Here is a 72,089-nt window from a genome sequence, read left to right as displayed (position 1 = left end):
TCTCTCCTTGTTTTTTTTTTCCCATTCCCCTCACAACCTCTTATATGTAATTTTGTAAAACAATGAGGGTCTCCTTCCATTTGCATGCAATTTTCCTTTTCTCTCCCTTTCCCTCCCACCTCATGTCTCTGTTTAATATTAATCTTTTCCGCCTGCTCTTCCTCCCTGCTCTGTTCTTAGTTGTTCTCATTATATCAAAGAAGACATTTGCATTGGATTTTTAGGGATTGGCTAGCTTCACTTAGCATAATCTGCTCTAATCACATCCATTTCTCTGCAAATTTCATGATTTTGTCATTTTTTAGAGCTGCGTAATACGCCACTGTGTATAAATGCCACATTTTTTTTATCCATTCATCTATTGAAGGGCATCTGGGTTGGTTCCACAGTCCAGGTATTGTGAATTGTGCTGCTATGAACATTGATGTGGCAGTATCCCTGTAGTACACTCTTTTAAGGTCTTCAGGGAATAGTCCAAGAAGGGCAATAGCTGGGTGAAATGGTGATTTGACCCAGATTTTTTCAATCAAAAATTCTGAAGTATAAATTATCTACTATGACTGTTTAGCCTAAAGCAAGATACTCATTGAATACAGTATAAAAAGAAAGCCATAATTTTGTCAGAAAAATAACACTTGTAAATTCAGGTATTATCTATAGTTACTGGCTTGGTTAGGTTTCTAATGTTACTATCTATAGAAACCAATCAATTGAACAAAAGTTTCAGGCAATTAATACCTGAGTAAAATAGTGCTTTTGTTTATGTAGTAACACTAAGTTTATATATCTTTCTTTTCTAACAAGCTGAACATAGCATCAAAACCCCAATCTCTCAATATACAGGAATTTAACCAAGACTTTTTACTGAACAACCAATTTATTCAGTTAAGTGAGTTTAGTGATTGCTGTCTGAGCCAAAATGTTTTTTCTCTGCATGCAAATCTGGGTCAGCTTCATGTAACATAAGGTCAAAGGATTTTAGGAATCCTCAAAGTTCAGCACTGCAGAGAAACAGCATGAATAATTTTCCTTCAAAAATGTTAAAAACTGATGGTACCAATCTACCATTGGATTTATTGAAAATCACAATGTTTTACCCAGGAGACATCTAATTTTCTGCACCACAACTCACTTTATAAGGCTCCAGTGTAAATTCATTGCAGAATGTATTTCTAGGTAAATAAATAATTTGACCCATGTATGGAATTTTTGAATAGATGCCAATTAAACAGGAGAGAAGAGCTGAAAAAATAAATTGTCATTTTAATTTTAAAGTAGTTGATCTTGAGCTATTACCATTGACAGTAATTATAGAGTCGGGCCATTTCTCTATTGAGGGCTCTTAATTTGTGAAAATAGTATCATACTATCAGCACAGTAGAAAACACTTCTTTTGAATTCTCTAAGGCAAAAAAAATGTATTATTTTCTCAAGTTTCTGTGAGTGAATAATTGTTTCAAAAAAAATTTCTACTCTAAAATAGTACTATTATATAGTCTTGCTCAATCCACTGTTTTCTCAATAGACTGAAAACCATTACACATTTTTAGCAGACTTACTTCAAAATTCCTTTGGTGGTATTCCTGAAAAATATGAATACTCAGACCTTTTACTTCCTACAGGGACATCCTCTTCCATCATCTTATAATCCTAATAAAGGGTGAAAAGAAGTTGCTTGTTTTTCAAGTTTTACATACCTATATATGTTTGTATACAATTATATATAAAATTCTTTAAAGTAATTTATATATATATATATATATATAAATATATATATATATTATATATATATATATATATATATATATATATATATATATATATATATATATATACATACATACATATATATACATACCCACACATTGCCTACATAAAAATTCTTTAAGGATAATATGTTTAATATACCTGGAGAATTTAACTGCAATGTTGTCTCTTGTACATGAAATCATGTAGCTGGTTTCAGTGGTACATGCCAGACTCTTGGGTGCTGAGACAGGATGATTGTGATTTCAAAGCCAGCCTCAGATATTTATCGAGTCCCTCAGCAACTCAACTCAGTGAGATCCTGTTTCTAAATAAAATACAAAAAAGGGCTGAGTATGTGGATCAGTGGTTAAGCATCACTGGGTCCAATCCTTTTAACCAAAAAATAAATAAATAAATAAATAAATAAGGAATGCATTCCTGCAATCATGTAGGCATGCATAATGCATAAGTACATGGATTCAAGTTTAAACAAAAATAAACATGGTAAAATTTTACTAAACTCCAATGGTTGGTAAAAAAAAAATTAAAGAAACTAAGTGTTAAAATACTTAGATATTTACTGGAATACCATGAACTGTTATCAATTATGTTGTAAACATTGACAACCTGAACATTTAATAAACTATAATGTTATCAGAAAAAAAATATTTTTTAAAGATTACAGTTAACATTATCACTTGCTATATAATAACAGGGAGGCATCATTTAATCTTAATGCCTTCACATTTTAGGATCTAAGTTTTAGATAGAAGAAGACCATCACTAGTCTTTGGCTATGTGGGCCTACAGATACCTAATGTTAAAAAATCTACAGAATTTACAGTTATTGAATGAATTAATTTGGGAGTACTATGACTATGGGTAATTAATTTTTTCTTTTATTTACCTTTTTTATAGACTTCACAGGATGTTCTACTTTTGTAATAAGAATATTCCCTTTCAAAAAAATTTTAATACAATTAAATGTAAGTTAAGACTTGGAATGGATTTAGTTTTTAGTAATCAAAAAAAAAAAAAACTTCGGGGCTCAGAAGGGAATATAGTACATGCGTTGAAAGTTTGCATTTTAGAGTTATGCTTTTCTGAGTCTGAATTCTATCTCTGCCTCTCCTACTTAACAAGGAACACAGCTCTCTAGACAATGGTGTTGTAAACCTCAAATACAATAGTGCTTGCAAGGTATTTGACACTCATAGTGAGTTTCAAAGGATAGTTGCTTTTATTATTACCATAAAATCTAATTTTAATAAAATGAACAACCTACAAACTATTAGACATTTCACACTTTGTACTCTTTTTGACAATAAAATATTTCTAAACCTTTAATTCATACTTGGACCTGGGCAAATACTCACTCAATTTATAATGTATTTTCCACTTAACATATTATTCTAGGGTAGTGAAAAAGGCAACCAGTTCTCATGTCAACGACAAACATGTCTTCCTGGAAGTCATCTTTGATACTGGAAACTTGAAACTACTCATTCCTTTAAATAAGAAACACAACCCTCCATTTGAAATACAAGTTATATGATACTCACAAACATATGGACAAAAGTGTTAGGGAATAATTGGTTGTGGTTGTTTTTCCTTTTCTGTGAAGGTGAGGATTAAACCCAAGGTCTTACAATTGCTAGGCAAGTGCTCTACAACTGAGATATACTCCCAGTCCCAAATATATGTATTGCATACAATCTCTTTAAAAAATATGTTATGTACGTCATTAGTAACAAAATATGCTTATTACAAGATGAATTTTTTTTTCAGTGTAGAAATTAGAAATTTATTAAAGGACGGCAGAAAAGACTTCTCCCAGAGGAAGAAGGGGACCCAAAAGGTGGGAATCTGTGGAAGGGCTGTTCTTTTCCCTTTTTATAGTTTTGGTGATGGAATATAGGTTGAAGGGGTTAGGACACATGTGGGCCCAATTATCACCTTTTGGGATGGGCTTATCATTTCTCTAGGATGGGCTGTCTCCAAATCTGTTGGAGGCTGATTCCTGAGATCCATTAACATTTCTTTGAGGTGGACTTTGGTCTAGGGCCTTTTCAGGACTTCATTAACATTCCATGAATTGTCCTGCGTTTTCCCTGAGTCATTCCCAGCATGGCCTTCATTTTAGATTTCACTCGATATTAGACCCGATTTACCTAACTACACTGACTACCTAACTTTAAATCTGGCTTCATTCCCCACTCTAATTTGGGAACTCCTTACTGCTGTAAGCAAGGGGGGCGAAGAAAATCTTTCTGGCTTCTTCAGGCTGAAAAGGGATGGTGTGGGGCAAGCAGTTTGGAATCTCCCTTTAAAAATCGGGTCTATGGAGTGGGTCGATGATAGAATTCTGATTGAGAAGTAATAGACTGGAAGGCCATTTGAGTGATGGGTGGTCTATAAAAGAAACAAGAATTCATTACTACTGGAACCAGATTGATGCTGCAATAAATCCCATAGCACAGGAATATGCCAATGAGTATGATGGCAAAGACAAAGACTAACAATGTTTTCCACCAGGAAGTACCAAGAACCAGGAGCTAAGATATTGTTTCCATGACAAAGTTGCTGAGGACATGGCTTCCATCTGAGCATGTAAATCTTTAAGGATATTCGTCACATTGCCTGAATTGTCAGGGGTGTAAACACAACATTTAACTTTTAGGGTTACAGATGTTTTTTTCCTTAAGATACAGTTTAATAACTTAATGTCATGTGAGCTTGCAAATTCCTTTTACTAGTATGACCTCTGTGTCTAATAGAGAAATATTTAATTCTGTTACTTAGGGCTGGATAACCATACAAGCAAACATTAAGCCTACCTGCGTAGGTTAAAAATAAAGGCCTTGAACTAAAAACTACTCTATCAGTTTCTTTTGATAGTTATCAGGCATTCCTGTCTGAGAATCTCTTTTGAAGCCTCCTGTTTACTTATTTATGGAAGTTACATTTAACTATTATTTTATTTAAAATGCCCAGGAATCGCTGTGTTCTGGCTTTGACTGTCTTTGCTAAGTGTTTAAGATGAAGCAAGTCAAACTGACTTTTGTTTCTATCTATTGTTAACAGTCAGCTGAGTTTCCTTGGGAGTCCTCGGGAACTTGCAGCAGCTTCTCAGATCTGCTAGTGCCATTTGTGCTAGGATGGGTCCAGGCCTTGCTTGACCATGTGGCTTCCCTTGGAAGCATCAGGGATGTCTCAATTTTCTGATGACCCTCTTCTTCACAGCAAATCCACTGATTGGCTTTCTCTCCTCCACTGGTCTCATTAATCTCCTTGATCGGGAGGTTATGTGGCCTAGAGTTGCAAAGCTCTTTGGAAAAGTCCCCTATCCCCTGACTCAGACTGACTCAGAGGGCAAGAGCCAAATTTTTTATTTTAAAACTTAATCTTTTCTTAGTTCAATATTTATTTCCAGATAATCATATGAATAAATAAATCATGTATGCTAATTTTACAATATGCAATGTAAATAAATTGAATCATCTTCCAGAATAATTAAGATAAAATCCCTTTGCATAATAGCAATTTTTACCATCCAAATATCTAAAATAATGGCTTTCTTCATTTTCATACCTCTTAGTTTTCAAGTAAGCTCATGTGTTTTAAAATAATACTTAACCTTACTGATTGAATATAAGTCAAGGAAAAGTAGGATCTTTTAATTTGGCAATAGTAAGAAAACATTTGAAATTTAAAGGAAATTAAGCTTTCAAAAGTATTTCTTCAAAATTTCCCAAAATCAATATTGCATAAGGTAAAATTTTTATCTTTCTGTTTTCCAAAAAAATACTAGTTCATCCTTAGTTACATTATATCCTAAAACAAAATCCTGATTCAATCAAATATATATTTTTATCTTTAAGGCTTCTAAAATCGTAAGATATTTCTTAATGTTCATATAACTGGAAATATAATAATTATGCTTAAACATTTTCACTTTAGATTCTAGATTATAATATCTTGTATTTTCTAAAACTCTCCTAGTATTTGAATTTCTACATTTATCTCAGTTTTCAAATACACATATTAATTAGTAATTCATACTTTAATATGTAGCATGTTATAATGAATTAAATGCTTAAAAATTACAAGACAATGATAGCGAGGGTATTTTAAATGTTCTAAAGATTAGTATCCCCCATTTATATTGCTTTGCTACATAATTTAAAAAATGGAATTGCAGACTCAATATAGCAGAGTGAATCTGTGCTACCTCATCATGCACAGATTTTTCTAGCTTCATAAATGACATTATGATCTTGGATTTGGATTTCACCTTTCTGTGTGCTAAAGAACTACATCTTGGGTTAACTGAATCTATTTCACAAGACTGTTGGAAAAAAAAATTTCAAAGTGGCTTTATAGAAATATACTAGACAAATTTAAGATATAATCTATTAGAACTTAATTTTCTTTATTTCACAATGTTACATTACTGGAACTCATATGCCAAAATGCCCCACGACAATTGATACAAATCCACTGAGAATATTACATTCAGAGAACTGTAATTACTGGTTAGTAATTCAATTTTCCTAAGAGGCAAATACTGGATCACTTGCTCTCCCAGAAAAGAGAAAGGAAAAAAAAAGTTTTAAATGAAACTTGAATATGTAACTTGGACATTTTACAAAGTAGTTCATATTTTTTTAGTTGTAATTTCTTCATGGATATGAACTTGATCTTCAGAGATAATATCCGTTATAAGCTCATCACATTTATTTCTTTCCTAAAACATACAAAAACAGAATCACTTAAATATTTAAATTCTTATTTTTTTTTTTACTATTAGAAATATGTCACTACAAAGAAGCACAAATTAAGCTGCATACCCTTATGTACATATTATATCAATATGAAAAAGCATTTATTTTTCTCTTGCAAATTTATTATGTAAAGCCTAAAACAAAACAGCATTAAAATATTTTTTTACAATAACTCAGGACCTTTTCTTAAGTGTATTCTTAAGTTCTTAAAAATTTCTTAAATCATTATTTATCTTTAAAGATTTGTGAATATACTTAGCTATAATTAGAGAAGAATTTAATTTTGCTATATAAAGTTTATGGAAATAATATCATCTAATGAGAAGGCTGAAATATTTTAATCTCTGTTTGACTTTTGTTGTGTGTTTTCTGCATCTGCAATGGTAAATGTAACTCAATAGTTCTTGGTTTATAAGCTAGCCATAAATTTGTAAAATTGGAGAGACCATTAAGTGTATTTCATACAAAAAAATAGTTTTAGATCCCTACATATTCTGAACCCTTTATCATGTAGTTTTTGTACTTTGGACTTTTCAGATATTTTCTATTCCATATGATTGTTCAGTCAAATGTGAAACTTCTTTGAAATTCAAGGTATTACATTATTTCTTCTATATAAAATATTTTCTTTAGAAAATTTTATATACCCTTATCAAGTCTGAAACCAAGGTTGTAATTTTAAAATGGGAATGAATACTTTATGTTGAATTTATTATCCCACAAAAATAAGAATGCATAAATATCATGTTAAAACAATCATGGATAAACCTTCTATAAAGGCAAATCTTAATGTGTCTATTCATTGGGAGCACACTCTCTCTCTTATAAGAAACAATAGAGCAAATGCAGAGATTTTCCTATACAAATGGAGACATGCCTGATTGAACTGTGAGGAATTCTCAGGAGATGTCTTCCTAAAATATCATCTGTCAAGAAACTTTAGCTTTAAAGACTGGAATTGAAAGATCTCAGGCCCACCCGTGAGGAACTCATGTTTACATAGATCTGTGCCTGACAGTTGGCTGGGTGTAAGAGCCAGAATTCAAGATAGGCTCAAAGAGGAGCAGATTCATATTTCTGAAATCTCCTCTCTCCTTGACAGAAAAATATTTAACTGTAACTTGATATTGTCTATAATGTCATTTCCATATACCTTTTGAAAAAGATACCACCAGGAAACAACTAAACATTCTATGATACATTTCTCTGTTTTTTTGCAACAAGGTGAATTCACCTTCCCATGGCTTTCTCAAGATCATAAATAAGAAGCACTGCATGAGAACTCACAAAGAAAGCAAAGTAAACTAAGGACAAGATGAATTTCCTGTCTATTTTCTTCATGGTGGTAATTACTTAAAATATAATAATGGAATTTTTTAGTTTCATCTTTAAGTATTGAAATTGATGAAAAGAATTTGACAACACATAAAAATATGTAAGCTAGTATGTGACTAGAGATTGCCATGTAAACTAAATGAAATGATTAAATGTAAAAATGAAAATGTAACAGGACTTATATAGTCTTTGTGTTTTAACAAATTACAATTTTCATTTTGGGTATATGTGGATATTATTGTACGTGTACCTTAAAAACACATTAATTTTCTGAGGGCAGACCATTAATTTGGTCCAATTCACTCTTTGCATGAATTGTAAACTCTCTATTATTCAATCTTCCCTCAGTCTGATAGCTGTGAACTCCCAGGTTATCATGAGTATGGCTAAGATGCACTGTGCAGTGCTCATTCAACAATTTGCTGCTGTGGTGCTTGAGTTCCTGTGGTTCTTGATGCCTGAGGTAGTTTTTATTCTTTTGCCCAGCTTGCATTCTATACTTTCATCAAAGTTTTAGAGATGTATCTCAATGCCATCTAGAAAATATCTATTTTCTTAGTAATGGACCCCAACAACACATTGCAGTAATACGTTAAATTTATAAATCCTTCAAAGCCTATAGTAAGTCTTTCTAAGAAGGACTGGAGATTTGTAAACTCACAGAAACGCAATAATGTAATATTGATTTTTGTTAATGATATGCTCATACTGATTACAAATTTCATAGTGTTATAATTTAATATGACATGTAGTAACAATACAGTTACATAGAAAATGACAAGTAAATCAGTACTATGTATAACTATTTCTAATTTACATGGCAAGTTTGAGGCTAAATTCATTTAAATTTTCATTTGTCTAGCCAATAGATAACCAAATTATTTTTTCAAGCTTTGTGTGTATGTGTGATGTGTGTATGTGTGTGTGAGTGTATATATATATATATATATATATATATATATATATATATATATAATCAAAATATTTCTATATGCTTTCACACTCTAAATAATATTACATAATATTATTGTGGTAATATTTGCTTACTAATGAATAATTAACAACACATATGATTTATATCAGAATATATTCTTGAAAATGTTCTGTAAATTATTTTAGCTGGATAATTTAAGTGTATAAGCAAAGCTGAAATTTAAAATTTAAATTCCAGGTAAGATTATGATACAGTAATTAAAAAAAATACTATGTTAACAAAAAATATAAAATGGCCCAGGGATTTTTAATGATTTGTGTGCAGACCTTTGTAGTTAACCTCAGAAACACAAATCTGAGCTAGATGTTTTTAAATAGGAGATGATTATTAACCAACTTAAAAGTCTAATGGAAATTTGTTCTTAATTGTCTATTATTTAAAAGCAGTGCTCTTTATAGTTTGAATCTGGTGCTACCAGAATCATTAGACTAGGAAAAATACTAACAAGCATAAGCTTCTTCTAACCTATAGATATTTTCTGACATGTTGCTCACCATCTCTAGCAGTCAGAGAAATGCAAAGCAAAACCATCCTAAGATTGGCAGCCATTAGGAAGTCAAACAACAACAGGTGCTGGCGAGCATGTGGGGAAAAGGGTACTCTTGTACATTGCTGGTGGGACTGCAAATTGGTGTGGCCAATTTGGAAAGCAGTATGGAGATTCCTGGGAAAGCTGGGAATGGAATCACCATTTGACCCAGCTATTGCCCTTCTAGGACTATTCCCTGAAGACCTTAAAAGAGCGTACTACAGGGATACTGCCACATCGATGTTCATAGCAGCACAATTCACAATAGCTAGACTGTGGAACCAACCCAGATGCCCTTCAATAGATGAATGGATAAAAAAAATGTGGCATTTATACACAATGGAGTATTATGCAGCACTAAAAAATGACAAAATCATGAAATTTGCAGGGAAATGGATGGCATTAGAGCAGATTATGCTAAGTGAAGCTAGCCAATCCCAAAAAAACAAATGCCAAATGTCTTCTTTGATATAATGAGAACAAATAAGAACAGAGCAGGGAGGAAGAGAAGGAGGAAAAGATTAACATTAAACAGACACATGAGGTGGGAGGGAAAGGGAGAGAAAAGGGAAATTGCATGCAAATGCAAGGAGACCCTCATTGTTAACAAAATTACACATAAGAGGTTGTGAGGAAAATGGGAAAAAACTTATTCTAACCTATAGATATTTTATGACATGTTGCTCGTATAAACATGGTGGTGGTTACTTATTGCCTGAGGATCAGAAAAAATTGGCAAGCACTTTACATTAACTGTTATTATTATTTGCAAAAAGTCAAATACAAATGTCAATACACACACATATATTCTGTGATAAAATTTCTTTGATCTTACATTTTTTTAAATTTTTTTTATAATGACATTTATTTTAACATCTTCTATAAATCAGGCAACTGTAAGAACCACTTACCCCCTCACACGTATGAAAACACTTGCCTGTTAACTGCTAAATACCTGGCAGTTAGAATGTACCTCATTAATTTAATGAGCTCAAAAATAACCGTTGCAAGAAATAACTGGTGGGGCTGTGGTATTCAGTGATAGGGTTTTAATTCTCATCACCACATTAAAGGAAATAAATAAAAGAAAGGTATTGTGCACATCTATATCTAAAAATATTTTTAAAAAATAACTGATGATTACATTATAACACTACTTTTCAACTTTATTTTGTTCAACAACCTGAGTTAGCATGCCCTTATCAACCTCCTTGCCTATATAAATATAGTGTTTCACAGTTAAACTTTCACTTCTCACATGAAGTTCCCTTTCAGAAAAAAAATCCATCCTATTCCCTGGTTCCTACACTCACTGACTTTTTTTTTTCTTCAATAAATCTAAAATTACTGCCAATATAAGTTTTAGAAAGCCACAAGAACCCTGAGAACTGAAATTGTAGCAGTCTTGAACTCACACAGTTAGCATGAAAACCAAAGAAGGCACTGACCTCCTGGTGGACTCCCCAGAAGCACCCAGTTAGGAAAAATGAGCTCTGCTTGACATCACTGACCATCCAGTGTTCCTAGCTAAGTTCTTGAAACCTTCTATTCCATGCCTTTTCCTTCAGTTCTAAAGCAAACATTCAAAACTTGAATAAACTAAAATTTACCTCAGCAAAATGATTCAATAACTTCCATGATATAAAATGTTTTCTTCTTTAACTAAAGTCATCAATATTAGAAAATGGGAGGGAGAGTATAGTGTGCATAACAGAATGAAGACAAATAGAACGAATGTGTTCTCTCTATATTTTATTTGATTTTTTTTTAAAAAATGGTTTTATCAATACTCAGATCTGTCCTGAAGATTTGCAAGCTCACTTTGCCACTGAGATAGCCCTAGTCCACAGAGAAGGAAAACTGTCTAATAATTTAAGATGAATGTCATAGATGCAGTATAAATCATACCATCATTTTCATTTTAATTCAGGACAAAAGTAATATTTATTTTCTCTGTGTCCCATAGATGCAATGCTCTTGCAATTATTAAGTTCCTTAGATGATTATATAATTCCTCAGAGTCTTATTTCTACATGGGAAAACTAATTATTGCATAAATGTCAATTATTTGAGAATTAATTTATAAGAGTTGTGCAAGATTGGAGAATATAACAATTGAGATTTTTTAGGTTTTATTTTATTTCTGATTTATATAATATGATGTTTAAACACTTGTATACATTGTATAATCATAGATTCACGGTAAACAACAAATCCTTCTTAAATATTTATCATTTCTTAAAGGTAGAACCTTCAGAATTCTCCCTTCAATTCTTTATAAATTATTGCTAAGTCACTCTACTTTACAATAAAACTCCAGAAATTATTCCTTCTAAATTTAAAACTATTCCCATTGACAACTTTCCTACCCCTTCTAAATCTTGCCTAACCACTGTTCTACTCTCAACTTTTAGGAGATCAACAGGTTTAGAGTTTATTGTTTTTCACTGAGTCTTTTTATTCAAAGTAATGCTTTTACATTTTATTTGAAATAGAGATAATAGATAATAAATCTTGAGAGCTTCTGAATTAGATCATTTAAATAAACAACTCATTTTAAAAACCTAAAAAATGGGTAACATACAAATAATCTTAGAGCAGATATTACTTTAGATGTGGATACAAATGTGCATGTCCAAGTGTGTACACATGTTCATGTACACAGTAAAAAAAAGAATTGCAGGGGCTGGGGTTGTGGCCAGTGGTAGTATGCTTGCCTAGCACATATGAGGCACATATGTAGTCAAAACAGCATTCAGGCTCCTTCCTGGTTACTTTCAATTGTATTCTATAGAACTTGGAACCAATGGGATTATCTAAAGCTGAAATGTATAATTTAAAAGAAAAATATGGAGAATTCACAGCCTGTTTAGGGAAGGAGTGATAAAAAGCACATTTATGAAAGAAGGGTAGAGTGGAAAAACCACTTTCTAAATGGCATGTGCTCAATAGTAAGACAATTGGGAAAAAGCCTAATTTCTTGAACACTGAGCCACATCTGCAGCCCTATTTTTTTATTTTATTTAAAGACAAGGTCTCACTGAGTTGCTTAGCACTTTTTTCTTTTTTAAAAATATATTCTTTAGTTTTAGGTGGACATAATATCTTTATTTTTTTATGGTGATGAGGATGGAATCCTGTTCCTCACATGTGCTAGGTGAGTGCTCTATTACTTTAGCCACAACCCCAACCCTTAGCTCCTCGCTTTTGCAGAGGCCAATTTTGAACTCACAATACTTCTGCCTCAGCCTCCCAAGCATCTGGGATTTCACGTGGGCATCACCGTGCCTGGCTTTATCTTATGTTTGAGGTGAGGTCTTGCTTATGTTGACCAGGTTGGCTTCCAACTCCTGGGCTCCAGTGATTCTCATTGTCACAGCATCCTGTACAGCGGGGACAGCGGGGACTACAAGGTCATGCCACCATGACTGGCTTCTTATTTTTTAAACAAAGCTGTTCCGGAGCTGGGTCTGGGGCTCAGTGGTAGAGCTGCTTGCTTAGCTTGCATGAGGCACTGGATTCGATCCTCAGCAGCACATAAAAATAAGTAAAATAAACATTAAAAAAATACAACAACATGATTTAAAATAGACAAACAAGCAAGATTGTTCTGATTTCCCAATTTAACAGATGAAGCCATGGAGGCTGGGGCTGGGTAACTTGCTGTAGCAGATGCTGTGGGTGCTCCACACATGACCCCCACCTATCCTGCTCAAGGCTCTGACGGTGCAGGGGGTATAGAGAGCCGAGCCATGTTATTGGTAAAGGCTGGGACACATACATTGGCAGAGGCTAAGCCACTTTCATAAGTTTCCCCACTTGTCCTGGGGAATCTGTGTCTTGCATCATGACAGATGAGCCATGTCTTGAAGGCATGGTAGACTGTGTGTGGACAGTCAAGGGGGTGGGACTGGAATGAGGGTGAGCAGGAGAAAATAAGGTCCCTGTGGCCCCCAGTTTTCCCACTGTCATTACTGGGTTTGAGAAGCCTAAGCCATCCTGTGTCACAGAATCAGTGCCCCAGGCCTAGCACCCCACTTGCCATCCCAAGCAATCCTCCCTGGGAAATTTCTTGTGGGGTGTGCCGGATGGGTTTTTTGTTTTGTTTTATTTTGGTTTGGGGTTTGGTTTGGTTTTTCAAACACAAAGCAACTAAAACAAACACATAGCAATTAAAACCTCCAAGTGAGGGCAGCCACTGTCCTCGGGCAGAGGGTGGAGCAGAGTTGGCCCCTGGGAAGCTTGACCTGTTGTTTCTCATTGGAACACGCTGGTGGCCAGTGGACTTGTCTGTGTTTCGAGTGTCAACAAAAACAAGTTGACTTACAAAGTACTAAAGTCCCAGATGTGGTGTCGCACACCCGCAATCCCAGTGACTTGGAAGGCTGAAACTGGGGGATCGCAAGTTCCAGGCTTGCCTGGACAACTCAGTGAGGCCCTGTCTCAAAAACAGTAGGGGCCACAGTAGGGAGGCTGAGATGGGAGGATTCCAAGTTCAAAACCAGCCTCAGCCTCGGGGAGGTGCTAAGCAGTCAGTGAGTCTCTGTCTCTAAATAAAATACAAAATATTGCTGGGGAGGTGGCTCAGTGGTGGAGTGCCCCTGAGTTCAATCCCCTCCCAAAATAACAGAAGGGGCTGAGGGTGTGGCTATGTGGTCAAGTGCTTCTCAAGCAGGTGTGGCCCTGGGTTCACATCCAGTACCAAAAAAGAAAGAGGGAAGAGAGAGAGAGAAAGGAAGGAAGGAGGCAGAGAGGAAGGGAGGGAAAAAGAAAGTCCTGAAGTGGTGCTGAATGAACGGGTTTGGAATTGTTACCAACACAGACCATAGCGCGGTGCAGTGACAGGAGGAAGATGTCTGTGTCTGTCACACATGTGGTCGAACACGCAATTGCCTATTACCAGGCATCAGAAACTAGAATGGCAGTGGCCTCTGGGAAAGGCAGGAGGGTGGCTGAGGGTTGTTTTTAATTTTGTCCCATAAGCATTCATGAGCAGTCAGTGTTTTTAAAAGTGTGTGTGTGTCCTCATTACAACCCTCTGCCCCATCCCCAGGGTGCCCATATTCCCTTGAGGACAGGGTATTGTGGTGCTCCATCTCGACCCCCTCTCTCCAACCTGTCCCTGCTGGGTGGTGGGGCCCTGGAGAAATTCTTGGCCTTTCTGGACTCCCATTTCCCTGTGGTACAAGGTGAGACTGGACCAGGTTTCCCCCAAGACCCCTCCCATCCCAATATCCCATTTGCTGTGACTTGGTAAACCCAATCCAGGGCCCAAAGCTGGTCTGATGTGCAAAAAACCTCTCCACCCAACCCACCCCACGACCCCGACCTAGGCCGCTGAAGCCTCCCAAGATGTTGGGACAGCACATCCAAACAGCAGCAGTGCTTGGGCAGGTTTCCCCGCCTCCAGGCAGCCTCTGCCCCGCCTCTGCTACCAGCACCCTGACTGTGCCCTAAGACCCAACTGTTCCCTGTGCGGACCTTGAGGGACTCTCCCTTTTAACCCAGGATAGTGCATATGCTTCCCCAAGCCCTTGTTCTGCAGCCCAGGGACACAGCGACACCAGGACAAGGGCCTCTCCCCACAATGGGGTTTCCTGGATGGTGGTCCATTCCTTGGTCCCCTAGGGTCTGGAGCCACCCAAGCCCTAGTCCTCCTCTCATTCATCCCAGCAGCTCTCCCCGGGCAGGAAATCCCTCTTGGGCCTATGTTGTCACCTCTGTCATGTGCACCCTGAATCCTGATGGACAGGAGAGCGCCCTGTTACTAAGACAGCCGCTAAGACCAAGCACATCTCCACACACATCCCACCAAGGAGCCACTTGGGAAGGGTGATCTCAGCAGGCCCGAGAGCCTACCACCCTCCACTCTGCCCTGGAGAGTCAGGCCCAGGCCCCACCTGGAGGAAGAAAGCAATCTCTTCCTTCCTGGAGGGCTGTGGGGCTCACTGAGAACACACTTTTTTTCCCTGGAGCCCAGAGCACTCAGGAAGCAGCCAGTGCAGGAAGGGCAGCCTGCGCCCAAGGACTGGCTAGAGGCTGCCAGGAGTTCCTGGCTGGTTCCAGGCTTCCCCAGCCATTGGGAACCCAGGCCTGGGATGGACGAGGCCTTGGAAACAGTCACAAGCCCAGCCCTCAGCACCTGAGGACATTGGCCAGAGCCTATTACATTAACCTTTACAGATATCTCCTGTAAATGGGAGGATTCAGCCCCTTTCCTGAGAGGAGCTGCAGAAGGGATGAGCTGCAGGGGGAGCCTGGCAGAGGAGGTTACACTTGCCCTTTCCATCAAAGGGACACAGACTAGGAGTGGGAATGGACAGGCATTGTCCTTTCTCAGATGGGAGAACCAAGACTCAGACAGGACACGCTGGGTCCTGAGAACTACGAGAACCCCCATTTTTCAGGTTCCTCGTAACAACCACAGCAGTTGTCTGGGCTGCAAAATGTGGCTTGTGGAGCTCGGTGAGCAATTATTACACCTTCAAAGAACCACAAGGGTTTTTTGACTCGATGGGCGTCACGTGCATCTCCCTATCCCATCCTAAGCCAGCACACAGGACCACTGACCCTTGCTGTGCAAGAACGCAGTCCAGGGCTGCCAGACCTCCTGATAACCTGGAGCCCAGGAGCCCAGCCCGGGTCAGCCCTGGGGGAGGGAAGCCTGGTCCTGAGCACACAGCCAGAGGGGGATTTCCCTGTGTGTGCCGATGGCCTGCAAGGAGGGCTAGTGCAAGAGGAGGCAGGGTCTCCCAGGACACTGGCCTCCCCTTTGCTGCAGGGCACCTCTCTACACCCACCTCCTCCCAAGCCACCTAAGGGACAGAAAAAGTAGTTAGGGCCTCACTGTCTGCAATGACACAAACATGGGCTCTTGGCCACTTGTAGCTGTGTGACCTCTGGCTAGTTACTCAGCCTCTCAAAACTTCACTTTCTTCATCTGTAAAACAGGGGAGGAGAGCCTCTCTTTGTAGGAGAATAATGCTGCTCATCAAATTCCATCATTCCTATCTATAAACACATTATGGTTCCAGAAGCCTTGGCGGATGCCTGTAATCCCAGCACCTCAGGAAACTGAGGCAGGAAGATCACCAGTTTGAGGCCTGCCTCAGCAACTTAGAAGACCTTGTCTCAAACATAAAGGAGGTGGAGGCTGTGAAAAAAATTCAGCAGAGAAGCACCCTGGGTTCAATCCCCACTACCACAAAAGAAATAAAAAATAAAAAACGTATTGTCTCTTTTCTGTTGTAATACACCTCAAGGCCCTGGCTATGGGGTTAACACAAGTAGTTACCCAGGAATTTTGAACCCTGGATAAACAGGGAGTCACCTAAGCAAAATCTGATGCCCAGGCCTAATTCAGAAAGGAGAGAAGGGAGACAAGGCAGCCCACCTCTCAGCCTTGCCTTGGCTTAAAGTGGGAAACCACTGATCTAGTCTATTGGCCTCCAGACAGATAGGGAAACTGAAGCACAGAGAGGTGGTGTGAATGGAGCGAAGTCACACAGCAAGCAGGAAGCAGGGCTGGACCAGAAGTTCCATGCTGACTCCTGCCTGCTGCCCCAGCCCATCTAACCCTTAGTGTGTTAGCAACACTCAAAGCCTCCAGGGCCAGACACCAAAGGGGCAAAGAGGACTCGGCTGCACTCCAGAGTTGTGGAAACTGGCAGGACAGTGCCAGCGATCCTTGCTGTGTAAGAACTCAGTCTGGGGCTGCCAGATCTCCTGGTGACTTTGAAGGACAGTTAGAAACCTGAGTTTTTGTGCAAACTTTCCTGAATCTTAAGAATTACGTTGTAGGGCTGGCGTCGTGGCTGAGTGGTAGAGGGCTCACCTAGTATGTGTGAGGCACTGGGTTCGATCCTCAGCACCACATAAATATAAAATAAAGATATTGTGTCCACCTAAAACTAAAAAATAAATATAAAAAAAGAATTGCGTTCTAATTCCAAGCAAATTTTTTAAATATTTATTTTTTAGTGGTAGTTGGACACAATACATTTATTTTATTTATTTATTTATTTATTTATTTATTTATTTATTTATTTATTTATTTATTTATTTATTTTTATGTGGTGCTGAAGATCAATCCCAACGCCTTGTACGTGTTGGCGATCGCTCTACCCTGGAGCCACAGCCTCAGACCCCAAGCAAATTTTAAACCTGAACAACCAACCAACAAAAACCTGGAGCTAGGTGCGCTTCTCTGGTTACCAGTTTGGGACCTCAGTTCAGGATTTCAGGGTAGGACCTGGGGATAATTTTTTGGCACCGAGTCAGGATAACATGAGAGGTTCTTGGAAAGTATCTTTCTCTATCAATCAGTGTCTGGTCCTGGTGGCTCATATTCCTCCGTTACCTATTTGCTCCTGTGAGCCAAAAAGTGCTCTCCCCGGATATTCTTGCCAAAAGGTTTTTAAGAGTTTATTACAAATATCGTTGTCTAGAGAACAGATTTTGGTACTGTCCTGGACCTGGAAGAACAGAAAAAATTAATGGAAAGTGCACTGCATCCCATGAGAGGGAGGAACAAAAAAGGCTGTGCTGTGGCATCTTCAGCCTCCCTCCATTGCTTCAGTGTGTAAACGGGTAAACTGAGGCCCCTTGTGGAGCAGACCCTCAGGTCACATATCTATCTCAGAGCCCTAAGACCCTTCTTCCCCACTGGGTCAACAGTGACTTCTGACAGAATTACTGGATGCCTCTCCTGACTCCCTTTGCTTCCTGTGGATGCACACACCATGCCCTCTGCTCCTTCATCACTGCATCTCCTGGTTCCTAGGCTGTGCTCACCTAAGGGGTCCCGGGTGGGATGCTGCTTCCCCCGTGCTTCCCCTGTCTTCTCACCATCCACTGTTCTTATGGGTTGGGATCCACTCACTCAGCCTGACTCTGCCTCACCAGCTCTGCCAAACAACTAAACCCCACTATGTCCTCTCCACTTTTTTTCATAGGCTACACCCAGCATCTGGCCTCTTACCTGCACTGTTCTGCAGAACCATGCCCACTCCACCCATTTGATCTTATACATTGTGTCCATGTGGCTCATCTTCCACAGACATATTGAACACTCTGGGATTGCAGGATTTTCTCACTAGCTCTGGAACCTTTGTAGTATTGCTTGTTTGATATAAGAATACCTCAATATTTTGATTAACAATGTTTCTCAAAAGTTAAAAAATAACATTAAAAAAATCTGAGGATGAGGCTCAGTGGTTATGTTCCCCTAGTTTGAAACCCTTGTACAAAAAAAGAAAGAAAGAAAGAAAGTAAAAGAGAAAAAGAAAGAAAAAGGAAAAAGAAAAAGAAAAAAAAGAATAAAGAAAGAAAAATAGGCAAGTAAGAAAAAAATGTGGTTCCTTTTTCTTATGTTATGTGTTACAAATTTAGCATTCATGTTTACCTGTTGTGGAGGCTGTGAAAAGTCAGTCTTTCATTCATACTTCCATGCCCACACCTGACATTTTGCTGTAAGGCTATTGCTTTATGTCAAGGTCTATAATTTACCTGCCACCTCACTTAAATTGGAAAGTTTTTTCAAATCCTTGGTTTCTCTGTTGGCAGGGCTCTTCTTCAGTCCTTGGAACCTGACTTTTTCCTTCAGTGCTCATTTAGTTTCAAGTTTTTTCTTTGGAGAAGACACACTTGAAAATTGGGGACAGTAAAGCTTGCTTAAACTCACTTTCCCAATGGCCCATCAGTGCAGGAATGGAGATTGGGACCAGTGTCAGCCTGTTGTGGAATAGTTCTCAGGAGAACCATGGGAGCCCTGAGATTTTTGACTTCAGTGTTGGCGTCAAGAGGAAAGATACGCTCTGTGAACATTCTGCAGCAGATGAGGGACCCTGGAGATGACTCAGGCCTAACTCTGTCCCAATGGCTCAGATTAGGTACTATAGAGGTTCTGTGTTGTACTTTTCTTCCATCCCCAGAGACCTGAAAAACAATTGGTGACAAAGATGGCTGGTTTTCTTGACCTACATTGTTCCTGAACCTGAAGACAATGAACAGTAAGCAGAACAAGGTGGAAAATCAAGGCATCTGTCTTTCCAATACTAGAAAAGTAAACCCATCTAATACTGAAAAATATTTCCTTTTATTTGAAAATCAAAAAGCCCAGTGATTGGTAGTCTGGGCTGCTATGGCTATCCAGCTATTCCATCATGCCCCAGGGCCCTTCCTGTTTTTCATTGTGCCATCCATTTAATACAGCAATCAGGGGAAAAAGAAAAAGGAAAAAAACCAAAGAGCTAGAGTCCCAGCTGCTTCCAATGTTATCTCATTGGCCAGCACAAAATCACAGAGACCCCTACCTGCAAAGAATATTGGGGAATACAGTTGTTTTTCACTTTTACTTTGGGTTTGTTTTTGTATTTGGTTGTGGGGACTGAATCTATGATTGCTTAATCACTCTATAACCATCCCCAACCCTTTTTAAATTTTAGAGACAGATTTTTAGGGCTTTACTAGATTGCTGAAACTGTCCTTAGACCTGTGAGCCTCCTGCCTCAGCCTCTATAGTCACTGGAATTATAGGCATGTGCCATTAGGCCTGCCTGTGTTTTATTAGGTGCTGGAGTGGGAACACAGAGCAAGGCACATGTGAAATTTGTTTACTACTGAGCTGTAATTTCAGCCATAAACTTGTCATTTTGAATTATTAGCAACCCATTTAAAAAAAATAAGGTCCCAGTGGAATGAATGAGGGATACCTGCCACCTGGACCTTAGCAACCAGTTGTGCTGGTGGGGCTTAGTGCAGGCCCAATGCATACTCACAGGGTGGCATAAAAAGATGGGCATCAAGTGAGGAATGGGTTTGGATGGCCTGTGAAAGGAGAACTGCTGGATAGGTGGCAGACTGAGATACTGTTCTTTCATGTGTTGTGATGGGCATCTCAGATGGAGAAGGGGTAGAGGGTGAGTGCATTTGGGTAGTTAAACACTGTGCTACATCCCCATATTTTAAAATATTTTTTTCTTAAAATATTTTTTCCACTGGGATGTCAGGCCTGCACCACTGAGCCAACTCTTATACAATTTTTAAAGTTATTTATTCCATTGTAATATTGATCTATTGAAACTTACAATATAAAAACATACTTATAATATATTCACTTATTATAAATAAAGTTATAAGAATTAGAATATGTCATTTTTATAAAAATAGATGTCACAACACTTGTTCCCAGTGACCAAATATGACCCATAAAATGTTAAACACATATGGACATTTGATTTATATATTTTATTCTTTTTTCCCTATTTATTATTGTAGACAAGTTCTAAACACTGAATGAGTGAATGCAGAGTTTTATGCCAATTTCCCTAATTACTAATTGAGAATAATATTTTATTTTTCCTAGATGTGGCATTTATTTTCCCACAAATACTGCATGTGGCATTTATGTGTTGAAGCTGAAAAGTTAATCACACAGAAACTGAGAACAGAAACACTTCCCGGATTTATGATAAGAATGAGAAACTGACTGATTGTGTGTAGGGAGTGCAAAAAACAATTAATTACAGAAAGTAACTCTTAGGTTTTAGAGCACAATAAGGTGATTACATTGTATAATAACTATTTAAATAAATCTAAATAGCCAGAACTTAGAAAGTTTCAAACACAGAATAATAATTTTAATGAGATGAAATTTACCCTGATCTGATAATTACACACTATGTACACATGCCGAGTTATAATAATGGGTCTCATATCCAAGTACAAAGAGTAGATTCCAGGTAAAAATAAAAATAAATAGAAGTAAATTCTTTGATGTTTTAGCCAAATATCTACATTACCTCAGATTTTTAAATGGTATCCTATGTTCATGAATGTTTCACTGTTTTGGTTTCCCTTACTGTCATGTCTTTTAGATCTGCAAGGTCTAAAGAGTCATGGAATGATTTAGACTTATTTACATGGATTTCTCATGACTGTTATTTATTTTCAAAACTTGTTTACACTTTATTTTATTATTTTATTTTTATGTGGTGTTGAGCATTGAACACAGTTCATCACATGTGCTAGGCAAGCATTCTACCACTGAACCACAATCTTAGCCCTGATGACTGGTATTTTTTAATATGTGGCTGGAAAAAAGCTAAAATACATACCTACTATTTCAGGTACTTGACTTAAAATCCAACATGCCTTGTATAAAAAAAATATTGCATCAGATTAACATCAATTTTTTTTGTATCAATTTTATGCATGGTTTCTTTACTGGAGAAACGCATTGCTTACTTCAAGCAGATGAATATTGGGACTCTTATGAAAGTTTGTCTTGTAGGCTTGGGTCAAATTCTTGTCCTTTAATTTAAAAACCTTACAATGGAATGACTTTGAGTCTATCTGAACTGTGACTTTAATTACACCTTTATTCCAGATGACTAAGGAGAAAACAATAATAATATATTTCTACTGATATTCAATAGCTGGACTTTGGTCACTTAAGATAGTTTTTCGGGTCATGATAATAGAATATATGCAAGGTGGATAGCTACATTGGGGATTCAAAGACAGGCCTTAAATACTGTCAAAGAGCTTTCTACACATATTGCTAGAAAATTTTAATATCATGAAAATAATTTGAATCCACAACTTATGTAGCCATTATGAAAAGAAAAGTTTTAAATCTATTAAATCACATAGATGATAAAGTACATAATTAAAAGGTAATGGCCAGCATTTCTACTGAGTACTTTTTATTTCAGAAACACATCCATATTTGATCCTTGTTCTTCTTTCATACACAATAGCTCTAGAATATATGTAATAAGACTCCATATATGTAATATAAGATGATCAGATTTAGCACCAACATAACACTTGAACTCAATAAAAGACTACAAATACAAATTAAAAAATCATCTTAGAGCATATGCTTCTCAGTGTCAACTTCGATGATATACTAAAGACATTAAGTCTGATAATAAATGGTCAAAAGATAGATCTAAAAATACATCTATGTGCACACCTACTACATTGAGATTCATTTTTTGAGAAGGTAGCAATTCTTTACTTTTGTACAATCATTCCATTTCAATTCATTGAAAATTGTAGAGTTTTCAATATATTCCTACTGCTTAATCAAGAAGAGAAAGATGAAATCAACTTAACACTCTACCTCAGAAAATCTCAAAAGAAGATAATATCAAGAAATATTTTGAGAATATATGGTAATTCTGAATCTATAAGAAAGGCTATGTACAGTGGGAGCACAGCTACTATTACACAATCCAGACATGATTTGGTAATAATATTCGAATGGCACCTGGAGAATATTAGAGAGATTTTATAATTGAAGTGGGAAAAATGTGTGTTGGGTGAATCCACATATATCCCTAGTAATAGGATAGGCTGAGAATGATAAAGATGACACTATTTGAAATAAGGGCTTCTGCTTCATTTTCTCTTAAGATATATACTATTAACATGGAATTTGAAAATAAAGATCAACAAAATATATTATTTTATTAGTATAAGAAACATTTCCTCTGAAGTTCATCTTGAGATCTCAGCTAACACCATAATTTTCTTCTGCAACTTCACGTGCCTTTTCTAGCACAAGATCTAACCCAAGAACTTTACCATTGGTATCTTGGCCGTAACATATCTAGGGATGCTGATAATTATGGGGTTTATACTTACAGATGTTTTTGTCTCAGAATTTTGGAGATGACATCAAATATAAATTAATAATCTACTTTCACAGGTTTGGAGAGGGGGCTTCTCCATTTTTACCATCTGCCTGCTGAGTGTTCTCTATGACATACACCTCAGCCCCAGAAGCTCTTGCTTGGCAACGTTCAACCATATATTGTCACATCAGAGCCTGTGGTTCCTTGTTTCTTGTGGGTATTCTGCATGTATGTGATCTGATGTGACCTTATATTTATTACTGTATGCTGAATAATCATACAGATGCATTACTTTCTAAGGCATTTATTTTAAATATTTGGGATGTTCCAGGAATTCTTTTTATAAGGTTCATGTCCTCAGGTCTTTCTAAAATTCAATAAATAAAAAAAACCTCTAACTAAAAAATAAATGATGTTACCACTATTAAAATGTGAACATTAATGTAAATAAACAATATTTAAATCTCTCAGCCCATAGGTATAAGGACTTAGATTACAAAGATCAATTTTTTGGGAGACACAAACTACCAAAATGCATTGTGTCCTTGGTGATCATTGTACTGGGAAGAAACTATTGGTTTCAGCATTGGACTCTCACCAAGCCATGGATTTATTAAGGGTAGGACACTGATGTTTTCTTCTGTAACCATGACATGGTATCAATCATATGTAAAAAGAAAAAAAATTACAGAAAGAGAAAATGGTTCCCACATAAAAAGAAGGCATTACCAGCATTCTGTAATAGTGCAAAGAATATCCAAAATGTGGCCTCTGTCTACTATGGCATCTACAGAAAGCATGAACTTGTATACTTTCTGACAGAAAAAAAAAATGTTCTAACCTTCCAAAGAATTGGGCTTTATTACTTGAAATTATAAAAAGTAGCTATTGATAAAGCAATATTTCTTGCAGGACTGAACATTAAATGTACATTTGGAAGAATATAAAATAGATTCCCAGAGCTATTCAATACAAAAATATTGTTAATTCATAAAGCTCAGGAATAGCCCAAATGTCCATCATTTGTTTAGTTCCAACTTTGGTCTATCTACATCATGGAAAGGTAAGATTTTTGCATATGTGGGGTGTTTTCCAGGTTGTTTCATTGAGTAATAAATAAGGGGCAGACAGGATATACAGGAGCACTCCCTTTTGGGTAAGAAAGAAATTTACCTAATAACTTATTATTGTTATTGACTCCTACCAGAACAAGAAACAGTAAGAATATATACTAAAAACAATTAAAACAGATGTTCATGAAGGGCAATGGGAAAAGGTTAGTGGGGATGGAATAGAGTTGAGTCTTTAACATGGGTTTATATTTGAACCACATAAGCAACAACCATGTTGAAAACATAGAATTAAATCAATAACAAATATCAAGCCCAAAAGGTAAGAGTCTGACAACCCAATCATGAACCACACTATCCACACTATTCGGTGACTAATATCTTTTTGTTTTTCTTTTTTTTTAAAGAGAGAGAGAGAGAGAGAGAGAGAGAGAGAGAGAAGTTTGAAACAAAATATATATATATATATATATATATATATATATATATATATATATATATATATATATATATATATATATTGTTTTCAGGGGACACAACATCTTTATTTTATTTTTATGTGGTTCTGAGGATAGAACCCAGTGCCCAGCACTTGCCAGATGAGCATGATACCACTTGAGCCAGATCCCCAGCCCCTAATTAGTTTCCTAAGCTTGCCTGATTTCCAGGATCTTTTTCTCCAATGTGAACAATAGTTTACCTAAATTTTTTACCACATGCTTGTTGCAATGTAATATTTACTGATCAGTAATTAGCCATAAAGGATCCCAGGATTCATATGCAATGTTTAGTGTCAGTGCAGCAAGGGACAACATGGGTTTTATGCTTTCTCCATTAGACTGCAGTTTACAATGGAAGGGGCCACTTCTTATCTTGAGTGAGCAGCCTGGTGAATACACAGATACTACTATTAATATGCACTGAAGAAATCTTTGAAAGTTTATTGCCAGGAACACATAGAGGACTTGACAGTTACTTCCGGGTCCAGATTTCCGAAGCTTGGCTATACACACTTGGGGCAAAATGACCAGTCCTACACCCTGTGTGAATATGTATTGTAATATTGTGGTAGTTTATCATAAGCCTAGGCAGAAAAATGTTGGGTCTTGAAGGTTATTCAGTCATGTGGGTAGAGCTATGGAATGGGATTAATGTCCTTTATTAAAAGAGAGCTGCAAAGAAACTTCTCAGTTTATCCTGTGAGGACACACATGGTGCACTTCCTTACTCTCATCAAGCTGCTATAATAATTTATGGTAGACTGGGTGGTTTATAAGCCACAGACACTCATTTTTCACATTGTATAAGATCAAGGCACAAGGCTATTCAATGCTTGTTGAGAAAATTTATAATGGGTAGAAGCTCCTGGCTGTGTCATAATGTGGTGGAAGAAGCCAGCTAGCCTGTATCACGTGTTCATTAGAGCATTAATTCCACTGATGAAGTCTTCAGCCTCAGAAACTCAACACCTCTCCAAAGACTCACCTTCTAATACCATCACCTTATTGGAGAGAAGTTCAACCAAGATACTCAAAGGGACACAAACCTTCATATTACAGCTTTCTATAAAAAAGCAGGATCACAATAGTCAATAAATCTGTTGGAAAGTTGATCTTAGAAATCTGAGCTTTCAGAAGTCCACAAAAAAAATTTTGTTTTTGCTTGTAATGTATGTAGTTTCTAAAACTCCCTTAGAGCAGTCCAATACGACTAAAGTATATTTCAAATGATGATATTGTCTTCTCAATTGTTCCTCCATTATGAACAGTTCTCTGATTTTTACACAGGTTATCAACTCTCTGGGCATCTCTCTCTCTGTATGTGCCTATGTACATGCACATACAACAGAAAGGAGTTTGGGGCTTTCTGCAAAGCCCAATCCTCATATTCTGCATTTCTACATGTCAAATTTGAAAACCACCCACTTGGCCCCATCCCTGCAAGGCAGGCCCAGTCCTCCTGTGGTGTTACTCTCTGAGCTACCTCTTTATGGTTGGAGTGAAGCCTGCTTCTACCCTGTACTCTGGACTCTGCTCTCTCCTCCTCAGTCCTTTCCTCTACCCTGGTTAGAGCCAGGCCTTCTATTGCACCTGTACCTCCTTTTACTGCTCTATAACCTGATCATTATGTGCCAATGCTTTACCATGATCATTTGTGCATTTCTTGCCCTCTGTTCCCACAGCTACAATGAAGCTGCCATTTGCTAGCTGTGTGACCTAAATCAAATTAACTCGACACAGCTGAGCATCTTTGTTCTGCAACATGAGTGTAAACATGGCTTCTGCTCATGGAGTTCTTATTGCCAGTGAAAAGGGCAGGGATAAAAGTCTCAAAAACAATAGTCCAGTACATGGTCATCAAGGGCTCCTGATGTCATTAAATGTTACCACTACTAGCTGTCAATCTCATTTCAAAACTTGGGAACATGAATCCCTGAAAAGTAAAAAAAATAATAATTATAATTAAGTTCACCTGGCCAGTGGGACCAGTTCTGCTCTGACTCTAGATTCTCTGTCCCAACCAGAGCTCAGGGCCAGGATGAATCCAAAGGTGCCACATGAATAGAGGACTAATGTAAACCTGGTGACGGCAGTTTCATGAATGGACAAAAGGGAAAGAATTGTGGGAAGGAACCATATCCTATATCTGACACCTGGAGAATCAGGAGATTTTACCTTCACATTGATTTCCTTCTCTTGAGAACAAAATTGTACTGAAAACAGACCCCTGAAACAGGTTAGTCATCAATGCAGACAATAAAGGACACCCTGAAAGTTACCAGGCTGTTTGGTGCATGTACAAGCAGTAAGAGCCACAGATCGGAAGACCTCAAATGGTTCACGTGAGACCTCATTATTCGTGCATCTTCATTCCCTGGCTCACACAATGGCAGGCTGAGCTTGGAAACTCAAGGTTCTGTGTGCTGGCAGGTGACATACCCAAAAAATAGCATCTATACATCTTTTCACAAGTTTCCTCATTCTACTCAGCCATAAACAAGAGAGGAATTATATCATTTGTGGGAGATGGAGGAACCTGGAGCACATCAAATTAAATTAAATAAATCAGATGCAGAAAGTCAATTTTCAAGTGCATTCTCTGATATGTGAAAGGTAAAAAGAAAAATGGAGTGAAAAAAGAAGTGGATCTCGAAAAAATTGGAGAGAGAATAGTTGAGTTTAGATTAATGGAAGAGAGGATAAGAGAGATGATTCAGGCACTGAGAAATGAGACTGATCAATGATGTTATGCCCATACATGTATATGTCACAAATGAATATACTAATAAATTAATATAATGTCCTAATATAAATGACATTTTTGGCACCTGTGACTGAAATTCAACATGCTTCACCAATGAGCAACATTTCCTTCACCACTCCTTTTATGTATTTTTTTTGAAATAGGTTTCTGCTAAGTTGTTCAAGTCTTTGCCAACAGACAAAAAGCTGGGTGCCCACTTTTTGTCTTTGTAAAAATACAAAGGTCTGTTATCCCCCTGGCTTATGGAGCACTCACTAGGCAACAAGTGCCAACTATTTATGACTTCATTTAATTCTCATCACAGTCTTGAGAAGCAAGTGGCATCATCCCCATCTTTAACATAAATAAATAAAAGTTGGGAGAAATTAAAGATCTATTCAAGCTGAGTGAGGTGGCACATGTCTGCAATAGCAGCAGATTAGGATGCTGAGGCAGAAAGATTATGAGTTCAAAGCCAACCCCAGCAAAACTGAGGTGCTAAGCAACTCAGTGAGACACTGTCTGTAAATAAAATACAAAATAGGACTGGGGATGTGACTCAGTGGTTATGAGTCCCTGAGTTTAATCCCAAGTACCAAAGGAAAAGAAATCTATTCAAGTCTTAAAAATATATAAAAGCCAGAATACAAATATATGATATGTACTCAAGTCCTTGGTCCATGAACATTTATTTTATACTAATCATAACATCTAGGAACCTCCCTGAAAGCTTAATAAATCCAATGCTTGAGAGTACTCCCCAGAGATTTTTGTTTCACTGATTGGTGCTAAAGTCCAGGAATCAGGATAATTGACTCTAATGCTCACAATTAGGAATGGAATCACTTTTCTATTAAAAATCAGGGAAAAACAGACAAAGAGATTGGATTCACCTGCTCAATATTGTGTGTCAAGTCGACAGGAAAACCAGGGTATGTGTATATACTTCTGTAGCTCTCCAAAGAGCTCTCTGTGGCTCCAAACAAAAAAAGACTCCACAAAGCTGGAGGCGGAACACAAGCCAAACCCTCTGCCACAACTCACCCCACAATACTCCAATTCTCCTAGACAATAAGTGTGCATATAGGAGACAATTCCAGATGGTACCTTGGTGATCAATGGGCGACATGCAAAGAAACAGGGCTCAACCAACTTTAGCAAAGGCAGAGGTGTGGCTGGGCCAGGATGGGGACTAGTCTAGAGGATAAACTTTTCCAGGGCACATGAAGTCCAGGGCTTCCTCCTCCCCAAATGAGCCTTGCCTTATCACACATATGCTTGTTCAACTATTTATGCCCTTCTCCTATTTTATATTTCTCTTGCACATGGCTTTGGAAGTCTTATGCTTTGGCATTTCTTATATTTTTTAATGCATCTTTCAAACTACCACAAAATCAACCATGAGGAATATTACCTGTACAGGTTACAGTTTTATTTTATTACCATATAGCTCAAGTTTCCAAATCTCTCTGAAATACAATTTTTTTAGTTTTTATGATAATTTTATTATCCCTTTACATATTGACAATGGTTGTGATAAAGCAGTATTCTCTGATTTCAACACTTGGAATATCAGTGACCTGCTTAAACTGATTGCACTTTCTTTTGATTCTCCATCATAAGCCTCCATTTTATTTTTTTACAGTATATATAACTTTATATATAGTACAGACAAGCCCAAGCTAATATTACATGTTTTTTCCAGAGAAAGGGCAGGTACATCCATTAGTGAGTATGAGGGCTCATCACAGCTTCCTTAGTTTGGCCTTCCAGCATGGGCTCTTACTCAGCTCAATGTTCAATCATCCTGTGATCTTCTCAGCATGTGGCCTTCAGCTTATCTTCTTCTTTTAAAATTTTAGATTAATTTTAATATTTTACACAGACCTTGAATCACAAAAATGCCAGTTTGAAAATGGTGGCATACATAAACAACACTACCCAGAAATCTGTGCTTCATGTGGGAACAAGCTAGGGAAGAGGACCCTATCACACATGATAGAGAGAGGACCCTCAGAGCCATAGTGGAACCATTGGAGGATACAGAAATCCCTCACCTCAAAGTTGAGGCATTGTAAATTGTTTAATGGGTCTGAACTAATGGTATCATACAATCAGAACAATAGCAACTGTGATTGGTACATGATTCCAATTGAGATGCCTTTCCAAATATGTCCAGAAAAATGTTTGGAGATTAGCTATCCCAGGACTGGTGTTATCCACCAAAAAGAAAGTAAAATTAAGAGACAGCTGACATGTTACACTGGGAAAGCCACAGTTCTGTGTTTTCCAGGGGGATGTTTGTCATCTTTCTATAGACATTAAAATTATAGGCCTGCAGAGAAAAAACTTAAAGATGTCTTTCCTTAAAACATGCAACTCTTGAGGCTATTACCTGCACCACATTCTTCCTGGCATCATCCATCTGGGTAAGTGCCTCTGCATTCTTAGATTCAGAAGTAGTGTGCAGTTGGGTCATGGAAAGGCTGTGGAAGAAGGGAATTTTATCATATTGCTGAGGTTTCTTGTAGATGCAGAAGAGAGACTTCAGCTCCAACAGTTCAACACAGCCCAGAAAACTTTGTTCCGTATGATACATTGAGGATATTTTCTTCTAACAATGTTTGCTTCTTTAATTCATATCCTCCTAAAATGAGTCATTTTTTAAATAGGGAGTGATGATTAATTTTAGTTTCTCTTTTGTTCTAAGTTTAATGCGTTCTACTGATACAACTTACATATAGAATGTCATCTAGAGATTTTAAACATTACTTATTTGTATACATATTATAAAAGAAGACATGAGTTGTAACTTGATATTTTATAAACATTTATTTTTTCTACATGTGGATCTGAGGATTGAACCCAGGACCTCACACATGCTAGGCTCACACCACTGAGCCATATCGCCATTTGTAATTTAGCATTTTTATTTATAAACTGGCTTCTGTAATATTAATAAATAAAATAGCACTACTATTGATGTGAATTCTATAATTTGAGTAATTATAAGTTTTTAAACTTTTAGAAGGAAATGAGATTCTATGTTCAAGACTTCATTTCATAGAGGGCAATATCACAATGTCAGAAACTACATATATTTCTTATAAAGTCTTTGGATCCAATTTAACTCAAAGAATTAAAAATTTCCTGACCCTGTACTCTCTCAGGAAATGACAAATGAGAGGATCATAATAAAAGGGTTTGGAAGCACACTGAAAATTTTTGAAAATCAAATGAACATACTAGTAATTTTCTAATCCTGGATTAAAAATACACAGGAACATAATTTCCAAGTTTAGAGGAGGAATATTGGTGTTGATTAGTTCTTTATGTATTAGTTTTATGTGTGTATATATATGTGCCTATATACACACATATGTCTTTTCCAATTTCTATTATAATGGAACTGTCTGACTCTAACGTTTTTTAAAGGAACATTTAGGTCAGTGGAATCTCATCCTACCCTGTCACTGTATTTCAATTTCTGATGTTTTCACAAACTCAGGTTATTTTTTAGTTTTTTTTTTACTTGTTTGCTTGGTTCTTTACATGAACAAGTAATTGTGAACCTGTCTCCTTCTCTGGTCACTGAAACACAAAGAACAAGATGACACAGAAAAGCCAAAGTTGTGGGGAAGAAAAGCAAGACTTGAATTTTACATAACTACATCAATCAGAGAGACAGACTGCCCTTTAGGAATCCATGGGTTTCCCAGTAATGAAAGCTTGGCATCTGTGAAGAAGCACTCTCTGGCTTTTTATTTCTTTACTTTAAGATTAAACAGATGTTAACTTTATGAACCATATAAATTTATTGACCATCAACTATGTGAAAAATTTAAGGCTAAACTCTTGGATGAAGAGTTCTTTAAGCCACTGTGCATTTTCTAGCTTTCATGGTAATTGCTCTCTAATTTAGAAACTGTGAATAACAAGAATTTCTAGACAATTCTATAATTAGAAAGAGACATATAATTTCAAACTACTCATATAAGCATATATTACATTAATACATCTGAATAAATGAAGCATGTGAGATCACAAAACAAAAACATGGGCCTAAAACTCCCCACACAGTTATGAAAAGTGCTGTAATGACAAAGCAAAATAATTGTCTTTTGGCTCCAAAGCATGAGGTTTCAAAGTCCTGTAGCTAATAAATGTCTATACCTTCTTTATTTCAAATTTATTGCTGTGCATGCATTATCACAATTTGTTTGAAGGATCATGTGTTGATCTAGTGTTTCATTTCAAACAACTCTCTTAGAACTACCGAGAATTTTTTTTCTAATATCCATCACTAATAGTATTAGTACCATAGTTATATGTGATTTTTGAGCCTAAAGGAGAAGTTTACTTAAAATTTAAAATTTATGTGTCACTGAAAAGGTAGAACATATACTATATTAAAGCTGACTTTATTGTCTATGAAATAGAAATATCAAAGGAATTATTTTCAGGTATTTGGTCATTTTTGATGTACTGATCTGTGTATAATAAATAAAATTTAATTATATTTGCAGATTTATGGAACTATGCTTCAAATTAAATGTTCCTTGAGAAAGAATATTAGTGTTTTTAGCTTCTATATCTATGTCTAGAAAATTTACATAATATCATTAAAATTATATGTTTCTTGTAGAAATGCTATTCACTGTATTGTATTTGGAGGAGATTAATGGATTTGGTATTTTTGCTTCAAATATGTTTTGTAAAAAAAAACAGAACATGGTTATAAAGCTTTTTTTATATTATATTATCAATTTATGGTGACGTTTTTATTCTCTTTCAAGCACAACTATATATAAAAAATAGTGATTCTTTTTTTTGGTGTCATGTTATCTTCCAAAATTCTTATCCTTTGTGAAACAAAATGATAATTTTGTAGTGCAGAATTATATCCTTATAAAGCCTATTTTATTTCCTCCAATTTTAATCATGGATCTAAATTCATATTAAAATGTATTGAACAGTTTTGACTGTGTATTATAAACCCATAATCTAAGCTAACTATTTTACTTAGAGACCTGGATCTTCAAATATACAATTCTATTTTACCCACAATGAATTAAAGTAACAGTAAAATAGAAGCATAAAATGAGATAAACATTCACAATGAAAAGAAGAGGTGATCTCCAGTGACAAAAAACTTCAAAGAACTTCTGGAAAACAGAAAGTATTGAATCAGATGAAGGATGCATTTGAGTTCTAATTAGGGCTCCAAAGGAGGGAGATTAAGACCATGACTAGGCATCTTGGAAGTCTCTAAGGTAGGGTGCTTCAGATCAGCACAATGGAAATAAAGGGAAGGAAGCTTGTTTGGGTGCACAGAATCTGGGTTTGCAGTCTTATCTCAAAGGAGGCTTCTGCTTACTCCAAGTGAAATTTTGGAGTTGTCTTGCACTCTCATATTGGGTCCTACTTGAGACATAGAGTGTGATTTACTTGAGTCTCAAACAGTCTTGAGTGTAGGAAGCCTTGAATGGTCATAGCCAGAAAAACTCTCTTCTACTGATGAAAATATTTTGAAAAGACCACTTTCAGCAATTGTCTGGGAAATGAATCCTTCTGTCCTTATGGTGCCATAAAGCACAGTTTCCTATAGTGACACCACAAAAATTCGCTTTTCAGTCAAAGTTCTGTACTTAGTTTATGGTACTGGTGAGAGTCTGTTCCTGAAAAAAAAAAAACTTATAAAAAGGAAAACAGGACAATTAATTACAGTTTTGACAGCTGTGTAGACTGAATGTCAAATTAATGTCATCTTGTGTTTTTTTTGCTCTTTTTTTTAAATCCCCTAAATAGACTTCTTTTGGTCTCTACAACTTAGCTGATTGAGTGAAACTCATACATATGCCCAAATCATTTGAGCCTCTTGAACATGATTTTCTCAAGACACAACTACTTCACTGGTCTTTTTACAATTCCTGTATGGAAAGTGAGTACTAAAAACAAGAGAATTGGATCATCTGTTTTCAAATTGAATCATCTGAGTTTTTATCTCCATTGCAACATGGAATCAATGTCCTTCTGATAAGGAGAGTGAATTGACCTAGCTAGGATTGTACTTTCCCCTCTTGTTTTCTGGTTTTTTTTTTTTTTTTTTTTTTTAGTACATAGAATTTTGAGTCCTCAGGTGGAGTTTAAATTTTAGTTCGAATCTTGTTAGACATCCTGTTGGAAAAGTGTCCTCTTAAATAATTAGGATTTCTAAAACTGGAGGATGCAGAGGCATGATGTAAGAAAATGTAATTGCCAAGTGGGTTAATGGGAGTGATAGAGAGTGAAGACTCTTCAACTTTGACAGTCTACCTCCTGGATCTATGTAGTATACCTCTTTTATAGCACAAACTGATATAATGTTATGTAATATAAGAAGTATAAGCACCATCATCACCTGTTCCAGAATTCTACCAGTCCAGTACCTTTTTATTTATGTTTTTTTGTAGGTGAAAATACAGTGAATAACATGGTCATAGACCCTTATAATACCTTTGTTTTTGTTAACTGTGGTCTCATTCACTTTTATGCATGGTCCCTTGGCACTTTATTAATGGTGCGTGCTTAGGATTTATTGTCCCTAAAAGCAAAATGTAAAAAAAAAAAAAAAAAAAAAAGTTTGGGTTTTTCTGGTTACAATTATTTTTTTTTTATTTTATTTTTTTTTTAATTTTTATTGTAGGTTGTTCAAAACATTACATAGTTCTTGATATAACATATTTCACACTTTGATTCAAGTGGGATTTGAGCTCCCATTTTTACCCCATATACACATTGCAGAATCACATCAGTTGCAGAACCATTGATTTACATATTGCCATTCTGGTGTCTGTTGTATTCTGCTGCCTTTCCTATCCTCTACTATCCCCCCTCCCGCCTCCCCTACAAAATTATTTCTTCATTAAAAGAAGTCTACTTGTTAATTTATGATGAGAGAATGATGAAAAGAATGATGTTGTCACAAGAACCTAGAAATAGACCTCTCTTCCTAACTGGCTGGATATTTGTAAGAAGTATTTGATAGATAAAATTCAGTGACTGAAAAACACTATGGTACTCAGTCCTCATTCATCCTGTGCATCATCAGAGGCTGGATAAAAACAACTAGCCAAGTCAAGCTGTCAACTTGGTTGTCTTGTGCAATGTCCATGATATATTTGCTTTGGTATTTGATAGCATGAAATCTCATGATATTTACACTGCATTATCTCTTTCAGAAATCCATCCTGATTACTGTACCCCCAGAATTTTATAGTCTTCAAAAGTTTCTTCTAGACTCTTGAAAAGTCTTAATTTCTTCCTATAAGTTTATGTACCTTCTTAGCTGAGGTAACTTTTTTGACAGTGTAATTAAGGATGAAGTGTGCTGCCAAGTATTCCTCTCTTTAGAAAGAGCTTTTTTCACTTTTCATTTTTCAAGGCTAACCCTGAAAGATTCTGTACAATGATGCTATTTTATTTCCATTTACGTCTAAATGAAGCTAACTCATATTTATTTCTAGTAACATTTTGTTAAAAGATGGCCAATTTCTCCTTCTATATGATTCATAAAGGGACCTTTTCCCAAAGAAGGGAATGAATAGGTGTTGTATCAATTCTTTGCTCTGAAATTTATTGGGGTTTTCTGAGAAAAGTGTAACTTCGTGACTATCTTCTTGATTAGTTATTTGCTTAGTTATTGGTCACACTCTACAAGTGTGACCCTAGGTGAAATGCAAAGGATGATAAAGAGTAAAATAAGTAGAAGCTATACATTTATTATGCTTTTGTAACTGAAGAAAGTTTTGTGAAGTACTTTATGACTTGCATAACTCTACCTTCCATTTAAAGTCAAAAGATAAAATTCATCTTTATTTTTTATGTTTCACAAATAAACTTCTAAAAATAAAATTTACACCTATTTTTACTAATTCTGTTCATGATTTTTCCATTTTCTTGATTATATGAAATTTTCATAACTCATACTAACTTGATAATCTGTGTCATTTCCTGGTTTACAAACAATTATTGATTTTTGTCTCTTTTTAGTTATAGTTGGCCTCCAGTGACTAAGAGGAAGACTCCTTCCTGTCTTCTCCTCCCAGCCAGGCTCCAGCCTCTCAGCTTCCCAGATCCTCATGCAATTGGTTGTAAATTCTCCCAGAAGTTGTTTTACTGTCTAATTTTCAGAACTAAAAATAAAAAATAAAATAAAAACTTAAAAAATAGTTAAAATGCAAAATGTGGAGGGAGAAAGCAGCACATATTTTTTTGTAATTATCCTTTTTTAAAATTTGAAAATATTTTTCTTTTTTTAATGTGGGTCAGCCACTGATATTTCATCAAAATATAACAGTTTCTTTGTTGAGTTCACGTAACCAAGGAATAGCCACACCCTCAAAACAAAATAAAACACACACATACAAAAAAAAAGAAAAAAAAACAGAATCATCTTTAACCTAACGTTTTATAAAATGTCTCAGATCCTCGTAACTTGTACACAACCTCTGTGTTCAGTTGAATTGTAACTGCTTTTTGTATTTGAAGAGAGTGTGACTACTGAACTTGAAACCTTTCATTCTGAGTGTCTTGGTGGTTTCTGGTGAGATTAAGTAGGTGACAGGGTGAAGAGAAAGTGGGGAGTTCATTTCTATTATAACATGAATTTTCCCCCACAGTCTACTGTCAGCTGCCAGACCTCAAGTTTTTCTTACACTGGTATACTTTAATTATTCACACTTCCCCTTTACCAATTATTTTTAACAGCAGTTTATCAAACTACACTTATTAAGAACAATTTTAAAAATAAAGTTATAGTTCACCTCACCAGTCTACACTTATTGCTTATGGTTTCACTCACCTGCTATGCCTGTTTTTAGTGTCTGAAAAACATAGATATTATTTTCAATATTTTATCCAGTTTCTTACATGTATATACAGGAAAGAAAATCTGGTCTGAAAATATTCCATTTTGATTGAATGCTATATTCAAGAAAATAATATTTAAACATGCTAAATATATCTACAGAATTTCTCAAGTAGCTATGCTTAAACCAAATAGAATATCCTTTAAAGAAAAACTATGGTCAGCTTCAATAAAGCAAGAATAGAACCCAAGTATTTATCATTAATGATGGATTATAGATGATACATACAGAATAACCACAAGATTTAAAGGACAAATTGTATTCAACATGGTATTCTAAACTGAAGCAGACTGTCAATTAATGATAAATAATAATAGAATTTCATTAATGATAAAATTCTAAAAAAGCAAATTTCTGTGCCTCATTTCAAAGAGAGTTACTCAATATAGAAGAAAAATAAAACAAAAGGAGCACAGTTTGTGGACAGAAATAGTGGTTCTAACTACAGAGCTCAAGAAAGTTATGCTGATTTTCAGTAGACCTTGAAAATAGTTTTGTTAGCTTACTTCAGTCCTACCTTTAAAATGATGCTTTAATAGAAATACTAGCAAGTGAGTAATCAAGTGATTGAATACAGCAAAAGTTAGAAAATTCTAGTGATATATTTTTCATACCACACACACACAAAAATGAGTATTGAAAAATACAGGAAAAACAAAGTGATAAAAAAGAAAGCAAAAACCCACTAAACAAATAATGGAAAGTCAAGTTCTGCATATGAAACAGAGTAAAATGTGCACTTTTTGTAACATTTGATGGGATAGAAGAAAGTAGTATTGATTGTTCTTGATGGTAAGAACATCCCTCCATGAGCAGCATTCATGTCCTGATATTGGATGTTAGAAAGGCTAATAAATTAGAGAAAGAAAGCTTTCTTACTTCTTGTGTGTGTTTTGTGATGAAATCTATTTTAAAGTCAAATTTGTGAAAATGATTACTGGTTTTTAACCTTCAAAAATTTTCTGTAAAGAAAGAATGCAACACATAATTATTTTTAAAAGGGAATAACTAACTGATGAAGCATGAACACAGGTACTTGTAACTATTGAAAAATAGAGTGGGGTGTGGTGGTGTGTACAGATGCTGATACTCAGAAATAATAAAGTTTCCAATGTAGATTAAGCAAGAAATCACAGAATGCATATCATTCTGATTTCATAAATGATAATCAATTAAACACTAAAGCCTTTTAATATTTGATTCATTAGTCCTGAAAAGAGAGAAGTGGCCCCATAAGCTAAATTGGTTTTTCTTCCTCTCTCATTGCTATTGGAAAAAATAATGGGAACACCTAATACATTGTGAAGGGTCTTCTATGTATATATTTCAAGATTATGGTCAATATCAATCAACTAGTAGTATGTATGGCTAAATTTATTGCCTTTTAGAACTTTACATAGTTGCAGATAGAGTGGAGGATGCTGATTTGGGTCTAAATGTTAGAAACTATTGTTTTATATGGTACTGGGGATTGAAACCAGGGGTGCTTTATCATTCATATATATTCACAATTCTTCAATATTTTATTTTGAGAACTGGTCTGTCTTAGTAACCAAGGGTGGTCTTGAAGTTGTGATCCTTCAAGGCCTCAGCCTCTATGATTTTTCAGATTACAGGTATGTACCACCACATCAGGCCAGGACACTACCTATTAATTTTTACATGCATCTAATAATCAAAACTATTTTAAATATTCCTGCCTTTTCTTTTATTTAAAATATTGAATACTAACTTTCTGACATTGCTGGAGAGCATCTGCCTTTTCCCTCACTCCCACTCTGCTTGAGGCACACACAGAAAGAAACCAGAAAAACTGGTTTCAAAATATAACAGAATCCACTCTACAGCCATTCATATCTAAACAGAACAAAAAACAAACAAACAATTATACTGAAGCCAGAGACAGTGGCATAGGCCTGTCATCACCAACAGCTCTGGAGGCTGAGGCAGGAGGACTGCAAATTGGAGGCCAGCCTCAGAAACTCAGTGAGAGTCTGTCTCTAAATATAATATAAAAAAGGCTGGGGATGGGGCTCAGGAGTTCAATGTCCCTGGGTTCCATTCCTGGTACCAAAAAATAAAAAAAAAATGCAGACTTCTTGTGCTCATGCTGGACATACCTGGAAATGGATGATTACAGCAAAGACAAAGATGGAGGCAATGAGATTCCTGAGGTAGAGGTGATTCTGGTGGGAGAAAACCTCTCTAAGGGCTGGGACTTTGTCTGTGTTCGTGACCCAGAGATGGAACAGTGCAAGATGGCAACCTGCAATTCCATGCCTGTTGGCAGAGGAGGACACAAACGTGAAGGGAAGAAAAAAGGGCTGGACTCCGCTGGGTCTTGGGCCTCCTCCTGGCCAAAGCAGAGGCAGGAGAACAGAATCAGCCAGGAGACTCAGCCAGGAGACTCATGGCACCAACAGTCACAGGGTCACGATCTGGATTTTTTGGCACCAAGGATGGAACCCAGGGGCCCTCAGCCACTGAGCCCCACTCCCAGCCTATTTGTATTTCATTCACTGACAGCATCTCACTGAGTTGCTGAGGTCTTGCTGTTGCTGAGGCTGACCTCCAAGTTGATATCCTCCTACCTCAGCATCAGCAACAGTCGGAAAGGGGCCTGGCCTGAGGAAAAGGCACCAGACCAGCCAGGGACACTGCAGCACAGGGCACCAAGGTCTGAGCACTTCAGAAATGGCATGAGACTGACTTTAGAACAAGATCACAGTGGGAAACGCTGTCACCATGGCCCCTGCGGCCCAGGTCAGTTCTTCACTAAACGTGGCATCTGTGGGCAGAGTGGCTAATAGCTGGGGACTCAGATGTCCCAGTCTCTCCCTGGGACTGCATTTTTCAGTCACCCCAGAGTTGGAACCACAGGACTCGTGTCACCTTCTGGATGGCCCCTCAGATGGGCCATTTGTCCTGTAGACCACATGGACAGGATATCTGTGACAGAAACACTGTCCTAGCTTTTCCTGGCCCCCTGGCATACCCGTGGTGGTCTTCTGACAGCCCCTCTCCCTGCCGCCTCTGGCTGTGTAGGACAATGCTGATGTCCCTTTGGTAAAGAATCTGGAGGCATGAAACCTTGAGCATTTTGTAAAGGAGGAATTTCAGCAATCCCAGGAGGAGAGAGTAGGGACTTGTCCTGGCTCCTCTTGCCACCAATGACCTCTCTGAACTCCCCGCATTTGCTCAGCTGAGCCACAAGTTGACCCTCAAACACACCAACTCATCTCTGCCCCAGGGCCTTTGCACCCGCCAGCTTCTCTAAATGGACCTATAACACTCTTCCCCTGTCACCCCATCTTCCTTCTCTGCTCTATTCTGACCCCGGGGCCCTGGGATGACACTGACGCTCACATACCTTACGTTCTATCCCTTTGTATTATTAGCACCCACAGAAGTGCCTAGTGCTTAACAGCACCTTACTGACAAATGTCTGGAATGAAAGGTGGGTGACATCAATGGCAGGGTGTGGGCCTTAGAAGCTTTCTGAATGTTTAACATGGTCATTTCTTGCAAATCACTACCCTCTGATCTCTAGAAAATGGGTTGTTTCATGCACTAGTGTCACAGGGGGCAAGAGCCATGTGACATCTGTACTGTCCACCTCCCTCCCAGCCTGGACTGTCCCCTACCTCAGGGAAGAAGGACCAACTGCACTCTCCACTATAGGGGCCCTTCCACACCCCACTTTCCAGGTCACAAGCTGAGCCGTGGTGGCACTCCTGGTAACAGGAAAGCCTTCCAGCTGAAAGCTACCTGTGCCTGCTCCACCCTCCTCTTGCCCGTTATGGGGTGTCCCCGTGGCTCCACCATTTTGGCTCCTACAGCACCACTCAAAGCCCCCCAGGTAAGATCTCTGCCCCAACCAGGTCCCAGAAGTGGCCAAGGCAGCCACCTCCATGTCTCAGTTGTCTGTGGCCTTCATCTCTCCCTAAGTCCTAAGGCCCTCACTCTGATGTCACACTGTCTGGCTCAGGCTGGATGGCTGTGCCACCGTGCCAGCCATTTTCTCAGCCTGTCTCCCAGGGACAGCAAATCATTCCTTCAAAAACTGTCCCCTCACTCACCATCCTGCTCCAGAGCAAAGTGATCCTCTGGCTGGCTGCCACGACCCAAGCCTTCGCTGACTAGTCCCCTGTGGTCACCACTGCTCCTACTCTTTTTGAAGGCAGCCCCCCACCAAAACCAGGAGGTCTTGGCAGACTCCTTAACTCCTACCCAGATTTCACCACCACATCCACAGCTGGGGCCCAGCTGCTTTGCCTGCAGATCCTCAATTCACCTTTGATTTTCTGAAATTCTAGGAAGAGTCTGGTGTCACCTTTGCCTACTCTTCTGTAAGTGTCGCCGATACTCCTACCTGAGGTCCAGTCTTTCCCATGGGATCTCTCAGGCACCCTGCAGGGACTCATCTGCAGTTTTCTCAATTTGATGTCATGGCACTGAAAGCCAAGGACCAGCTCCACAGTCAATTCCAAGAAAACACAAAAAATGCACACAAATATTTTCCATGAGACTTCCCAGCAAAAAACAGATTCAGGGATCAGAGGCCAAAATAAAAAGAAAAGAAAAAAAAAGTCAGATTCCCTCTTCTAAGAAGTCTCACATGTTCTTCAATTTTTATTTTATTAAGATTTGTAAGCCAGGTGTCATGGTGCATGCCTGTAATCCCAGTGGCTCTGGAGGCTAAGTCAGGAGGATTGCAAATTGGAGGCTACGTCAGCCAAATTGGGGCTCTAAGCAACTCAGAGAGACCCTGTCTCTGAATAAAATAGAAAAGAGGGTTGGGGACGGGGCTCAGGGGTTAACTGTCCCTGAGTTCAATCCCCAGCGCCTTCCTCCCCAAACTGGCAATACTGTGGGTTGAACCCAGGAACAGTATTCTACCCATGACTGTTTTGAGACAGGGTCACACTTATTTGCTAAGGCTGTCCTTGAACTTGTAATCATCAAACTAATTGCTCCTTGCCTGAACAAGTGGTTTGGTGTAGAAATTTTATGTTTAGAATCTTATTCGCTAAGAACAACTGCTAAAATATGTGCAGATGATTGCCCAAGGATATTTACTTCGATGCTAACTGTGACTGAGAAAGAACTGAAATGTCCACCAGAAGACAATAGACTAAAATCAACACTTCTTTATCTTTTCAGTGCAGATTCCTGCTAAGAAATTTGAGGCAGGATTACTCTGTGGCATGCTAACTGTCCTTGAAATATTCTTATAAGACATGAGAGTTTAGATATCATTTTGATTTTAAGTGTTGTTGTTGTTATTGTTATAATAATAATAATAATAATAATAATAATAATTATTATTATTATTATTATTATTATTATTATTATTTGGTACTATAGATTTAACCCAGGACCACTTAACCCCTGAGCCCTGTCCCCAGCTACTTTTATATTTTATTTAGAGACAGGGCCTCACTAAGTTGCTGAGGCTGGCCTCCAGCTTGTGATCCTCCTGCCTCGGCCTCCTGAGCTGCTGGGATGACAGGCTTGAGCTTCTGCACTCAGCTATAATTTTAAACATTTGCACACTGAAAATTCAGAAGAAATGATTCTGAAACACTTATTTTCCCCCAGAGGAATACTCTGCATACATGAAAACTTCCAGCAGATGTGCCCAACCGGAGGCAGGGCCCTTACCTTGGTCGGTGTTGATGGTGGTGGGGTTGAAGGCCTTCCCCAGGATGGTTTCACAAATGTTGCTTGAGATGGAGAGGGAAAAGCCAGAGCACATGCCGTGCCCTTTATAATGAAGCTCATCCAAAAGGAAGACGATCAAGCATGCCACAAAGAACTGCAGAATTAAAATAAATTAATTAATAAAAGTGAACTCTGTGTTACTGGCCCCAATGCCCTGTTTCCTTCCAACTTCAATGACAGGGCTCTCTGCTGTGAGGGCCAAATAAGAGACCCTTCTCAATCTGCCTCATGGGAATTCAGAAGCCAAAGCCAGGGTCTTTCAATTTTCTATTTTTTTTAAATCTATTTTTTAGTTGGAGGTGGACACAACATCTTTTTTTTATTTTTATGGGGTGCTGAGGATCGAGCCCAAGGCCTTGTACATGCCAGGTGAACCTCTGCCACTGAGTCCCAGCCCCAATATTTTTTTTTTTGTTTCTTAATTGTTTTTGGGTTTGCAGGTGGACAGCAGACCTTTATTGATTTCAATATTTCTCGTTGTAGATGGGCGCAGTGTCTTTATTTGATTGATTTCTTTTTGGGCAGTGACCAGCCTCCAACCCGGGGCCTTACCCTGCTCAGGCCAGTGTTTAGCCTTGAGCCCAGCCCTGAGCCTGGCCTGGCCCCAGGTCTGGCTGAGTACTGCTGAGGAGGAAGAGGGACAACAGGGTCACTCAGGAAGCGTGGTGAGAGTGGGGGTTCACCTGAGTGGTCATCAGAAGGCAGATCCCAGAACCCATCTTTGAGGGGGTCCCTGTCCATGCCTGTCATCACATCCATAATGGACTGGCCGATGGCGACAATCATGCCAAACACTAGGGTCCTAAGAAAATCTTGAGCAGAGTGTGGCAGAAATTCAGATGACAAATACTGACACTGCCCACGGAAACCTTGGTGAGGAGTGTCCAACTGTCACACGTCAAAGCGCATGAGAACTCAGAGGCTTTCTAGTGAAAGCACCTTTCATCTTTTTTGTCGCTTTTGGGATTGAACCTAGGGCCTTTCGGACGGTAGGCATGTACTTTACTAAACTTCAGACCAGTCATCCTAAATCTTTTTTTTAAAAAAAAATGATCTTGAATTCTTAATATGGAAAAACAGTTTTAAAAAATTGTCAAGGGTAAGGAGAAAACTTCTGGGGCTGTAGCTCAGTGGTAGAGGCACTGAGTTCCATTTTCAGGTCTGCAAAAAAAATATTAAAAACAAAGAGAGAAAGAGAAAAAAACACCCAATTTGGGCTTTAGAAAAATAATGCAAATTTTTTGTTTGTTTGTTTTGATTTTTGTACTGGGGATTGTACTCAGGGTCACTCAACCACAGAACCTCATCCCCAGCCCTATTTTGGTTTTATTTAGAGACAGCATCTCACTGAGCTGCTTAGGGCCTCGCTGTTGCTGAGGTTGGCTTTGACTCACAATCCTCCAGGATCAACCTCCCAAACTGCTGGAATTAGAGGTGCGCACCACTGCACTATGCCAAGTATATTTTAAAATGTCAAAAATAAAAATTAAAAAAAGAAAACCACTTATTAGTGCTTTAGAAGGATAATGCATTAATTTAAGGCATTGAATAATAAATGCATTACATAATATTTAATAATGCATTACTTAATTCATTAATGATTAATGCATTAATACATAAATATATTCTACAATCTTGATTTGTGTCTGAAACTCACAATTTAAGTTGGATGGATTTCTCACTTAATTATTTAACCTACTAACTTAAGATCTCTAAGACATGCTGTATGGAAGATGGCAGAGTAGAAAATTGTAAATATTGTTTTCTAAATAGCACATTCCAGTTAACAGAGGCTAGGCTTGGCTGACTCTGAGGCTGGACCCCATTATTGGGGCTGCCTATCATTTGATACAGCCAATACTCTTAACCTAGTTTAACAGCATGTAGAAACTGAGACTCCAGAACTATTATCTAAATTTCTTCCACATCAAAAAATCTAATCAACAGCAGAGCTGGACTGAGAGGATCACCTTTTTGCTCATTAAATCCTTTTAAATACAGAAGAAAAATAGCACTTGCTAAATAACTACCATGTGTTAGGCACTGTGAGAGTGATTATTTAATTTAATCCTCTTTTTTTTTTTTTTTATAATGAGGACTGAGCAGACGTGCTTCACCTCTGAGTCTCATCCCCAGCCATTTTTTATTTTATTTAGAAACAGGGTCTCACTGAGGTGCTTAGGGCCTCACTAAGTTGCTGAGGTTGACCTCCAAATAGTGATCCTTCTGCCTCAGCCTCCAAAGCTGCTGTAATTAGAGGCATACTCCACACCATCTGGCTTTGATTGAATTCTTATGACAGCTATGAAGTAGATGTCACCTCCTTCGTGAGGTATGGAAATCATGGCTGGTGAAGGGGTGACCTCCATGCACTGATCCTTCATGTCCATCCTCTGGGGCATTCCTGCCCTCCCCTGCCCTGCCTGGCCTTCCCCCATACCCAGCACCTCCCAGAAGTGCTCTCTCACTAACAGGCCATGGAGCACCTACAGGGTCGGCAGGCAAAGCACACAGGCCAAACTGGGCTGTTTTAATGCCCCCAATTTTAGAGCCAATTCAAATTCTCAATTAGACACCAGAAATGTACCCATGATCTTTCTTAAACTTCTGGGCTCCCGTTGAAGAGGGCTTGGTATTTTGGGGTGTCACCCACTTCAATCATCTTGGTGCAAGCCAAGAGCTGCATGATGAGGCCCAATGTGACCATTGCAGAGATACCGAGCTCCATGAGTGTGCTTAAGGTAATGGGCAGCCACAAAGCCCCTGTAAGCTCAAGAAAACAAGACATTATTTAATAAAATGAACCTACAGAATTGAATGTGACCCCTTTTCCACATTGGATGGGCTTCATGTTGCTGGCAGCAATTATAGCATTACCCCCCAAAACCAAAGATAAGAACACAACTCAGTCCCTCTGTCGAGCCCACCAGACCCCATGTCATTCTGTTTGGAAAGTCACGTACCCCTCAAGAGCCTGCTGCATTCCCATCCCCATGGACAGATCCATTCTGGCTGGACAGAGAGGCCCGTCCTTCATCAGTTCATAAAACTGGAGAACATTCCAATCATTTCCTGAGTCTGCAGATGGGGCTGGCACATTTGGATCTAGTTGGGAATCAACCTTCCCTTTCCATCATGTTCATATGAGCTCTGATTCTGAGTGACTGGAACCTCTTTGGAACCCCATTTTTAAACTGTGTTCATCAAATGCACCATCAACATACACAAGAAAATCATTTCTAGACCCACAGGTGACTGGTTAGATTTGACCCTCCACTGTCACTCGTGGTTTTGATCCATATATTTCACCTGTAGATATGAAAAAGATGCAGCTGAGAAACCAATAGAGAGTTCTAGAGAGTGTTCTATGTGGACTCACCATCTCATTTCAGGGATTTCAAACACTCTAGTTTTTTTAAGTTTTCAGAAATTCTCAAGCAGAGACTTATCTTGCTCTTCCAGGTTTTGTATTGCATTCAAACCCAACTCTAAAGAAGATGGTGTTTCCCAGGCTGAATGCACCGTTGATCAGGCTATTTGACGTGGCACATGCAGACTTTCCAGGCCACAGAGCTGCCCATTCTCTGAGCTCCACAGGAAGGCTGTAGTTCAACTAAATGTTGCTGGTCCAGCAGAAAAGAGGCACAGTGAGTCTAAGCCTCCCTCTGTTGGAGGCCAGAATCCCTCACATCCAGTAGAAAGGGTCCACAGAATCTGAGGCCATAATACCAAACAAAGGATCTGGAAACAAGTAGAAACCAAAGGAGTGGCACATGGTTCCCCCCTCTCCCCCTTGCCCCAACAACAGCACAGGAGACCAGATTGACCTGACAGCAGACTAAGAAGATGAAAAGGGGGATGGCTCGCCACAGCACCTTTGCCTTCAACTGGATCTGCAGAAGAGGTAGAATCAGAGGACATAAAGTTTCCCAGTAAGTCATTAAAAATAGAGTCCAACAGACACTTTCTCTGATCACCAAGAATGGCCAAGGTGGGCTGGGGGCACAGCTCCATGGGGAAGCACTTGCCGAGCATGCATGATGTTCTGGGTTTAGTCTCCAACAGACAACTTCCACCAAAAAAGCAAAGAAGCCAAACCATGCACCAAGCAGAGTCCTGCAAGGTGAGTCTCATGCTTTCTGTGCACAAAGCCAATGCGAAGATGTCTGTAGGTATCACGTCTGGGAATGCTCATATTATACAGCATCATGATCTTCCCACTGCTTAAGTGAGTTCAATGGCAAAGCTGTACTCTTAACCATTGACATGAACAGTTTAGATGCTCAAGGAAGGGCAAGAGGAATGCAAGTTCAAAGACAGCCTCAGCAAAAGTAAGGCAGTGAGCCACTCTATGGGACCCTGTCTCTCAATAAAAAACAAACTAGGTCTGGAGACATCTCTCAGTGAGCGGTTGCTTCTGAGCTCAATCCTTGGGATAAGTAAGTAAGTATGTAAGTAAGTAAGTACATAAGTAAATATATTCTTTCTGTTGTTGATATTTTTAAAATAATATTTAATCTTTATTTTATTCACCTCTTCTCTGATGTTTAGTATTTTTTCTTCTACTAGCTTTGGGTCAGGCATGTTCTTGATTTTCTACCTCCTTGAAGAGGAAGTCTTGGTTGTTTTCTTTTTTGATGTAGGTATGTACTGATCCAATCATCTTAAAATTGCCTCTGCTCTATGATATAGGGTTTTTTGTTTTGCGTTTCTATCATCATTTTTCTCAAGAATCTTTAAAAATTTCCATTCTATTTGTCATTGACTCTGCTATTTGAGAGCTTTTTGTTATAATTACAGACATGCAGGATGTTTCTGAAGTTCCGCCTGTTGTAGGTTTCCAGTTTTATTACATTGTGTTCAGAAAAAAAGTTATTTCAAATGATTTTTAGCTTTTAAAATTTGTTAAGGTTTGTTTTATGACTTAATCTGTTGTCTATTCTGAAGAATGTTGTTGGTACTGTTGTGAAGAATTTGTCTTCTTTTGGTTTTTGTTGGAAAGTTCAGTTAAGCCTATCTGCTCTGCAGTGTACTTTAAATTTTGTGTAAAGCAAGAAGAGACAGAAGCAAGGTATTGTGTATATTGTATTTCTGATGAGAGGTTCAAGTCTGTGAGATTTTCCAGAGTACTTACGGTTTTGTTTATGTGACTTCTGGTAACAAATAGGGTTTATTTTGTGTGTGTGTGTGTGTGTGTGTGTGTATGTGTGTGTGTGTGTGTGCGCGTGTGTGTGTGTGTAGGGGGGTTGTATGTTGTATTTATGTGTGCATGCGTACTCAGTGTTTGGTTATATCATGTGCATGAGTTCAGGAAGTGTAGAGTATATAGGAATGTATAAGCCTGCATTTGAAAAGTATACATTATAATTGCATGTCCGTCAGTACCTGGGTGATAACAGGCAGGTGTATTTGTGGGTATGTATATATTTTTTTAGAAAGGAAGTGGTGGTGTGTGTATTCGGGGAAAGCAGGTATTAAGGTGATTTATGCATCTGTGTTTTTGTTGGAATGGCAGTGAGTTGTGGGTCATGCACCTGTTTCTAAATGTGAGGTGTTTTAATGATATCTGTGGTGAAAGGGGTTTTAATGAGTGTGCATCTTTCCATGTATGTGCCTCAGCAAGAGGTGTTCACGTCTCTGTGGCTGGGTGGCATATGTGCATAAAAATCTCTTTGAACTTCCCCAAGATTGAGTGGAACCAGAAATACCCTGATTACAAAAATGTAACATTCTTAACCCTAAATGACACAGGTACAACCACCCACATACACACATAACCATTCAAGCTAATTAGAGTCATATAGCTATAAGAATAGGGCATTGTAATCCACTGGTATATTAACCTATTTAAGATGGTTGGGCTTTTTATACAAAATATCCTGAAGTAGTCCTGAAGAATATTTGTATTGAAACAGGTGAGAAATATTGGTTGAGGCCCACTGCTATTTTGTGTTTCACTAATATTAATGCAGAGACCATTAGGAGCAGCAAACTAGCTGAGCTGAATAAAGATAGCCAATTTCAAAGAAAATCATATTTTATATAATACAGGACCTTTTAGATCACATCAGGTTAACTCTTTTGGAAAGCACATGTGTAAGCCATGCAGTTCACAAGACATGACATGGATCATCCACATTCCGCATGGCTTGTGAGACCTCTGTTTGGCAGCAGAAGACCCTCAACACTGGCTCCCACAAAAGAGATTCCTGCAGTCCAATATTGGGATTAGAAAATTGTAGTAAACTATGGTGAAAGCAATTTTGAAGACAGATGCCTTCTCTTTGTTTCCAGAAAAAAGAGTAATGAAAATATAAGTTTAAAAGTCCTTTCCCATGAAATCCTATTTGTTTTGCTTTGTGAGCATACCCTATAGAAGAAAATAGAATTCTGACTGTGAGAGGAAATCTGGACCTCCAGTGATTGTTATAGAAGAATAGGAAATGTTGACACCAAGGGTATGCTATTAAATACTTAGCATAGGACTGCCTACTTCTTTGAGAGAAGGCTCTGTGGTAAATAGAAAATGCTGGTAAAATCTTTTCTTTTGGTTTCATGAAGCCTAGAGTTTCATTTGATGTTTGAGATCCACTGTGCTTTGAAATATAATCTTCTTAGCATCCCTGCCATAGGTTTTTATGAAAGGTGATTTAGCGTACTGTGGTGGGCTAACATCCATTTCTTCTTTTTATGGGAAACATTTTTTACTAAAAAAAATAAAAATGGTCAATACTCTTTAATAGGGAATTTTATTCATCATTGAGTGGAGGCTTTCTTAAAATGCTTTTATTCAAACACATCTTTTTTTTAGAGAGAGAGACAGAGAGAGAGAGAGACAGAGAGAGATTTTTAATATTTTTTTTTAGTTTTTGGTGGATACATCTTTATTTGTACATGGTGCTGAGGATCGAACTCAGGGCCGTGCACATGCCAGGTGAGCACACTACTGCTTGAGACATATCCCCAGCCCCCTCAAACACACCTTTTATTTAAAATATAAAAATGACTGGCTTTACAAAGCCAGTTATGTAAAAAAAAATTCAGACACTTTAAAATAAACATATCACTCACATTATATTTTCTACAAAAATATTTTATTTACCATTAAATTTAGAAAAATATAAAAGAATCAAATTATTTCACATACATATAAAAGTTAACCTTAGATAAAACATATATAAATTTATACATAGTGTTCTATAGTGCACATAAACATACATATTCTAAAATATATATTAGATTTCATCGACTTGGAGAAAAATTTCAGGAAGTATCTAGTATTGATATTGTTTAATAAACTTTCATGAATAAGTAATTACAAAATCGTGTCTAAACTTGTGAGAAATAGTTTCATATGTTATCTTTATCTCAAGAAAGTAAGTTTTCAGAGATTTATCAGAGGATACATAATCTGTCATTCCTCACTGTCTTATCATGCATTCACTAGTTTTCTTATTTTTAGCATGGATTCTCTAGTGCATTAAGACTTCTTTCTTCATTTGTATATTTAGTTTTCCACTTCTACCTATTTTGTTTTACTTTCATAATCACTCTTTGTATTCTGTCTTTCTGTATCTCAAAGAATAGATTTAAATGAGACAATATATTATTTTTTAATAAATGAATATATTTTAGTTGCTTAAAAAGTATTTGCTTTTTTTTCATAATATGTTACAGTTATTCTTGAGTATTACAAACTCCACAATGGAATATATACAACATTTCAACATATATAAACATGCTTTTTTATTTTTGTATTTAAATATTTGATTTCCTCTGAATTTGCTCACAATCTTTTATGACATAATTTTTAGATTTTAATCTAATTTATTATAAAAGACAGTAGAATGCATTGTAATTCATATTATCCAAATAGAGGACAATTTTTCATATCTCTTGTACACAACAGAGTCACACCATTCATGTCTTCATACATGTACTTAGGATAATGACATCCATCTCATTCCATCACTTTCCTATCCCCATGCTCCCTTTCTTCCCCTTCCTCCACGCTGCCTTATCTATAGTTTTTTCTGTTCCTCCAATGCTTCTCCATCCTTTCCATTACGTATCAGAAATTTTATGTCACAGAAAACATTCAGCATTTGGTTTTGGGGGATTAGCTTACTTCACTTAGCATAATATTCTTCAGCTCCATTCATTTACTTGCATATGCCATGATTTCATTCTCTTAAATGATGAGCATTATCCCATTTTGTATAAAAAGGACATTTTCTTCATGAATTCATATTCTGAAGGGCATCACAGCATACTAAAAGAATGCAGCTACAACAATGTTTATACTACCACAATTTAAAAAATGATTTTAACTATCAGATTATAAATGCTTTTTCTAAAAATCTGATATAAAGGTATAAAAACTCTACATGGTTTCTATTGAACATTGTGGATGTTGAAGGTGTTGAATATTTTCTTATATATTTATCATCAAAAACACTATTATTTCTACTAATAGAATGTTTCTAAAATGAAAATATTGAATGGAGAAGCCAATAAAGTAATAGCCTTGCCTCATAATGTATTAGGTTTAAGAATTTGTAAATATTATAGTATTTTTTAGGTGTAAAACCTTAACTAGATTTTATTTGAATCTTAGCTTTTCGCACTTAGTAACTTTATAAACTATGATATATCACTTAACTCGGGGATTCTCAGTTTGCTTATCTGTCAATCATTAATAATTGCTCTCAGATTTTCTGGGAAATTTGAACATGCCCAACATTGTTTTCTTTTTTTCTTTTTTAAAAATATTTATTTATTTATTTATTTTTTAAAGAGAGAGAGAGAATTTTAATTTTAATTTTTAAATTTTTTTTATTTTTTTTTTTTTTTTAGTTTTTGGTGGACACAACATCTTTCTTTGTATGTGGTGCTGAGAATCAAACCCAGGCCACACACACTCCAGGCAAGTGCACTACCTCTTGAGCCACATCCCCAGCCCTGTTTTTTTTTTTACTTATATGTTATGAAAGAAATTTTCAGAGTTCTTTAAAGTAAAGTAGCCCTGAAAAAAAGCAAGCGCTCTTTACAATGTAGACATGCAGTGGTCATAACTTTTGAGATCAGAACTACATGAAGCTTGGTTTTGTATACTCCATCATTTCAAGTTTTGTAAACAAGGGATAAGACAATGTTTCTATACCATGAAGAAGACCTCATAGCAGTACAGGTACACACTGCAGTCACTTATCCCCATGAAGTCCCAATATCACATCCACTTATCACATCCAGCACATTTGCAAAAAACATCTCATTACATCAAAACTGGTATATGAAATGTAACCTCACTAAAAGTCTCACAAGTACAAAAAAATTTGGACACCATACATGGGAGGGAGGAAGCCAGGATCAGATCAAACAGAAACTGCTTGCATTAAGACCTGTAGCCACCTTGGTGATGTAGCTGAACACAAAGAAATATCAAAGCATGAGTATTGGGTTTTATAGATAAGTGTGCAAAAAGCTTATTTTTTCTAAGGCAAGGAAGCAATGTAAACCATAATTGTAACTACACACTTATAAATCACAATTTTAAACAAAAGGACAGAAAAACAGGCAGAAGAATCAAATTAAAGAACAGGATAGAGTTTTTAACTCATAACAGAAGACTTGACAATCCTTACCAAAGGGGTGATGATGTCCAGAAATTTTCCTTTATGAAGGTCATTTGTGGAAGGAGTGAGTTTTTCGTTTCTGAAGAAAATTTTGGCAGAAAGTATAGAATAAGAGAAGGAATAGCAAAAGCACAAAAGTCACAGAAGGAAGCTAGAGTCTAGTAAGATGTTCAGTTTAAGGGTTGGGGATATAACTCAGTTGGTAGAGTGCTGGCCTCACATTCACAGGGCCCTGGGTTTAATCCCCAGTACCAAAAAGAAGTTCAGTTACAAATTTTTATTGTGTTTATCATGATGTCATTTAGAACTATTATTAGTATTATTATTTAAATCAGGAATTGAACCCACAGGTGCTAAACTACTGAGCCAAACCCCAGCTCTTTCTTTTCTTTTTTCTTTCTTTCTTTTTTTTTTGACTTAATCTTGCAGAATTTCTGAGACTGGCTTTGAGCTTGCAATTCTCATGTCTTAGTCTCTAGAGCCAACCAAGATTACAGGCATTCACCACCATGCCCAACTTGGAATTTTTTAAACTTATTTTATTTTTATATATCAGGACTTCATCTGACAATGATTGTATTTTCTTTTGCTAATGTTTTGAATACAATCTGTACCTTATACCACAAATAACCTAAAAACTCACTCTTTATGTAAATATGATATTGTCTTAGCGTGAGTGGAATGACTCTACAGTTCTTTAAGTGACTCCCTAAGTATCATCAAGCATAATGTCAAATCTTTGATATTGTTCCATAAGAAATTTGTAAAAGAATGTGGCACATTAAATGTATATTCTAATAAAATTAAAAAGCCTTGAAAAATATGTCCCAGATACTTGTGCTTTAATCCATTATGAGTAATGTTTTAGACTGTAAAGTTGAAAAAATAAATGTTGTTTAGTTCCCCACATCTCAGTCATTTATTTAATCAATGTTTATTTCCCACTGTAAAAGGTCTAAAGTGAACAAAATCTAATGGTCAGGCAGGTATACTGTGTGGCTTACATCTGAGATAGTTTTCAGAACTCTGGGGTTCCTGCATTTCATGGGTTTTATGAATCATTTTTCCTCTACAATTTGTTAGTATCACAAGAGTACGTGTTTCCATAAAAAATATCCACCTTAGTCTCCCAGACTTTAGAAATCTTCACTTTGTGATGGTGTGCTGTGGGAGAGGCATTAGCTTTCAGAATCAGTTTCAGCCTTCAGCACACTTGTTTGTGCTACTTGCCATCTTGAAGTATTTTTTCAAGCAAAAAGTATGCTTAGAGAGTTATTTTGCGTATGGATATAAACTTGAATTTTAACTTGCCTCTTGGCTGATTCATGTCTCTTAACCTGTGATAAATTTCTATTAATAATTTTACATGAATAATAAATGTAAAGGCATATTTAATAGGATAAAATTATAAGTAAAAATAGAATGAGCCATTTTGCCTTCATTAGGATTGCCAAATGAGAAAGAAATTTAATGTATTTTAAATATTTGTAATTTAACATTATTATACTTAAAATATTATAGCAATACCTTTAAAATGTTTCTTTATCTTAAAATATATGATTGAAACTTAATAACTTAAAGATTATTTTTTCAAACCTGAACTCAATGAATCACATCTCACCAGGTGCAAAACTCAAAAATGAAGGCAGAGAATTTGTATATTAAGAACAAGATTAATTTTTTTAAAAAAAAATAGATGGCTATTATAAAATCTGAAAGATAATGTTGAAAAGATCCTTCAGAATGAAAACAGAAGATTAGACAAGGAGATTATTTTTTCCTAACATAATTCTAAAATTAGAGAAATGAGATATGGAAAAGGGGAGACAGAACATGAAAAAATAAAATTCCCTACTGCTGAGTGAGAATGTGAATCTTCAAAGAGTTTTAAGTCTTTCCACAAAGTAAAAAGTGATCATGAATAAAGGTGCCAAACCCACAGTTGTCTCTGTGTTACCACCAGTCTCCCTGTCTAAAGACACAGGAGAAGTTGTTTCATGTTTTTTGAGATAAGGTTTAAAACTAAACATACAAGCCAGTCAACCTTTCTTTAAACTATGAGCTAAACATAAAGACCATGGTGTCAACACAGACTTTATATCCTGTGATATTACTGTGTCTGTGTTTTAAACAATTTCATCTGTTGCTTTATGAATTTTTAAAAATGACTGAATTCTGTAATGGAGTCCTTTGTAAATTACCTGATAAATGTTGAATAAGAAAAAGTTATCTACCATATCTAGAAAGGCATTAAAATTAATTAATCTATAGAACTAGAAGTAAAAGTGTCCCAGAAATGAATGTAAATTTGCTAGTTTACATTTAACTTCTGGATTCTTACCATGTATCCATTAAATTATAAGATTCGAAGAAAGATATTTTAAGACAGTTTGTACTAGTTATTTGTCTTGGCTAAGGGAAGTCAGACCTCTTAAGACCAACTCCTTTCCTCTTTGATATACCCCTAAATGCTGTGTGGTCCTGCACTGTCTTTGGCCTTGTTTTTCAGTTCCTACTGTTCTGTAGCACTTTTTGTTCTGACATTATTTAAACAGTGCTCTCATTCTGGGTGGTTCTACACATTCTGTATTATCAGCAACAAGCACAGGGTAATCATTAATTATTGAAGAAATACGAAGGCAAATTACTTCTAAAAAATAGATAAAGAGAGCTAATTATTTTCTTTAACTTTTTTAAGACCTAAATATGGTTACTCAAAAACTTGTTCTTCATTTTTTTTGATGTCACACTGGAAAGACATAAGAGAGACACATAGACAGACACAGGGGATGTATAAAATTTTCTGAGGTTAAACTTTGTTGTGCACACCCATTTCTCATGTATTTGCTTAAAATTCTGACTTCTCATCTCTAATATATTTATCTCTAATATATCATTAAGATTTGGTAAATTAGAATGCTTATTAGTTTTGACTTTACATCAAAATTGATTGATATTTTCTTGCCAAGAATTTATTTATTTCATGATCCTCAGATTTTTTAGGCTTACTTAATATTCTAATCATCTTTCTCTTATGCTTGCATTACTCAGAGACAGAATTGCTGTATTCTTTCATATGTATTTCTTAAAAGCAAAAACTTCAGAGTATTTGTTTGGGTATCAAAGGTATTTTAAATTAATCTCATGGAAAAACAACTCTAAATACTCCTTTCTATGTTTTACATTTTCAAATTGAGGTTTTCTTCAGAGCATATTTTACTGAATATTTGTGTTTCACAATAACAGACTCAGAAATTTCAGTCACTTAAAGCCATTTATTTACTGATATATGTACAATTTGGATTTTTAATTTTGTGCAGCTACAATCATATTTGATAATAATATTTTTGATGCTTTCATGAACAAAAGTATATTACAAAAATAGATGTATTTCACTATACCTTAATAAAAATGGACATATATATGTATCATTATTTAAATGTTTATTTTCACCTCTGGGTATATTTTACCAATATTATTATAAAATAAATCATATAACATTTATTAATTTATGTTTATTTGTTTGTACCATATTTATTTATTATGTTATTGTTGTATACATATTGCTGGTTAATACATTCTGTTTTTTTAAAGAGAGAGAGAGAACATTTTAATATTTATTTTTTAGTTTTCGGCGGACACAACATCTTTGTTTGTATGTTGTGCTGAGGATCGAACCTGGGCTGCATGCATGCCAGGCAAATGCGCTACTGCTTGAGCCACATCCCCAGCCCCAGGTTAATACATTTTTAAAAAGGAAATGCTATTTAATAACCATAGCAATGGTATATTAAAGAGCTTTTTAAACTACTCTTTTAATACATATTTTCTTTTATCTTTCTAAAACCTTCTAGAATGTGTAAATTTATAAATATACACATTGAGAAACAAGAGATCCTATGGCAATAAGTAATATATCAAAGTGTCAAAACCTGATAAATTCAGTGCTAGAATTAACAGTTTTCCTGAATTTCAGGTCAACGATGTCTCTAATGTAGACAGTAAGCAAAACATTAAAATAACTAAATAACTGCAATTGAAATGATTCAGCAAACTATTTGGCATGGCCATATATGTCATCAATTTTAATCAAATATATATTAGATTTATTTATAATATATAGGTTAATCTATTCCTTTATGATCACTATCTCTTCTTTGAGAAATGACCTCTAGTAAACAGCCTCATTTGGCCTCAGGATGTGTGTACAGTAAGAAAAAAAGTCTCAAGAGTTCTATTATATTCATAATATATTCACATATTCCCAAGGCCTTTCACATACTGGTCAGTCACACACAGCAAGCAATTTGAAAGTTCATGAAGTTTTGTAATATAACATTGTTATCCTTCCAAGCCATTTCTAAGAATTCTGTGTGACTTATTGAAAACATCAAGGAAAATGAATATGTCTTTTTAAACCCAGAACTTGAAATGACACTGGACTCAAGAGATCAAGTTTATGAAGACAGGAGTTATGTGTTATGGCTTCTGTTTATCTGCAGAAGAGCTGTCAAGGTGAAAGGGGTTGTGTGAGAATGGCCTTAGGCCTGAGCCTAAGCAACTCCTCTAATGCCAGATTCATGGGACCCCAATAGACCTCCAGGAGCTGAATCTGATGCAGTCACACAAGAGTGTTTATTGTAAGCTCAAGCCTGGACTCACAACCATTTCAGATACAGTGGTCCCAAAGAGTGAGTCTTGACCCTTAATTCATTGAGGATTAATAGATTTTGTGGGATATTGTATGCATCACAACATCACACAGTCAATCATTTCACATCACAGAAAAGTCAAACAACAACTCTTAACATTGATTAGCACATTCATTGGCAGAAACAAGTTGTGTAAGGGTGATTGGTTAGTTCAAGTTGTGGATACATTTGAACCGATTGGTTTAGGCCATGAGAGGTTGCAAGAGTGTATATGATAAACTTGCCTAATCATGTTACCAATCAACAAAACTACTGGGAAGGTCACCTGGTGTTTCAGGTATTTTCTGTGTCTCATAATTTTTGTGGTAGCTAGGGGGTTGCTGTGGGTCCTAACCTAGTGTAACTGAGTCAGGATCACTTGGCATGGAGGATCTCTCCAGTTATTTACAGACAAACAACTCAGCAGGGTTGGTATATGCCTAGGAGCACTCTGAGTTTTTCCATGGACAAGGGTAATTCCCCCCTTTGGACAGGCTTTGCTCTGAGGTGGCTGGTTTCTCAAAAAGGGAGTCACATCAGTTTCTCACTCCATTTAAATAACTCCATTTTGAAACCTGAGGTCATTAATAGAGGTCACTTTTTACCAGGTACACCCACAGAGCCCTCTAATATGGCCTCAGAAAAATTACTTGCCCTCACCCTGATAAGCTTAATAAAGCCTCTGGCAGGCTTTCCTCTCCTCATAAGGGTGAAAGGTGATAATATCAGGATGGAGACCACCAGACCAGATATTTCTGACCTCAGGGTAAATGAGAAATCTGGTGGCACCTGATAATTACAAGGTGTGGTAAAAAATAAAAAATAAAAACAAAATTTAGTATAAAAAAATAGAGCTAAAAACAGGGATTTAGCCAGCCTAAACGAGTATGTACTCCAGCCAAAGAGCCTGATGAGGACCTACACTGACATCCCATCTCTTGCCATCATTTTCCTATTCTCTGTGTGATCCTCACTGCTCTCAAACTCTACCGCCTTGTCTGGACCTTTGTGAGAGCTGCAACTTCTCCCTGTGACCCTCTCCTCAACTGGTCGTCCACTCCCCACCAGAAAAAGCCTGTTTTGGTTTAGGACTTGATCACTGCTGTCTGAGTGAGTGTGAATCTGCAGGACATAAAGCCTAAGGCTTGAGAGTTTTGAACTTAGCATTCAGAGGAAATGTCTGTCACTAGCCTGTCATGATTAAATCTGTTTTGCAATGTTCAGAATTAATCTAATATTGTTTTCTGGGAATTAATTAATCTAGAATTGCTTGGTGTTATTTGATTATCTCCACTGCAGGGCCTATCATTAAGGATTGTTGTTTTCTTCATTAGGAACCTATAGAGTAAAGTTGTAATAAGAATTTGAGTGAATAAAGAATTGAAAGGGGCAGAAATGCATAGACATTCTTTATTTCTCCCCTTGACTGCAATGTCACAAATTTGCTCCCTGGCAAAATGTTGTTATTATTTTTAAAGTATTAAATTATGGAATTCTTATCACTAAAGATTATTATTATCTTCAATTCTAAATGTTGACTTTACTTTTGGCATTATCTCTGTCCTTTGACTGTTATTGTTACGGCTATTTACTGGTAATGAGGCCTTGCTTTCCCAATGCTGAAGTATAACGCCAGAGAAGCACATCAAGGCAAGTTTAGAGTGGAAAGTTGAAGCCTTATTAAAGGACAACAGAAAAGACTTCTCCCTGAAGGAAGAGGGGACCCAATGAAGTGGTACTCCTTTCTCCACAGAAAAGTCCACTTCACCATGGCTGATTTGGGGACTGTTAGCCAAAGAGTCTCTGCAAAAGAGTTCAATGTAGATAAACTTTCTATTTTTGTGTTGCCCTGTTTACTTGGCCACTGGCCAAGGTGCTGGACAGATCCTTACTATTTTCACAAATATATCCAATATAGTACTTTGAAGAAATTGCAAACAAGGCCTCTGGCCTTGAGCTAGGCTTCACAGAGATGTCTACATTTTTAAGATAAGTTACAAATTGGCTCCATGGTAACAGCTGGCAGAGGGAGGAAGAAAGGGAAGAAGAAGTTCTCCTCTTCTCAAGTATTGTCATTGAAGGGTTAACTTGCCCAGAACAGTGTAAGAAAAAGCTGCTTTTATGTGAACTTATGCAGGCTGTAAACTTCTGAGCCCCTCTACTTACATGCTGGGTATAAAACTCTGAAACTCCCTGAACTTGGAGGGATTGATTGATAACAACAAAAGCTGTGCTTTCTGAACTTGGATGCAGCCAAATGAAACTGTTTCTTTCTATCTTCAGTGCCTTTCTTCATTTGTCCCTACAACAAACTGGGACACAGCACTGGAGGGAGTACTGTCACATGTGATGAATCAGGTTTTGCAAGAGAAAACACCAACTGGGCTGCTATCCCGTACATCTTTCCCACTTAGAGTAGCAATCTGACTCTGAATATCACCCCCAAACCTCTCCCCACAACAAGAGGCCTTTACATATAAGGTCTACTGACTGTCCATTGTCAGTCACATGTTATTTGGAAGCCAATGACAGATCCACATGGCTCCACCACAGATGTTTTATCAGACACCTGCACTCCACTGCTCCAAGGCCAGTTCCCAGCAGGCTCCAACTCAATTGCATCTCTGTTCTACACCATTTTCATGAATTCCAGTCAATAAAGAAACTATCTGGTTCAGTCATGATGAGCAACAGGAGATCGGATGGATCTCCAGTTCAGAAATTCCTGGTCATGAGAATTTCAAATATTTCACTGTATTGGTCTAGACATCATTCAAGGATGAAGTAGGTGGCACAGTGGGTCTCAATTCTTTCAGGAACCATTAGGTGTGAGAAAACTCCATTCAAAGAATAATATATATGAGAGAAGAGAGAGAGAGAGAGAGAGAGAGAGAGAGAGAGAGAGAGAGAGAGAGAGAATATATATATTAAATACATGTAAAAGGAGCAATAGATATGCAAATTCAAATTCTTAATGGAACATATATCATTCAAAGATCACAAAAATATTTATTTGACTTTACATAGGGTTATGTATAAACTTGTTCAAATATGGAGCTCACCATTGGTTGAACTTTCAGTTCCCCTGGGGTTTGGTGGGAGTGATCTGTTCATGGAATTTGTATTTGCCAAAGTCAGAATACTCACATGGATGTACCTGTGATAGCATGAAGGGCAATCTATATGTATATAACAATACATGTTCTGACCCAACCTGCAGAGAAAGGGAATCCATAAGTTATATATTTGTTACATTTGACGATCCATGGAGAAGTATAAGAATAAAAATGTGACTAGTGATATAACACATACCCTTGATAAAGCAAAAGGAAAATCAAAATACACAATTTCTCCTATGAACTTTCTGCATTTCTCTATTTTAGGTTTGCTTTTATGCATATGTTAGGATTATTACTCAGAGTCTAGTAGGGTATGGGTTAGGGTCAGAGATTCAATACTTCAAAGGGAAAAAATTAAAATCAATCCAATGTGTATATGAACATGTGCTACACAAGATCACCTCCCACTGTCATCCAGAACAATGCCTTGACATTACCATCACCCCAAGTTATACACAATTAGAGGGAGAAGAAGAAGAATATCTGTGAATACATACTGGAATGGAAAATGCTCAGCAGTTCACAACCTTGTAGGTGGCAGAGGAGATTACAGTGACTGAGCCTTTAATCTCTCCTACTCTTTGTTGCACCCTTCCAAAACCTGATCTCAGGTAGTATTTTACTGAGTCTCTGGAAACAAAGAATTGAGAAACAGAATGCATTAGTGGAAAGCTTTCCAGCACTCATCCTGGTGAATATATGAATAGACTGCTGCTTGCTTTGCAGATGGGCAAGACCTACTATGTTCCTAAGTTCCTGTATTTTTCGTGAATTTTTCCCCAATCTCCAGAAGGGGCTTGTGATTTTGTGTCCAAGATATGTACCAGCTCCAAGCTCTGTGAAATGGCCATTTCCTGGATTGTTGAAAGGAAGGTCAAGCATCTTAGAAAACTCAGAAATCAGTGTGACCGGTAAGGGTCTCAGTGGAGAAACCCTGCTTGGCTAGATAGCAACTCAAGTAGCATCATCAGGAGCTGTCAGTGCCATAGTGTACATCTTGTACAGAAGTCTGTCCCCCGGCTGTGTTCTTACCTATTGTTCAATTCCCCTGCATGTCAGGAAGGTCTTTGCCTCAGGCCACACCTTTGTGAAGCCTCAAGAAAACAGTTTCAAAATGGAAATTAAGGGACCTCACCTGTGGCTTTTTGGTAAAGTGCTTTGTGAAGGGATGTGTCTGAATCAACCTCTTGGCACTGGGTGAGGCTGTGGCTTAGATTCTTAGCACCCCATGAAACTAAATAAAGATCCCATATGTCCATCCAAAACTAAAATTACAGAAAAGAACAGTAATTTTGGATTAAGTCTTTCACCTATTTCTGGTAAGGCTCCTGACCTCCATTTAGTTCGAAAAGGGATTTATTGGTCAAATGAGGTGTTCCAAGCCCTGAAGTAGCTAGCATATAAGTGGTTGTGTTTTCTGCCTTGGACTTTGAATAGCTGGGATAACAGGTATACACCATATCATTACACATAAAGAATCAACCCCCAGCAGTCAGTAGGCTTCTAATTTGAGAAGTAGGGCAGTATTAAACAAATTCTTCTACTTAATCTCATCTAAAATTAGTCAAGTTCCCAATGAAGCTACAGAAACAAAATTTCTATCAACATTCTCTATTGATAGAAATTTTTATTTGCCAAAGTCAGTTGTAGTCATATCCTATGGAGTGATAGTCATATCCTATCACTAACTTTAGCATCCCAGATCTGGTCTCTTTATTTGTCAAAGCCAGCTCCCCAGTTCCTTCTCTGCCTCAAGGCGTCCCATTCCCATGGGTGAGCCCACTGCCCCTTGTCTAAGGCAGTGTACTCTCACTTCAGTAACTCCTCATGCTCTGTCTACTGAGTGTCTCCTTCAATTACCTGTTCACAAAAAGAACCTTGAACTACAAACCTTGTCATTGCATTCATCTTGCAAGAAAATCTTTCATGATTAGAAGTTGAAAACAACTAGAAATAGAAGAAAGAAAAACAGCTGGATGATATAGTGTATACCTGTGATCCCAGCTATTCAAAGTCCAAGTCAGAAAACACATAAGTTCTAAACCACCCTGAACCCCTTGACCAGATTCTGTCTCAACATTTTTAAAAGGGTCAGGATTTAATTCTGTTGTTGGGAGTATGCATGTCTAGCATATGTGAGACCATGAAAGCAATTCTTGATACTGAAAAAACTAAAAAATGCAAACAACAACAAAATAAAGATCACACATGAGAAATTATCTTCTAATACATTAACTAATCAAAAAAACAAAATATTTTCTTCCCACAAAATATTTTCTTTCCACTAATGCATTCTGTTTCTCAATTCTTCGTTTCCAGAGACTCAGTAAAATACTACCTGATGGAAATGGAAAGAAAACAATTTTACATGCTTTCACTTGTTCTTTTTAACATATTAGAAATCCTGGTCAGATCAATCTGCAAGAAGTACAGGCAGAGGGCATGCCAAATGGAAAGGTAGAAGTATAAAAACCTCTGTTTATCAGTGAGATAAAGTTATATCTGGAGAATCTCAAGATTCCAAGAAAATAATCACCACAATGAATAAATTCAGCAAAGGTGCCAATACAAAAACCTCACACACACAAACTGTGTTTATATACACTAATAATAAGTATTTATATATATGGAAAGAAAATCAAGAAAACAATTTCATCTGACAAGTAAAATAAAATGTAATACTACACCCAATGTATTACTACCCAATCAAGTAGATCAAACGTGAAGACATTAAAACAAGCAATGAAACTTAGAATAACAACAAAAATTGAAAGATATTAAATGATCATGGGCAGGAACACTTAAACTTGTTAACATATCAACACTATCCAAAGAAATCTACAGTTTCTGTTCCATCCCTAAAAAAATTCCTAACTTCTTTTTTTCATGAATACCATTTTTATTTCATGTTTTTATTTACTCATTCGTTTTACATGAGAGTAGAGAATATTTTGATGTAGTCATAAAAACATGAAATGGATCTTATTCTAATTAGGATCCCAGGCTTTTTGTACGTGATGCAGAAATTATTCATTGCAAAAATTTAAAATTCCATCCTAAAATGATAGGGAATGTGAAAACAACCAACTTCAGGAACATTTTGAACAAGAACAAAATTGGTAGTCTAACCTGTCATAATTTCAAAACTCCATGCTATAAATTTACCAGTCATACAAATACATAATATAGAAATGTTGATTAATAAAACAGGGTAAGAAATTCAGAAATGAAAGAAAATAAGTTCTCAAGTGATTTCTGTCAATAGCATTCCATGGAAATTGACAGTATTTTCCACAAATACTGTTGAGAAGACTGAAATGATAGCAACACATGAAACAAGGAAGTTGGGCCCTGATCTGACACCATAGACTTAAATTAACTCAACATAAATAGGGGACCTAAATGTAAGATCTGAAATATAAAACTCATAACACACAATAGAAAAAGCCCATGACAAGGGATTTTGACAGAGACTTTTTGAACAGCACATCAAAAGCACAGGCACCAAGAAGAAGAAACAAACTGAACTACATCAACCCGAAAACTTTGATTCATCCATGGACACATTCATTAGTGAAAAGATGACTCACTAAATGCAAGAAAGCATTTGAAAATTATATTTGTGATTAGAATTTAAGATCTCTGATATAAAGAGCCCTTATACCTCAATAAGAAGAAAACAGCAAATCAATATTAAAATGGGAAAAGGACTTGCACAGATATTTCTCCAAAGAAGATATGCAAATGGCTTAGAAGCACATGGGAAGATGTTCAATATCAATACTAAGTGGAGAAATCAAAATCAAAATCAAAATCAAAATGAGATCCAGCTTCAAACACATGATGAAACAGAAAGAAACAGAAAACAGAAAAATCCCTGATAGGCTCCCATTCTACAGTTCAGGAACAAAGAGGCACATCCACCCACCACCACAACTAAAACAGAAAACACCAGTGCTGCTGAGAATGTGATGGAGTCAGAACCTTAGTGGGTTAGAATGCAAAGTAGTGCAGGCTCTATGGGAAACTGATTGGTGGTTCCCCATATTATCAAAAGGATCATTCAAATGACCCTTCAATTCTACTTCTTTTGAAGAGATATTTATATGCTTGTAATTACTACAGGGTTATTTATTATACTCAAGGGTACATTGAGGAAGAATCTTTTTTATTTTTAGCTGTGCATTATAGTTATACAAAAGCATGGAATATAGTTTGTTCCAAGTCAGTCTCGAGAACTTGCCCTTTCCCTCCCTTCCTCCCTGACCCAGTTTCCTTTCTTCTTCTATACTGGTCTTCCATCCATGTATTTATAATTTTCTTAACTCGTGCTTTACAGATATACATAAAGATAAAACTCACTGTGGTCTCTTCATATATGTATATAGGATAGTATGGTCAATTTCATTCTACAATTTTGCCTTTTTCCTATCCCAAGGAAGAATTTTTTTTTTTTTTACATGTAGCACATGATGAAGTATTATTTGGTCTAAAAAACAAAGAAAATCCTGACCGATAGTAGAGTAGGGATGGACCTTGAGAATACATACTGTATGATCCTACTTATATGAAGTACAGTACACAGAATAATTAAAATAATACAGAAAGGAGAATGGTGACTTCTTAGAGCATGAGGGAAATTGATGATTACTGTCTAACAAATGAGCTTCAATTTTGCAAGATGAGAAAAGTTTTGTGGCTGCATGCTGGTTTCCAAAAATGGAAAAAATAAGTGTAATGAACACCACTGATGTGCCTTCCCAAATAGCTGACATGGCAAAACTTTGCTGTGAATATTTGAAAATGTATATAAAATTAAACTCATTTGGCTTATTTCCACACACAAAAAAAAAACCAAGTAAATTCTCCACTAGTAGAAACTTATTAAAAGGAAGTTCTCTATGAGTAGAAATGTGAAAGGATCATTCAGGTTGAAAGGATGAATCACTCACTTGGTCATGCAAAGAAAAAAAGAGTACAATGAGGGTAGCTCCACAGGAAAATTTAAAATAAGTATCATTGTACAATCAGTTCTTAACTCCTCTCCTAATCTGACTGAGGTGCAGTGGTGTAATAATTATAGAGCTTGTAATGTTGCCAGAGATGCACACCATGAGGCCATTCATGTGCACATATGGGCCTAGGACACCACCAAGCTGGGAGGGCCAGTGGAGACTTTTGCTTAGGGTCTCTGTCTTTGTCTTGGCAGAGGGAAAAATGCAAGGGAGGATGCAACATGTGGACAAACAAACAACTCTCTCAACAATTGTCCTTGGATCTGTGAAACTCATGGAAGTTTTCTTCCAGAGTCAGTCCCTTTGAATCACAATGGCAATACCTTACATCTTGGAGGAAAAGGTCCCCCCACCACTCCTGAGGGACCATCCCTGATCATTTCCCATCCACCAGCCCAGGATCCAAGAGACACATCCACCCACCACCACAACTAATGTAGACAGATGTCAGATAAGAATGAGAATGCAGAAATCACTGTTGGAGCTCCAGATCAACAGGAACAAGCATCAGTGCTCTTGGGAAAGGCTTGCCATAACCAATGTGTTTCTGCCATCCCTTACGGCCACAAATGCACCCATGCAACCCAGCCACAGAGATCTGTGAACACCTCTTGCTGAGGCGCATACATGTAAAAATGCACACTCATTAAAACCCCTTCCACCACAGATATGATTAAAACACCTCACATTTAGAAACAGGTGCATGACCCACAACTCACTGCCATCCCAACAAAAACACAGATGCATAAATCACCTTTATCCCTGCTTTCCCCGAATACACACACCACCACTTCCTTTCTAAAAAAATACACTCATACTCACAAATACACATGCCTGTTATCACCCAGGTACTGACAGACATGTAATTATAATGCATACTTTTCCAAATGCAGGCTTATACATTCCTATATACTCTACACTTCCTGAAAGCATGCACATGATATAACCAAACACATGCACACAGAAATACAACATACAACCCCCCTACACACACACACACACACACACACACACACACACACACACACTAAACCCTATTTGTTACCAGAAGTCACATAAACAAAACCCTAAGTACTCTGGAAATTCTCACAGACATGATCCTCTCATCAGAAATACAATATACACAAAAATCTCTTTGAACTTCCCCAAGATTGAGTGGAACCAGAAATACCCTGATTACAAAAATGTAACATTCTTAACCCTAAATGACACATGTACAACCACCCACATACACACATAAACATGAGTCCATATTCCCAGAATCACTTGATACGCAAACACCAACTCTGAAAAACACAAAGTTTCCCAACCCTCTCCAAATGTACACAACAATGATGTCACCTTCAATCTACTCATTGTCATTTCCCAAATACATACATAACACATGTGTTGCCTTAATACACATATTTTACCCAGCACTCTAATGTCACACCCTTCCCTAAACAAAAAATAAAATAAAATTAAAAAATCAATATTTTGTGAATATCAAAAAGTATTCACCAAAATACTCCATTCAAACACTCTTCTTAATAATTATTCACAAGTCCCACCATGTCATAATAACCCATATACACTGTCAGTACCCAATACTCCTAACTTGTATTCCCATATAAATATAACTTCTATATTATCTCAGTGGAAACACACACTACCCATCTACTGTTTGAGAATGAATACTCAGCCATCATACTTCCTAAATACATTCATAGTCCTAGATTATACAAGTCTGGGAACACACGTGTCCATCTGAATCTACAAATCCACAGTACTCACAAAGACCCAAAGTACATGCAGCCAGTCTCTCACTATTAAAGGGCACAGAACTCACTATTAATGTACAAAACTGCTCATTCTTTCTGATATACTCAGTTAAGAGCACACAACACTGTGGAGCTCTGAAAATCCTCAATAGCATAAACATCCTATCTTTCAGATGCCTGACTGTAAACCCAGAGTTCCTCATGCCCAAATTAAAACAAATGCACAGCAAAACCAAAACAATTCCAATCAAAAACCTTACTTACAAACTCTCACAGATATTCCAATCGCCTCCAAGAAACACTTAAAATAGACATGAAGTAGGACTGAAGAGGCTGGATACCACAGGAATTTTCAGAAAGCAGGTTTATTGGCTGGTGCCAACCAGTCCAGAGTGTGGCTCATGCCTGAAACATTCTAGGGACAGATAATTTCAAAATATTTTGAATTTATGTCCCATGGGGGAAAAGGGCTTGAAGATTCACTTGACAAGTGTTTTTCATTCCATTCTCTAGGCCAGACAGAGGTTTCACACGTATTTACCAAAAACAAAACAAAACAAAACAAAAATCTGGCATTTACAAGAAAGAGGAAGCTACCAACCACAGTAATCTTTGCATACTTGCTGCTGATCTGACAAGAGAAGAAGCTTAATTATGGCAAGGGTCTTTTGGTTGAGAGTATCTGGTGTGCTTCAGATACACATATCTTCAGACCACACATCAATCAGTATCACCCAAAAAGCAATCACACAAACACTCCCTCAGTAACTGAACGGAGCAAACAAATTACTTATTAACAGGACAACAATTTGTATTCTCAAAAGAAAACATTTACAATCACCTCTATGTTGCAGACATGCACATACACAGAATGCCTCAGAATATGAAGTTCAACAACAAATCTCAGATTACAGACACTGCTAACTCCTCCTACATACTCATAAAAGACACCCCTCCATTCCCAAGAATAACATGATCATCTCAAAGCCCTAAACAAGAAAATACGCAGCAGTCCACTTGGGACATTATCAACAGAATCTATACACATCTATGTGCCACATATACATAATTCCAAACACCCCAACATACCCCATGATTCCATTCTCTCCAAATCTCTGAACACCAAAGATTATGTCCCAAAATTCTGACCTAGACATCATGAACATACACATACATTCTAAAATCTGAAAATGCACAGATCCAACACATAATAGTAAGACAACATCCTAACTCCTCTCAAATGCATTCACAATAGTCCACAATGCAAACAACACCTACAGATGCACCACTGAAACCCTAAACACATGTCCTGCCGGAAAGGTACTCAGCCAACAATGACCAAAGAAATCACTCAGAAAATATTTACACACGACAACCAAACAGTCCCACACAGGAGAAATTATTGTGTCTTGCTTCATATGCTTTCCATACCTATACACATGAAACACATGAAAGCACAAAGTCCTGGTGCTAGAGGGACAAGTTCTTGTGTTCTTTCTCTCTCTCTGTCTCTCTCTCTGTCTCTCTCTCTCTCTGTCTCTCTCTCTCTCTCTCTCTCTCTCTCTCTCTCTCTCTGTCACACACACACACACACACAAACAAACACACACACACATACAGAACATTACATAAATAATCTGAACACTGAAACACCCAGTTCAAGGATTTATCTTGTGGGCCCTGCACACAGAGGTAGAGGGGTGAAGATGCAGATTCAGGCACATACCTTGCTGTTGAAAATGTAAGAAAATATAAAAGTGCAAAGGAAAGAGCACATTCCCTCCTATAAAGCAGAAAGGTACTTGCCAGCCACTCAATAACTCCTCAATATAGAGAAAACTCTTCAAATAATAAGAGAGTACTCTCAGATAATGCTTCTGGAGATGAAGGTACTCTGAGACATTTAAGGGGTTTCTAAAAGAGAGAATCACCCCAAATAGATTCTTTTGAGTATCCACCATCAGCCCAGATGAATGTCTTCTAGCTGGAAAGCCAGACCACTGTGAAATATGTTTTCCAATGACAGGGCTGGGCTTGTTCACCTGGGCTACCCCAAAGCCACATCAGCTCCAATTTCTGAATGGGGTCTGCAGTGTTCTCACACAAGAGACCTATGGCATCATTACATGCCCAAATTATAACCTGAAGATATTACTGGCATGTTTGTTTGTCAAAAAATTAGTGAGTAAATTGTCAGCCTTTCTGTGTTACATTCAGACAGAAGAGGTGTATCTGGTTAGAGGAAGGTATGGGGCCTCTTATATTTTGGACAGCAGCTGTCCTAATCACTTTCCAAACCTGTGATAATATACCTGAGATCACCACATTCAAAGGAGCAGAGATTTATTTTGGCTTATGGTTTCAGAGATTAGAGTCCATGGTCACTTGGCCCTCTTACCTCTGGACCTATAGCAAAGCAGAACATCTGGCCTAGAGTGTATGGAATAGGAAAACTGACCACCTCATGGCTGCTGGGAGGCAGAGAGAGACAGAGACAGAAGTGCATTAGGGTCCCAGTACCCCATCAGTGGCACATCCTCAATGAGGTAATTTTCATCAAATGGGCCCCAATTTCCACAAGCTTCCAATACCTCCCAATAATGACTTCAGGTTGGAACCATATGTTTAAGAGGTGAGCTTTTGAGAAACACCAAATGTTAATGCCAGAATATCTATCCCTTGTCCCCAAAAGTTCATGTCTGTCTCACAGCAATAAATAATTAAAAATAAATAAATAAACAAGCATTTGGACTCCAAGAGTCCACAAATATCAACAGTGCATTCTCAATAGTTTTTGCCCAAAGTCTCTTCTGAGACTCGAGGGAACACAGTGACACTGAACCCTGAATTGAACGTGTTTTTTTTTTCTGCCATTCTCTTCTTTTTAATTCATGAGTATAGCTTTCTTTTCTCCCCACACCCTCAACCCTATCTTAATGACTAACCATAGAGTCAGTTAAAAGCACGAAACTCAGTTAAAAGGGCCCTTGCACTGGGCACTTCACCTTACTATGTCACAGGAAATGTCCAAATTAAAAGGTATTGGCAGAAGTGAACAGAAGACATTGACTAGGAGGGAAACCAGACACACACACCTTCAGAATTGCAAGCATATAAAAAATCACATTATCTTAGATTCACAGGTCTGGGATGTGTCAGGGTCCACTGGACCCTGATATAACCCACAGAATCCCAACTTCTCTAAATAACAGTTTTTTAAGAGAGAGAGAGAGAGAGAGAGAGAGAGAGAGAGAGAGAGAGAGAGAGAGAGAGAGAATTTTCTAATATTTATTTATTAGTGTTGGGCAGACACAACATCTTTATTTTTATGTGGTGCTGACGATCAAACCTAGCACTGCACACATGCCAGGCGAGTGTGCTACCACTTGAGCCACATCACCAGCTCCTTAGTGACATCTATTTTTTGTTGTCTATCAATATTTATTGATTTATATATGGTTCTAAGAATTGACCCCTGTGCCTCACACATGCCAGGCAAGTTCTCTACCACTGAGCAATGACTCCAGACCCCTCTGAAAGACAGTCTATCAACACTAGTAACCTGTGCTCGTGTCCACCTGCCCAAGACTGCGAGAACAATTCCACATTACACACTGTATACACTTTCACTCAGCAGTACTAAGCAAGATGAAACCAGGAGCTAGCCATTCATCTCTGAAATGCTGAATTGTTGCCAATAAAGCCTTTTCCTCTCCCACCTCTCTGCCTCTTCAGTTACTGACTTTCATGAGTGGAAGCAAAGCAGCAGAATCAAACCTTTTGTAGCTGCATTGGCTGCAATCCTCATTAATAATAAAAAAAAGTTAACACATTTCAAAGATACATCTACGCAGGGGAAACACAACTAACCCCAAAGGGAAGAAGAAGACAGCAGTAAGGAGAAGACTGAAAAAGCACAGCAGGGCACACGTTAAGTATAGTGCTCCATTAAGTCTAGTGCTCCAGGTGTGAAACTAGGGCACCTGATGGTGTAATATGGGTGCCCTAGAACTTGAGCATCCTTACCCCTTCAGCTTGGTCTGATGTGGGACCACTCCCTAGAGCTTCTGTGCTCACTGACTTTCACTTACCTGAGCAGGTGTTCATAGGCCTGCCACTGCTAAACTCCACCACAACACTGGCTCCACTCTTATAGTTTGATAAATCACTGTTTCTGGGGTTACTGGGTTGCACTCTGAATGTGATATGCACATCCTGGTCACCAGCGTTTCCTCTGAAGCATGAATGCAAACCCCTTCACAACCCCTCAACTCTTCACTCTGTAAGCCTGATAACCAGCATCACATGGACAATAACAAGGTCAGCTGAGAATGAAGACAGTAGCCAGACCCACCTAGACCATGGCCTCTGTGAGCCCATATGATGTTAGTTACACAGCAAAATGAATCTGGACATAAAATTCTGAGGCTGCCTTTTGCACGCAGGGCACCCTGATAATATCTCCACAAGTCATTGAGCCTGCTAAGGGTGGTGTCCTTCCCATTCCTGAGATGCCGGAAGGTGGCTTCTGTGTAATGGAACTAATCACTTTACCAACCACACCATCCTTGGCCCCAACATTACAAAGTTTTCATTTCTGGAAAACCTGCAAGTATTTTAAATCTTTCTACCCTGGCTTTTGCTCCTGATCCCCATGGTATATCAGGCTGAAAGCAGATAAATATACCCAGGCCATATCTCAAATGCTGTACTGCCTTTAATATTCCCTGCTGGATAAATTAGTCTGTGTTTTAGTTGCCTTTTACATCACTGTGACCAAAAAAATCTAACAACAACAATTAGAGCAGGACAAGTTTATGTAGCTCATAGTTTCAGGTCTCACTCCACTGACCACCAACTGCATAGCTCTGGGGCCAAGGTGAGGCAGAACATACTGGGGGAAGTGTAGGGAGTGGGAAAGCAGCTCAGCATATGCCAATGAAGAAGCAGAGAGAGAACTCTGCTCACCAGGGACAAACTATGAACCCTGGATCCGTTTCCTCCACTTGATCCTCCTCTTTGTCCTCAGCCTGGGTGGGCTTATCTATCTGCCTGTGGTTGACTGGGAAGGCGAGAATAGGCCGATGGTGTGGCTTAACCTTTGTATTAGACCGCCTTGGGCCAGCTTGGGTTGACTCTGTGCCTAAGGCTAATGAGTGGAGCTCAGAGTCAAGGGATCTTAATTCTTTTAAAAGTTGGATCTGTTCCCATCTATGTTGGAGAGACTTGTGCAAGGGAGCCAGGTTAGGCAAGGGAAGTGGAGAAAAAATATCTGATGGGGCAGTTGGCCCCTGATGGGCCAGAGCACAAAAGGCAGGAGGGATATAGGAGGGAGGTGGATGGGTAAGTCCTATAGGCTGTGGCAGGGTCCTGAGAGGTGGCGGGTCTTCTGAATGGTAGCGAGCTGCTTCCTTCTCCAAGGTAGCCTCTTCCCCAGGTGTCAATGTGTCTCTGGGATTTAAAACTGGATAAAGGCGGTTGGTAGCTGTTGGAGCCTTATTCATTAGGGTGGGATTTTGAGTGCATCCAGGAAGGTTCCCAGGGTCCTGGGGAGACTGAGAAGGATCTATGTCTATACTAACTGAAGGGCATGCCTAGGGGAGAGGAGAGGAATGAGAGGTCTTTTGCATAGCCTCTTCCCCAATCCTGTCAAGTTTTAAGGTACCATTGTCAAAGGGTGAACTTTTAAGAATTTCATTAAGTTCCAGTAAGAAAAGGTGGGAACAGGCACCTTTTCTTGGTCAAAGGATTCATAATAATCTTTTAAACAGTCTCCTACTCTAAGCCATCTTTTACCATCAATGGTCCCTTCAAGGGGAAACCACGGACACAATTCTCCTATGTGTGAAAAGAATAATTTTAAGTCCTTTTTCTTAACACGTGCCACTC

Source organism: Callospermophilus lateralis, unplaced genomic scaffold (assembly GCF_048772815.1).
Source record: "Callospermophilus lateralis isolate mCalLat2 unplaced genomic scaffold, mCalLat2.hap1 Scaffold_512, whole genome shotgun sequence".
NCBI classification, from domain to species: Eukaryota; Metazoa; Chordata; class Mammalia; order Rodentia; family Sciuridae; genus Callospermophilus; species Callospermophilus lateralis.
Note: the sequence above shows the minus strand (reverse complement) of the source record.